Here is a 72,089-nt window from a genome sequence, read left to right as displayed (position 1 = left end):
CACATTATTTTTTTGGAAAGTGCAATAATCTTCCACTAGGTAAGAATTTAAAGGTACACCCTTTGTGCTGTTTTTATAGGGGGGTGGGGGAGGGGTAAAAAGAACATGATTTAAGAAAATATAAAGAATATAGTAGCATGCTATAGATATACAGAGATTACGTATGGCTGCTTATACCTCAGTCTGTGTACATGAAAGCTGAGGAACACGACGAGCAATATCGCACAGCTGGAACTGAAGAGAATCCCTACGGCTCCTCAGCTGGCTCCTAGGACTTGACATTGGGACGTCTCTCTTGTGAATGTCGAGTCTCCCAGCATGACAGTTATTGATTGAAAGTTTGTATTAACCTCATATTTCTACACGACTCGGAGGAATGTTTCATCGCTGTGTTCTTCCTCGTTATTTCGTCGGCTGAATGCCTGTTTCATCTTAATTATCGGGGGAGGGGGTAAGGGAGGGACTAGAAGAAAAAAAAAAATCGCACTGATTGAAAATTTGAAGTCAACCTCACTTATTAACGCATGAGCTGTGTATATAGAGAACACCCACTGTACTCAGACGTGTCTGGTTTGTTAGCCTATAATAGCTGCTTTGCAATTCAGAAATGTATATTTTGTACAAAAATAAAAATAAAAATCAAGACTGCTATGCACAGGACGCGCGCCCACCGCTGTCTTATTTGGAAGAGAATGTCCTTCCTGCTCTTTGGTTGGAATCTTCTGAGTGGTAGAAAAAAAGTAGTAAACTCTCACAGCCAATGCCAGGAAGCTGCTGCAAAGCCAAAAAAAAAAAATGCATCAAAGGGAATGCGTCATCAGAAAAGGACCTCTAGTATGAAACACGGTCTTATCTTAGACATTTGCTTTAAAGAATTTTTGATGTCATGATCTATATTTTAAAGGGAATCTGTCATCGCTTCAGCGTACACACGCTCATGTGAATGAGCCATTTTATATATATATTTTATATATATATATATATATATATACATATATATATATATATATATATATATATGAAGATCGTAAATATTCTGTGTAAAACCGCATGCGCTTACATATAAATGGTATGTTTTTATTAGAGATGAGCGAGTATACTCGCTAAGGCACATTACTTGAGCGAGTAGTGCCTTAGCCGAGTATCTCCGGGGGCCGGCGGGGAGAGCCGGGGAGGAATGGAGGGGAGATCTTTCTCTCCCTCTCTCCCCCCTGCAACTCACCTGTCACCCGCGCCGGCCCCGAATCTTTAGAGACGAGCGGGGAGATACTCAGCTAAGGCACTACTCGGTCGAGTAATGTGCCTTACCGAGTATACTCGCTCATCTCTAGTTTTTATGCAACGCATTTACACGACCAAAACCTGCACACACTCCTGTAACTGTCTGACACTTCCTGATTTGTAGAGAAAACGTTTCAGCAGTCATTACCACCCCAGGAAAGATTACACTGAAAGGTAACACCTATATATAGATAACACAGGATTCACTATTCACAAAGTGTGATTGTCACAGCACACCTCCTCCCCCCTGCACAGGTCACACAGCAAGCCCATACCTATGTATTGATAGAGAGTATGGAGGAGGATCCACATTCACTGCATGTTTTTTTAACTTGCGCACCTAATTTTCTGTAAGTTGTAACAAAACTGACATCACTTGGGCCACCTTATTTTTTGTGTGCGTGAAAAATCGATGACATGTGAATGCAACATGGAAAAAAACCAACATACATATCAATAACACCTGCACATACATATGCAATGAAAACAGTGGACCAAAATGACATCCGCCCGTGTGAATGAGTCTGGAGGTAAAGCTCAGTCCCCTCAGATCTAGGCAGACACTGAACATCTACTGCAGCAGGTCAGATTGGATGGTGGAGATTAAACTCCATGGAACCTCTAAAAACCCCAAGTGAATCCGGCATCCCCGTGGAACGCACCACTATTGTCGGTGACATCAGCATCTGGTTGGGGCAACTTACAGTTTTTTAGAAGCGCCATGGTTGGAGGCCGGCCACACCAGTCATGGGGAAAACTTTCAACTTTTATAAATACAAGTTCTGTGTATGCCGCTCCTGAGGAAGGAAACCTGGTAACACTACCGAAACGCGTTGAGATGTTCTTGTTCGCATAATTTACTTCTCTGGATGCACTTAGTTTTGGGGAGGATCCCTGGATAATAAGCAGCTCCATCTGTTCTAGGCCACATTTCACTTTGTTTCCTCTATTTGGCTCCTCGCTCCTGTTTGGGCTGACGTCTAAACAGGCAGCTCAACGTTCGTGGTCTACGGATGGGGATACCCTTGGATCAGCTCATTTCCTGATTATTAAGAAGGGATATATAAGGCTGGGCTGCATACATATCTCACGTGTGCAACCAACCAACCAACGTGTGCCGCCCATCCCCGTACCCTAACTTGGATTGGATGCACACTAATATAGAAAATGACGCCATTTTTTTGGCATGCGTATTTCAAGCAGTACAACGAAAATGTATGGGAGATTTCTACTGCGCATTACTCGCGCAAAAACTGCGCAGGTAATATGCAACAAGTATATGATCATGTGAGGATTTTCTCCAATCAGGCATGGCACCCCCAGAAGGTCTTATCCTGAAATTCTGTTGCCTTCTTTTGTCTAAGTTGTTGGCACCAGTGAGTCTTTAGTCCTGTTGGGTTTACCTATGTATAGCTAACACAGAATCTACCATAAGTGATGTCACAACTCACCTCCTTCCCCTCCCTGCACAGGTCAAAGAGAATGCACACGACACACTCCCATAGAAGTCAATGTGTCAGCTCTTGTCCATTGGTCTAGAGCTGCCATGCATTTCTTCCTATTAAGTCCTGCCTGTGCCATGCCTTAATGCCTGCAGAAATGCAATATGCTGCAATACTGAAGTATTGCAGTATATGGTATAAGTGATTAAAGGATTGCAAAAAAGAGAGAAGGTAAAAATAAGTGAAATAAAATAGTTTTTTTGAACTATCCATAAAAGTCTGATCTATTACAATAATCCATTATTATTTTACACCCCGTCTCCAAAACAAATGTAATAAAAAGTGATCAAAATATGCCAAAATGACACCAACAGAAACCACAGGCTATCATGCAAACAAATAAAAAACAAACAAAAAAAAATCCTTACTCCGCTGCATCAATTTAAAAATAAAAATTACGGTGGTCAGAACGAGGTGACAGAAGGTCATCTTTTTCCTTTAACCCCTTCCCGCTCCAGGACGTACATTTACGTCCTGGAGTGGGAAGGGGTGTGTATGCATACAGCGCGGGCGTCAGCTGTTTAGTACGGCTGACACCCACGGGCAATAGCCGAGAGCGGCCGTTCAGGGCTATTAACCCTTTAAATGCCGCTGTCAATCCTGACAGCAGCATTTAAATCTCAGAACAATGTTCGGAGGTCCCGCACGCCCCCCCCCCCCCTTCCCCGTGGTGAGATTGGGAGAGCCGTGCAGGTACCATAGCAGCCAGGGGCCTTTTAAAAATGGCCCCAGGGCTGCCTTAGCAGACTGCCTATCAAGCCATCCCTGTGGGGTGGCTTGATAGACTGCCTGTCAAATGGCAGTATGACGTAATGCTATAGCATTACGTCATACTGCAGGAGTGATCAAAGCATCGCTGGTTGTAGTCCCCCAGGGGGACTTTAACGTCAAGTAAAAAAAAATTATTCAATAAAGTTTTATTAATTGTAAAAAAAAAAAAAAAGTTATAAAAGTTTAAATCACCCCCCTTTTGCCATATCTATTATTAAACAATCTAAATCATAAAATAAAAATACATATTTGGTAGCGCCGGGTCCGTAAAAGTCCGATCTATCAAAGTAGCGCAATATTTTTCTCGCATAGTGAATGTCGTCTGAAAAAAAAAATAAAGAACGCCAGAAATGCACTTTTTCAGTTACCCTGTCCCCCAGAAAAAACGCAATACAAAGCTATCAAAACGTCGTATGTATTCTGAATTGGTACTATCGGAAACTACAGGACATTCCGCAAAAAATGAGCCCTCGCTCAACCACGTCAACTGAAAAATAAAAAAGTTATTGCGCGCAGAAGATGACTGCAGAAAATAATTGAAAAAAATTAATTTTTTGAAAAAAAAAAAAAAAGAGTAGTATAGTAAAAAAAAAATATGGTAGTAATCATACTGACCCATAGAATAAAGTTATCATGTCGTTTTTGTTGCAGTTTGTGCGCCGTAGAAACAAGACGCACTGAAAGATGGCGGAATGTGTTTTTTTTTTTCATTTTACACGACTTATAATTTTTAAAAAGTTTTTCAGTATATTATACGGTACTTTAAACAGCGCCATTAAAAACTACAACTCGTCCCGCAAAAAACAAGCCTTCATACAGCGACGTCGATGGATAAAGGAGTTATTTTTTTAAAGGGGGAAGGAAAAAAAGAAAATGAGAAAAAAAAAAAAAAAGGCCGCGTCATGAAGGGGTTAAAGATATTTTATTTTTTAAAAGTAGTACAACATAAAAAAATTATATGAATTTGGCACCACCGTAAATCATGCCGACACGTTGAATAAAGTTATGGTTTCTTTTTTGCTGCACTCTGTACACTGTAAAAACAAGACCCACAAAATGGTGCTGTTAGCGCAAATATTCGCTAGGTTGTATGTGTTCTGGTGGCCAAATTAAGAATTAATGCTCGAGCAAGCTTACAAATCACACCACATTGAATGTGATAGGAAGTCATCTCATTTATACACTTCTGAATATGCCTAATTTATTATAATTCATTTATTATCATTGGATATTAAAAACTCAACAAGTCCAGTGATGTCTCTCTAAAGGCAGGACTTCTCTCAGGTGGATTGAAGCTGCTTCTCATGAGACCTCATTAAACGGCCTTGCATTCCTGTGATAAAAACAATCATAATATCTAAGTATGTGCTAAGGAAAGACGGAGGCAAGTGAAGAAAAACAGGTTACAAGACAAGATAGGACATGTTAGAGCTTCTCTTACAAATCCCTCCTTTTGTAACTGTCTCCTCTTATTACATAGCCCCCACATTTAGCATAATTTCCAATCTCATCCCAGAAACTTGAGCTAACCACTAAGGAATGTGTTGCCTTATCTAACTTCTGGGAAGATGGACGTTCCTAAGAATTATCCATAATCCACCTGGTCACAACTAACGTAGGCTGGTCCCAGCCCTAAGGGCTGTATTCCAACCGTGGGTCTGAAGGTAGGAGACTCATGCATTCGGTGTACTAGGACAGATACAGCATGAGGAAACATGATGCAACCATTTATGTCCGGTTTGGATTTCCCTTAATAACATGAGTTGTGAATCTGTGTATTTGTGGACCTGTGAACCAATTATTATATAAATGCCACTAGATTTGGTATGCACTGAATGCAACAGCAAAGGAGTATACAACTTACCACTACACCACAAAGTATGCCGAAAAGTAGGCAGAGCTAAGAGGCACTGAACCAGGTATTGGAAAGCCAATCAAAGCATCCCTGGTCCTTATTATGCCTGAGTGTCTCTACTAACTTTTTGATATCTTGAATATTTTTATGAATAGATTCTGAATTATCTGTTAGGTTCAAACAGCACATACCTTCAAATTTGTCACATCCAGGATTGAATCCCATCACTTGTAGGTCTGTTTTGTAGAGCAACTTTTTGAATACCTTGTACATTCAATAGTAATGTCAAGCGCCAGTGAGGTAGTATTAAGGGCTCATGTCTTATCACATGCTATACCAATTACTACCCTACCATTAGTTTTTGCTAGTCCTCAGACCCCCACTATTGATCCTCCCAGAGCTGTTCAGTACTACTCAGCAGTGTGGTAGGTCCCTCACAGGTTTCATCTAGCTGACAGGATTCCCTTTTTGCCCCGAGTCGTAGTCAGGTGTTCAATGTATGAGAATACCTAGGGCTGCATTCATACGAACGTATATTGGCTCGGTTTTCACGCCGAGCCGATATACGTCGTCCTCATGTGCAGGGGGGAGGCGGGGAGGATGGAAGAGCCAGGAGCAGGAACTGAGCTCCCGCCCCCTCTGCACTATTTGCAATGGGGAGAGGCGGGATGGGGGCGGGGCTAATTCTCGTAACTTAGCCGTGCCCCCTTTCATTGTAAATAGTGCAGAGGGGCGGAGAGGAGGCAGAGAGGGGGCGGGAGTTCAGTTCCTGCTCCTGGCTCTTCCCACCCCCTCCCCCTGCAGATGAGGACACCGTATATCGGCTTGGCGTGAAAACCGAGCCGATATACGTTCATGTGAATGCACCCTAAGTGTGATAAAGTACAAAACATACTGGCACATGCCAGTCTTGGGCAGCTGTAAGGTAATCTAGCACTATTGTGTGTTGGTTAGTAACAACAAGCAAATAAACTTGAATTATATTAGTTTGATTAACGAGCTCCAATACTGTGAAAATTATAACATCTAGACAGTCTGTAGTTTTCACTAACTAATCTCTCATTCATAGTATGAATGGGCAAATAAACCACTCTGTTAGCCATGTCCATAGCCACTACTTGAGGCTTACTAATTGGCCTTGGCCAATTATCCACGGCTTACCATTTAACAGACCATCATGCAGTAACACAAAAGTGGCATGGCTACTACCGTGTGATCTAGGACTCTAACTTGTCATCCAAAGAGCAGGACATTCTATACTCTAGCCCGATGTCCCACACATTGTACACATTAGGTAGCCCATTGCAATCCTGATAGGGGGTATGTTTCGGAAACAGAATTGTCCCATACTTTGTAACCTCCACATGCGCACACTTTGTCTAGTGGCATTTTCCTGGGCAAATGAGATGATGAGCATGATGATTCCCAGTGCATGAGCAATTCCGAATCAACCAGGGGTCAGTGACCCATGCTCCAACCATTATGGGGTCAGTTGTGCTCTCGAGTTTTTGAGACAACACAGGGGTACCAAGAATTTTATTAAACCATGACCTGATCTCTACTATAGTGAGGGGTATAGCCACAAAGGGTGTAGAGGAGGACGCTGTAGGGGCATGAGTACACATTCAACAATTATTCAGTCTTCTGCATCATCCAAGTATTGCATGATTTTTTTAACAAACATTGCCCAATCATCTTTCAACACATTATTGAGTCTGTGTGTGTGGACGGCGGCATATAACAGTGACAAGTCATTTTCTGGTTCGGGATCGAGGACGCTCTTGCAGCAGCTAGCAATTTCCCAGTTGTCTTTTCCTTCCAATTTGACTGAAGTGGCAATCGTCAACTGGACATGGTCCATCAAATCTCGGTTCCAAACTTTATTCTGCTGTGTCTTTTTGAGGACAACCTGAGGCACCTGAAAGCAAAACTATGAAACTCCTCTTTTGAGTCCAGATGTGGAATTGAAAAAAATACACATTGATGAGTGATTGTGAACTCCTGCTATAGAGCACTCACATAGGAAGTGAGATCCTCATGCTTGGTCTAGAGAAAGTATAGGCCTGCTACAGGGGTTCTACCAACCAAAACCTCATAAAGGCTGAACTCAGTCTTACCCTTAGGCACAGGTCTGACGAGAGGGCTAATAAAATATGTACCTCTGTTATTTTCTATGACTTCCGATACACAATATATACAAATTCAACAATTTCTTAGCCGTAGTTTTAGCATTGACATTTTTATTTATTTTATAAGCCACGCCTCTAGCAGAGAAGAGGTCTATGCAAACCAACATAAACTCCAAAACGCCTACTTTCGGTAGCTGTATGCAGTCAATCTGCAGTCGCTGAAACAGATAGTCTGGCCTTGAAGTAACAGCGAAGAGGTACCTTGACCAATTGGCCTGAGTTGTGACAGGCACATACCATGCGGCCCTGTACAAACTGGGTCGCAGCAGTGTTGTATCCTGGGAAAAGCCAAGCAGAAACACTATACCACATATTACCTCCTTCGATTGATGGGTTAGCTCATGGCTCAGGTGTGACATCATTGAGTAGAGCGTGCGGGGAAAACACAGGAGATGATTTTTTTCTTCTGACCCAGTCAGAGTTCTATTTACTCTTCTCATTTGGCATTCCTCCTTGTCTCCCATTGAGGCCTGTTCCTGCGATTTAAGCAAAGGAGAGATATCTACAACTACCCCTACCTCCCCCCTTTTCAAATTCAGCTGATGGAATTAAGCTGTATTTAGAACTATTTTGATTGTGATGTGAGGGTGCTAGCAGGGCGGTCTCATACTTAATGAATCCGATAGCTGAAGGAATTTTAATTTTGCTCAACACAGTATTTCCATGGAGGGACCATGACAGGTCCACAACACCTCCGGTACCTGCGCAAAAACTTGTTTCAAATAAGAGAAAGAATTTACAATCTGTAACAATACTGCACGAAGGTTGGTTAACTGCTGGTTCATTAAGGGCCTAATACCCCAAATACTGTTTGGGGTATATGCAATATCTGCTTGTATCACTGTAAGTATGTCTGCCTGTAACAAGTTGACTGGGCAAGTCTCTAACACCATAAATTACCCACATTGGAAATGTGATACCCTTTAAGTTAAAGCATATCTTTCACACTTCAGATCAAGCACTCCAATAGTACACATCTCCACATATATAACACAATGTAACTTATACATGGGCCCTTCAGAAACACATACACAAAAATTCACAAATTCCTCTTGTCTCAGTCGTTTAAATTACTGTACATAAACATCATTTCAATTCAACTCCTTGTAACCTTCTGCACACATTTGCTGAGACATTTTAATTCTCTTCATTTTTTTTTCTCCATCATGATCTGCCATGTTTCACTTCTTCAAACCACACATACAACATGCTTATTTCTCCGTCTGATTCATTATGCATAACTCTATGCAGCAGTAACATGTTCTCTACAGTTCTCTAAAGCTGACAGCCCCTCCCTTCAGTATTCCTCATCTCTGAGAAGCAGGGAACCTATAAACTCTGTCTAATCAAGACTCTATATAAGTAGGCTCCCAACCACCCCACCGTTACAAACTGCAAATCCGCACTACACAAACAGGAAAAACATGTATTCATTAATATTCAGAAACTAGAATCTACAAACTGCAGATAGTGAACAAAGCGCAGGTAAGAAAGGTCTCACCGCGATTTGATGAGTTTGTCCACTCTTGGTCATCTGGTGCTGGCGACAACACAACACATGCCAGATTCCCACTTACACCCCTGTCCAAGCATCCTTCTGGATTCATAACAAGTCTTTTAAAATTGCTTTACATCCTTGCACTACATCTTTACTTTTTTCCCTCAACCAGCTGCTCAGCAGTCTTCCTGGCACCGCTCTTACGGCCACCTGCACACGGGCGGAAATCCCGCGGTGGTTTTTCCCGCGGGATTTCCGCCACTGAAAGTTTGCATAGGAGTGCATTACAATACGCACTCCTATGCAGACGGCCGCGGTTTGGCCGCGCGAAATCTCGCGCGGCAAACAAACCGCGGCATGTCCTATTTTTGTGCGGGGCTCGCACTCACCCGGCCGCCGGCTCCGGTCTGCGCATGCGCAGGCTGCCGGCACATGAGAACCGGGGCCGCCAGGCGCGGGCGAGTACGCGCTCGTCCCTGCAGGCTCTCGGGTCGGGTCCCGCGGCGAGAATTCTCGCTGCCGGATCCGACCCGCTCGTCTGCAGGCGGCCTACCTTGTGAGTTCACCATTGTAACTCAACTTAGGCTTATCTCACAATAATAATAATAATAATCTTTATTTATATAGCGCCAACATATTCCGCAGTGCTTACAATACAGGGGAAATAACACAAGACCACGGTTACAATCAATTGATGGAATAAGTAGGGGTGCGGGTCCTGCTCCAACGAGCTTACATACTACAAATAGTGGGATGATAGAGAAGGTAAAGGGGCTGGAGATGTGCACGGTATGGCGGGGTGGAAAGTGAGGGATGCTATACACACAGACAATGGTCAGGCTGTATAGTGGGGAATCAGTATGACTGCAAGTGGCGGTTGATTACAGCTAGCAGAACTGCAGTCGGTAGGACAGGGAGCATGTTATCAGGCAGAGTACAGAGGGGTTTGGTTTAGGGGATATGGTATGCTCCCTGAAGAAGCGCGTTTTTAGAGCACGCCTGAAGTTTAGTGTGTCAGTGATTGCCCGGATATTTTTTGGGTAGCGCATTCCAGAGGACCGGTGCTGCTCTGGAGAAGTCTCAGAGGCGGGAATGAGAGGTTTGAATTAACGGGGCTCTCAGTCTGATTTCGTTAGCAGAGCAGAAGGCGCTGGCTGGGTAGTGAATTGAGATGAGGGAGGCAATGTATGGCGGTGCGATGCTGTGGAGAGCTTTATGGATGAGGGTAGTGAGTTTAAATTGAATTCTGTATTTGATGGGCAGCCAGTGCAGTGACCGGCACAGGGCAGAGGCGTCCGAGTAGGGGCTGGACAGGAAGAAGCCTGACTGCAGCATTCAGGATGGATTGGAGAGGGTAGAGTCTGGAGCAGGGGAGGCCTGTTAGCAGAGAGTTGCAATAATGGAGCAGAGAATGGACGAGGGCCACAGTGTTTCATAATCTTTGACACAGGTTCAAAGTACTGTCTGGTCACTATTGAAAAAGCCTGCATTGTTCCGGCACACTTAACATTACACCCTTGGTAGTTTTAAACACTGTTACCTTAACAGTGTACCTATTCCAGGAATCCAGTGGTTGGGTAAAGTTTTCTCAAACTGGCAATAACTTTCCAAGTTACCGAGATAAAAAAAAACCCCACAAACAGCAACGCTTTAGTTATCAGAAGTGCGATCTTCAGCTCTAATCTCATTCCTCAACAGTCAGAACGATATCCGTCATCTATGGGGGTTACTATTGGTCTAGTTATCTTTCGGGCATTCCCATTTCCCATAACTCACCATCATTGGGTGTACCTGCCATTTTGGTTCTCAACGATATTTGTCTCTTTAGCAGTGCGTTTGGCCTACAGTAAGCGGGTGAACCGCTCTTAAAGGGGTTGTCCCGCAAAAGCAAGTGGGGTTCAGCACTTCTGTATGGCCATATTAATGCACTTTGTAATGTACATCGTGCATTAATTATGAGCCATACAGAAGTTATTCACTTACCTGCTCCGTTGCTAGCGTCCCCGTCGCCATGGTGCCGTCTAATTTCAGCGTCTAATCGCCCGATTAGACGCGCTTGTGCAGTCCGGTCTTCTCCCTGATGAATAGGGCTGCTCGTGCCGGAGAGCTGGTCCTCGTAGCTCCGCCCCGTCACGTGTGCCGATTCCAGCCAATCAGGAGGCTGGAATCGGCAATGGACCGCACAGAGCCCACGGTGCACCATGGGAGAAGACCCGCGGTGCATCGTGGGTGAAGATCCCGGCGGCCATCTTGCTAAGGTAAGGAAGAAGTCGCCGCAGCGCGGGGATTCGGGTAAGTACTAAACGGTTTTTTTCTTAACACATCCCTTGGGGTTGTCCTGCGCCGAACGGGGGGCCTATTGAAAAAAAAAAAAAAAAACCTGTTTCGGCGCGGGACAACCCCTTTAAGCCGGCGCTCGACCTCCACGAATGTGTTTGCATCTTTTACGTGGACACCAAATAAAGATACCTGTATAGTCCCCCAGCGATCACCACGCTACACACACACACACACACACACACACACACACACACACACACACACGAGTTGCATAACGTTCCATGCAAACAAGTTAGTAGTACTACAACTCTTATCTGGCAACTCTCACCACGGACACATCCATTCCCGACGTAACTACTGCAACTCGCTGCCCATCGGCCTTCCTCACACCAGAGTCTCCCCTCTACAATCCAAATGAAATGCGGCTGCTAGGCTCCACTTCCTATCCACGCTTTTCAAGACACCTCTGCACTGTGCCAGTCGCTGCCCATGCACTACAGATCTCAATTCAAACTCATCACCCTCACCCACAAAGCTCTACATTGCACCGCGCCACCGTACATCGCTTCCCTCCTGTCCATACATCACCCATCCCGCGCGCTCCGCTCTGCTAACACATTCAGACTAAACACCCTTCTAATACAAACCTCAAAGACTTACATTCCAGGACCTCTCTAGAGCTGCATCAATCCTCTGGAACGCGCTACCCCAAAACATCCAGACAATTCCCGACGCGCAGACCTTCAGACGCACCCTAAAGACGCACCTCTTCAAAAAAGCATGTCAAATCTCCTGATCAAAATCCCCCCTCATCATGCCCCTCCTCCCACTAAACGCCTGGGCTATTGTCTACCTACGGCACCCCACATTCTCCACTTGGCCTACCGTGTACATCTCCTTCCCCCCGTAGCTTCTGCATCACCTCCTCCTTGGTGCCGGCCTCCTACCCCTATGGTTTATTACTAATTGAATGCTACAAGTAACTGTTGTATCATCAATGTTACCTTTTGTTTTAAAGGAGCTGCGGAATAAGTTGGCGCTATACAAAAAAAAGATTATTATTATTACACCTCGGACAATGAGCAGAACTCATTGGCCCCCGCCTCAGAAATGTCGAAAGGGGGTGAATCAAAAGGATATCAGCATCTCTCTGGCTGAAGAAAGAACTCCCCACGCCACCCCAGAAGTGATTCTTCCACCAGGAAACCAAAAAAAACTAACTTTTTAACGATTTGTAAACCAACATATCACATAGATTTAGTGCTCATTAAACCGTGATGGACAGCATTGGTCACACAGCAAACTTCACTGTCCTTAAACAGCAATATACACAATTATTTACCAAGCACCTCCAGCTCTCTGATTCGTTGAATGGCTACTGTAGACTTTCTGCCACAAGTGCCGTCGATTCAGCTGGTATTAGAGAGTACCTGCCCGCTCGAGATGAAACGTTCGGGTGCCGGCGGCGGGCAGGGAGCTGCGGGGCAGACCGGAACGGAGGGGAGATCTCTCTCTCCCTCTCTCCCCCCCGCTCCCTCCTGCTGACAGCCGCTACTCACCGCTCCCCCGCGCCGGAAGGTAATCGGTAAAGGCACTGCTCGCTCGAGCAATTGCCTTTACCGAGTATACTCGCTCATCTCTAGCTGGTATCCTTCGTGGGAGACTGAAGATCAGGCACATTTACAGGGACAAAAACGCTCAAACATTTCCCTTTGTGTGTGGTGTGAACCGGTCACAGTCTGGACACCAGTTCACCATTTACATACAGATCTCTTACCCAAAAACATACCGTCTGTCGGATTCTTTGACACGGATCTGAAAGCGCGACAGGAGTGCCCTCATTGGCCAGTGAAGAGGAACAATCACAACCTCAGGGAAGGACAGAGGCAGGGCTTCTCTCGGGCCAATGGGAGACGATTCTCATGAGACCTCAGTAAACGGCCTCGCATTCCTGGGATAGAAACAATCAGAATATCTGGACCTGTGCTTAGGAAAGACAGAGAAGAGCGGTTATAAGACGAGACGGAGGGTAGAAAGGATTATAGTAGCATAGTTTGTAAGGCCGAATGAAGACATTGTCCATCTAGTCCAGCCTGTCTATCCTCCTGTGTTGATCCAGAGGAAGGCAAAAACCCCAAGAGCAGAAGCCAATTAGCCCTTTTGGGGGGAAACATTCCTTCCCGACTCCCTAATGGCAATCAGACTGTTCCCTGGATCAACCCCTAATAGTTCCTACCTGCCTGTATACCCGGATTAACAATTACCTAAGATTTATATCCTGTAATATCCTTCCTCTCCAGAAAGACATCAAGTCCCCTTTTAAACTCTTCTATGGATTTTGCCATCACCACTTCCTCAGGCAGAGAGTTCCACAGTCTCACTGCTCTTACAGTAAAGAACCCTTTTCTATGTTGGTGATGAAACCTGCTTTCTTCTAGACGCAGCGGATGACCTCTTGTTACCGACGCAGTCCTGGGTATAGCTTTTCTCACAGTGCAATTCCATTTGTTTTGCCGTTGCTCCCCTTAGGCTGGTTTCACATGGGCGTATTTGTGCGCGCAAAATCTGTGCACGCAACCCGCAGTGACTAGAAGCCATTGAATTCAGTGCTTTAAATCACATTTCCGTATTTTGTGAGCGCAATTTGATTGTGCAAAAAAAAAAAGTATCTTTCTGCGTATTTGCGCACCAAAGATCCCAATAGATGGTAACGGGGTGCAGAAAGCCAATGGAGAAAGGAACACGTAATTAGCCATTTCAATCAGTGCATTTGTTCGCCGCCCGCCTCTTGAACAGAAAAGGTACAGTGGAGTACGCCGAAACAGCATTCTTCATAGCGCAAAAAAAGTTGTGCCGATGCGCGCTTTTACGTTTTTCAGTACATTATATGGTACCGTAATTGAAAAATTTTACTTGTGCCCCAAAAAGTGACGATAGGACTGAAAAAAATAGAAAAAAAAGTTTTTTGTTTTTTTTTACGTGGGGAGGAGAAAACAAAAAAAAAATCCAGAATGTTCTCAAGGGGTTAAAGGAATCGTTCATCGCCATATGTCACCCCTCATTTATGGTACAAACTTCAGTCCTTTCTCCTCCATCATCTCGTAGCCCCGGATGGTCACAGCTCCTCCTTTAGGGTTTTACTCTCAATTGCACTTTTGTGCTCAGAGCTCAAGTATTGAATAAGAAAGCCACGCCTACTTTAACTATTTCCCAGCCGGAATCCTCCGGCCCTAAAAGACCCGTCTCCTACTGAGTTACAAACTCTTCCAGCACGGATACAGTTAACCGTCACCGCCCTTTGACGTCAGAGGTCCGCGACTGGCTGGCACTGGTCACGTGGGAGGGCAGACCTGACGGAGTTTCCCGCCTCCTGACGTCACGCCGCAGTGCCTGGCGCAGTCCTGTCAGTCGCCTGGGCGCGGCTCCGCCCTCTGACATTACGCCGCAGGTTCGGGCGCATGCGCAGCGTGAAGTAAACAGACTCTGGGGGTGAAGACGGTCGGCGGCTCGCTCTATCCGTTGTCGGTTTCTGTCAGCGAAGTAAACCAGGGTGCGCGGAGCGGGAAGAGGGCCGGCGGAGCAGCGGTAGCGGCGGGTGTCCTCCTGAGCGCTCAGCCCCGCGGGGTGGGTTTTGTTGTTTTCCCGTCTCTGAGGCGACTGGTTCCATCCGGTTCCTGCGCCTGCGCACTGAGTCCCAGGCAGGAAGCTGACAGGATGGTGCAGAAGGACGGACAGGCGGCGGCGGCCGTTATCTCCGAGCCGGACAAGGAGCCGAACCCCAACCCCCTGGTGCCGGAGCTAGCGCCCCCTGTGGCTGCAGGAGAGGACACCGACACGGAGACCGAGACGTCGCCGAGCAGGAGGTTCCTGTGCGGAGTGGTGGAGGGTAGGTGCCCCCAGCGGGCTGTGCGGGAGCCCCCGTAGGAGGGAGAGGTGCATGCTGGGAAGTGGACTCACAGTGCTGCTGCGGGAGCTACAAGTCCCAGCATGCCTCAGGACTGTTAGACTGGTCCATTCTGGAGGGGGAGGCGGCAGCTGCAGGGCCTTCTGGGGGAGGGGTAGTGACGAGCGTCACATGACCACCGTTCTGGAATGTTCTGGCTGCCTGGAAGGATCCGACATGACGGAAATGGTTAACCCCTTATATGAAGTTCCCCCGCAGGCGCTGCCCGCCGTTGTGTTCTCAGCGCTTTCACAGGTTGCAGTTTTACCCCAAACTCTTTGGGAACAATGAGATGTGACCGCGGGGCGACCGGCCGCTCTATGTGCCGGCGGATGGGGGACTACAAGGCCCAGGAGAGCTCGTTCACACCGCAGATTTATGGTCCGTGAATACACAAGAGCGCTGATTTCTTGCGGATTTTAACCTATCGGCGTTGGGAAAGCAATCCCCCGAGTACGCAGCCCTCCTGCTTATTCATGCGAGCCTGGTGATTTCAGTCTGTAAGCCCAACAATAAGACGCGCTGCGGGGTTTTCCGGTTGCGCTGATTGCCTTTGCCCTGCGCACACTCGCTTATATTCATTGCGTGTAAGCAGTAACGCGGCGGGTGCGGTTTTATTGCGTGTGATAGAGCCCTGTTGTTCTCTATGGGGGCATTCAGAGCTGAACGGACGGCATTACGTGTGCGGCGGTTTTGCGCTACATAGATGATAGTTAAGAGAGGCAGCCGGTGCGGGGCGGCGTGCCTGAGGTACGCGGTGATGCGCAACTCCACAGGTCGGTAAACAGCGGCACTTTTTACGTAGCGTTTTACCTTCTGGTCCTGTGAGGCCGGCCTGGGGCTCGGTTTCATCATAGGGGGCGCACACGCTGAACCTCTTCGCTCTGATGTCTAGAGCCAGATTGTGGCCCCCGTACGTCTTCAGCCACCGCCGGATGAACGGTTATTTGGCCGATGGCGGTTTCCACCAGCAGCCCTGTACACGCGAATGCTTAGCTCATCCGAACGCTCCTGTGCTTAGGGAGGTAAGCCCCGGTGAGACTGTTCTGGTGGCCGCTTATACATCAGGGAGTAAAACGATCGGGGGTCGACACTCGCCCTCCTCCGTCCCTGTGCCCTGATTTCATCCATCATGGGGAAGGTAGAGCCGCTCCCCCCCCAACACACTAGAGATCCCCCCCCCCAACACACTAGAGATCCCCCCCCCCAACACACTAGAGATCCCCCCCCCCCCAACACACTAGAGATCCCCCCCCCAACACACTAGAGATCCCCCCCCCAACACACTAGAGATCCCCCCCCCAACACACTAGAGATCCCCCCCCCCCAACACACTAGAGATCCCCCCCCCCAACACACTAGAGATCCCCCCCCCAACACACTAGAGATCCCCCCCCAACACACTAGAGATCCCCCCCCCCAACACACTAGAGATCCCCCCCCCCAACACACTAGAGATCCCCCCCCCAACACACTAGAGATCCCCCCCCCCCCCAACACACTAGAGATCCCCCCCCCAACACACTAGAGATCCCCCCCCCAACACACTAGAGATCCCCCCCCCAACACACTAGAGATCCCCCCCCCAACACACTAGAGATCCCCCCCCCAACACACTAGAGATCCCCCCCCCCAACACACTAGAGATCCCCCCCCCAACACACTAGAGATCCCCCCCCCAACACACTAGAGATCCCCCCCCAACACACTAGAGATCCCCCCCCCAACACACTAGAGATCCCCCCCCCCAACACACTAGAGATCCCCCCCCCCAACACACTAGAGATCCCCCCCCCCAACACACTAGAGATCCCCCCCCCAACACACTAGAGATCCCCCCCCCCCAACACACTAGAGATCCCCCCCCCAACACACTAGAGATCCCCCCCCCCAACACACTAGAGATCCCCCCCCCCAACACACTAGAGATCCCCCCCCCAACACACTAGAGATCCCCCCCCCCAACACACTAGAGATCCCCCCCCCAACACACTAGAGATCCCCCCCCCCAACACACTAGAGATCCCCCCCCCCAACACACTAGAGATCCCCCCCCCAACACACTAGAGATCCCCCCCCAACACACTAGAGATCCCCCCCCCCAACACACTAGAGATCCCCCCCCCCAACACACTAGAGATCCCCCCCCCCAACACACTAGAGATCCCCCCCCCAACACACTAGAGATCCCCCCCCCCCCCAACACACTAGAGATCCCCCCCCCAACACACTAGAGATCCCCCCCCCCAACACACTAGAGATCCCCCCCCCAACACACTAGAGATCCCCCCCCCAACACACTAGAGATCCCCCCCCCCAACACACTAGAGATCCCCCCCCCCAACACACTAGAGATCCCCCCCCCAACACACTAGAGATCCCCCCCCAACACACTAGAGATCCCCCCCCCAACACACTAGAGATCCCCCCCCCAACACACTAGAGATCCCCCCCCCCAACACACTAGAGATCCCCCCCCCAACACACTAGAGATCCCCCCCCCAACACACTAGAGATCCCCCCCCCAACACACTAGAGATCCCCCCCCCAACACACTAGAGATCCCCCCCCCAACACACTAGAGATCCCCCCCCCAACACACTAGAGATCCCCCCCCCAACACACTAGAGATCCCCCCCCCAACACACTAGAGATCCCCCCCCCAACACACTAGAGATCCCCCCCCCAACACACTAGAGATCCCCCCCCCCAACACACTAGAGATCCCCCCCCCAACACACTAGAGATCCCCCCCCCAACACACTAGAGATCCCCCCCCCAACACACTAGAGATCCCCCCCCCAACACACTAGAGATCCCCCCCCCAACACACTAGAGATCCCCCCCCCAACACACTAGAGATCCCCCCCCCAACACACTAGAGATCCCCCCCCCAACACACTAGAGATCCCCCCCCCAACACACTAGAGATCCCCCCCCCAACACACTAGAGATCCCCCCCCCAACACACTAGAGATCCCCCCCCCAACACACTAGAGATCCCCCCCCCAACACACTAGAGATCCCCCCCCCAACACACTAGAGATCCCCCCCCCAACACACTAGAGATCCCCCCCCCAACACACTAGAGATCCCCCCCCCAACACACTAGAGATCCCCCCCCCAACACACTAGAGATCCCCCCCCCAACACACTAGAGATCCCCCCCCCAACACACTAGAGATCCCCCCCCCAACACACTAGAGATCCCCCCCCCAACACACTAGAGATCCCCCCCCCAACACACTAGAGATCCCCCCCCCAACACACTAGAGATCCCCCCCCCAACACACTAGAGATCCCCCCCCCAACACACTAGAGATCCCCCCCCCAACACACTAGAGATCCCCCCCCCAACACACTAGAGATCCCCCCCCCAACACACTAGAGATCCCCCCCCCAACACACTAGAGATCCCCCCCCCAACACACTAGAGATCCCCCCCCAACACACTAGAGATCCCCCCCCAACACACTAGAGATCCCCCCCCAACACACTAGAGATCCCCCCCCAACACACTAGAGATCCCCCCCCAACACACTAGAGATCCCCCCCCCAACACACTAGAGATCCCCCCCCCAACACACTAGAGATCCCCCCCCCAACACACTAGAGATCCCCCCCCCAACACACTAGAGATCCCCCCCCCAACACACTAGAGATCCCCCCCCCAACACACTAGAGATCCCCCCCCCAACACACTAGAGATCCCCCCCCCAACACACTAGAGATCCCCCCCCAACACACTAGAGATCCCCCCCCAACACACTAGAGATCCCCCCCCAACACACTAGAGATCCCCCCCCAACACACTAGAGATCCCCCCCCAACACACTAGAGATCCCCCCCCAACACACTAGAGATCCCCCCCCCAACACACTAGAGATCCCCCCCCCAACACACTAGAGATCCCCCCCCCCAACACACTAGAGATCCCCCCCCCAACACACTAGAGATCCCCCCCCAACACACTAGAGATCCCCCCCCAACACACTAGAGATCCCCCCCCAACACACTAGAGATCCCCCCCCCAACACACTAGAGATCCCCCCCCCAACACACTAGAGATCCCCCCCCCAACACACTAGAGATCCCCCCCCCAACACACTAGAGATCCCCCCCCCAACACACTAGAGATCCCCCCCCCAACACACTAGAGATCCCCCCCCCAACACACTAGAGATCCCCCCCCAACACACTAGAGATCCCCCCCCCAACACACTAGAGATCCCCCCCCCAACACACTAGAGATCCCCCCCCCAACACACTAGAGATCCCCCCCCCCAACACACTAGAGATCCCCCCCCCAACACACTAGAGATCCCCCCCCCCAACACACTAGAGATCCCCCCCCCAACACACTAGAGATCCCCCCCCAACACACTAGAGATCCCCCCCCAACACACTAGAGATCCCCCCCCAACACACTAGAGATCCCCCCCCAACACACTAGAGATCCCCCCCCAACACACTAGAGATCCCCCCCCAACACACTAGAGATCCCCCCCCAACACACTAGAGATCCCCCCCCAACACACTAGAGATCCCCCCCCAACACACTAGAGATCCCCCCCCAACACACTAGAGATCCCCCCCCAACACACTAGAGATCCCCCCCCAACACACTAGAGATCCCCCCCCAACACACTAGAGATCCCCCCCCAACACACTAGAGATCCCCCCCCAACACACTAGAGATCCCCCCCCAACACACTAGAGATCCCCCCCCAACACACTAGAGATCCCCCCCCCAACACACTAGAGATCCCCCCCCAACACACTAGAGATCCCCCCCCAACACACTAGAGATCCCCCCCCCAACACACTAGAGATCCCCCCCCAACACACTAGAGATCCCCCCCCAACACACTAGAGATCCCCCCCCAACACACTAGAGATCCCCCCCCAACACACTAGAGATCCCCCCCCAACACACTAGAGATCCCCCCCCAACACACTAGAGATCCCCCCCCAACACACTAGAGATCCCCCCCCCAACACACTAGAGATCCCCCCCCCAACACACTAGAGATCCCCCCCCCAACACACTAGAGATCCCCCCCCAACACACTAGAGATCCCCCCCCAACACACTAGAGATCCCCCCCCAACACACTAGAGATCCCCCCCCCAACACACTAGAGATCCCCCCCCCAACACACTAGAGATCCCCCCCCCAACACACTAGAGATCCCCCCCCCAACACACTAGAGATCCCCCCCCAACACACTAGAGATCCCCCCCCAACACACTAGAGATCCCCCCCCAACACACTAGAGATCCCCCCCCAACACACTAGAGATCCCCCCCCAACACACTAGAGATCCCCCCCCAACACACTAGAGATCCCCCCCCAACACACTAGAGATCCCCCCCCCAACACACTAGAGATCCCCCCCCCAACACACTAGAGATCCCCCCCCCAACACACTAGAGATCCCCCCCCCAACACACTAGAGATCCCCCCCCCAACACACTAGAGATCCCCCCCCCAACACACTAGAGATCCCCCCCCCAACACACTAGAGATCCCCCCCCCAACACACTAGAGATCCCCCCCCAACACACTAGAGATCCCCCCCCCAACACACTAGAGATCCCCCCCCCAACACACTAGAGATCCCCCCCCCAACACACTAGAGATCCCCCCCCAACACACTAGAGATCCCCCCCCCAACACACTAGAGATCCCCCCCCCAACACACTAGAGATCCCCCCCCCAACACACTAGAGATCCCCCCCCCAACACACTAGAGATCCCCCCCCCAACACACTAGAGATCCCCCCCCCAACACACTAGAGATCCCCCCCCCAACACACTAGAGATCCCCCCCCCAACACACTAGAGATCCCCCCCCCAACACACTAGAGATCCCCCCCCAACACACTAGAGATCCCCCCCCAACACACTAGAGATCCCCCCCCAACACACTAGAGATCCCCCCCCAACACACTAGAGATCCCCCCCCCAACACACTAGAGATCCCCCCCCCAACACACTAGAGATCCCCCCCCCAACACACTAGAGATCCCCCCCCCAACACACTAGAGATCCCCCCCCCAACACACTAGAGATCCCCCCCCCAACACACTAGAGATCCCCCCCCCAACACACTAGAGATCCCCCCCCAACACACTAGAGATCCCCCCCCCAACACACTAGAGATCCCCCCCCCAACACACTAGAGATCCCCCCCCCAACACACTAGAGATCCCCCCCCCAACACACTAGAGATCCCCCCCCCAACACACTAGAGATCCCCCCCCCAACACACTAGAGATCCCCCCCCCAACACACTAGAGATCCCCCCCCCAACACACTAGAGATCCCCCCCCCAACACACTAGAGATCCCCCCCCAACACACTAGAGATCCCCCCCCAACACACTAGAGATCCCCCCCCCAACACACTAGAGATCCCCCCCCCAACACACTAGAGATCCCCCCCCCAACACACTAGAGATCCCCCCCCCAACACACTAGAGATCCCCCCCCCAACACACTAGAGATCCCCCCCCAACACACTAGAGATCCCCCCCCAACACACTAGAGATCCCCCCCCAACACACTAGAGATCCCCCCCCAACACACTAGAGATCCCCCCCCCAACACACTAGAGATCCCCCCCCCAACACACTAGAGATCCCCCCCCCAACACACTAGAGATCCCCCCCCCAACACACTAGAGATCCCCCCCCCAACACACTAGAGATCCCCCCCCCAACACACTAGAGATCCCCCCCCCAACACACTAGAGATCCCCCCCCAACACACTAGAGATCCCCCCCCCAACACACTAGAGATCCCCCCCCCAACACACTAGAGATCCCCCCCCAACACACTAGAGATCCCCCCCCAACACACTAGAGATCCCCCCCCAACACACTAGAGATCCCCCCCCAACACACTAGAGATCCCCCCCCCAACACACTAGAGATCCCCCCCCAACACACTAGAGATCCCCCCCCCAACACACTAGAGATCCCCCCCCCAACACACTAGAGATCCCCCCCCCAACACACTAGAGATCCCCCCCCCAACACACTAGAGATCCCCCCCCCAACACACTAGAGATCCCCCCCCCAACACACTAGAGATCCCCCCCCCAACACACTAGAGATCCCCCCCCCAACACACTAGAGATCCCCCCCCCAACACACTAGAGATCCCCCCCCCAACACACTAGAGATCCCCCCCCCAACACACTAGAGATCCCCCCCCCAACACACTAGAGATCCCCCCCCCAACACACTAGAGATCCCCCCCCCAACACACTAGAGATCCCCCCCCCAACACACTAGAGATCCCCCCCCCAACACACTAGAGATCCCCCCCCCAACACACTAGAGATCCCCCCCCCAACACACTAGAGATCCCCCCCCCAACACACTAGAGATCCCCCCCCCAACACACTAGAGATCCCCCCCCCAACACACTAGAGATCCCCCCCCCAACACACTAGAGATCCCCCCCCAACACACTAGAGATCCCCCCCCAACACACTAGAGATCCCCCCCCCAACACACTAGAGATCCCCCCCCCAACACACTAGAGATCCCCCCCCCAACACACTAGAGATCCCCCCCCCAACACACTAGAGATCCCCCCCCCAACACACTAGAGATCCCCCCCCCAACACACTAGAGATCCCCCCCCCAACACACTAGAGATCCCCCCCCCAACACACTAGAGATCCCCCCCCCAACACACTAGAGATCCCCCCCCCAACACACTAGAGATCCCCCCCCCAACACACTAGAGATCCCCCCCCCAACACACTAGAGATCCCCCCCCCAACACACTAGAGATCCCCCCCCCAACACACTAGAGATCCCCCCCCCAACACACTAGAGATCCCCCCCCCAACACACTAGAGATCCCCCCCCCAACACACTAGAGATCCCCCCCCCAACACACTAGAGATCCCCCCCCAACACACTAGAGATCCCCCCCCCAACACACTAGAGATCCCCCCCCCAACACACTAGAGATCCCCCCCCCAACACACTAGAGATCCCCCCCCCAACACACTAGAGATCCCCCCCCCAACACACTAGAGATCCCCCCCCCAACACACTAGAGATCCCCCCCCCAACACACTAGAGATCCCCCCCCCAACACACTAGAGATCCCCCCCCAACACACTAGAGATCCCCCCCCAACACACTAGAGATCCCCCCCCAACACACTAGAGATCCCCCCCCAACACACTAGAGATCCCCCCCCAACACACTAGAGATCCCCCCCCAACACACTAGAGATCCCCCCCCAACACACTAGAGATCCCCCCCCAACACACTAGAGATCCCCCCCCAACACACTAGAGATCCCCCCCCCAACACACTAGAGATCCCCCCCCAACACACTAGAGATCCCCCCCCAACACACTAGAGATCCCCCCCCAACACACTAGAGATCCCCCCCCCAACACACTAGAGATCCCCCCCCAACACACTAGAGATCCCCCCCCCAACACACTAGAGATCCCCCCCCAACACACTAGAGATCCCCCCCCAACACACTAGAGATCCCCCCCCAACACACTAGAGATCCCCCCCCCAACACACTAGAGATCCCCCCCCAACACACTAGAGATCCCCCCCCCAACACACTAGAGATCCCCCCCCAACACACTAGAGATCCCCCCCCAACACACTAGAGATCCCCCCCCAACACACTAGAGATCCCCCCCCAACACACTAGAGATCCCCCCCCAACACACTAGAGATCCCCCCCCCAACACACTAGAGATCCCCCCCCAACACACTAGAGATCCCCCCCCAACACACTAGAGATCCCCCCCCAACACACTAGAGATCCCCCCCCCAACACACTAGAGATCCCCCCCCAACACACTAGAGATCCCCCCCCAACACACTAGAGATCCCCCCCCCAACACACTAGAGATCCCCCCCCAACACACTAGAGATCCCCCCCCAACACACTAGAGATCCCCCCCCCAACACACTAGAGATCCCCCCCCAACACACTAGAGATCCCCCCCCAACACACTAGAGATCCCCCCCAACACACTAGAGATCCCCCCCCCAACACACTAGAGATCCCCCCCCCAACACACTAGAGATCCCCCCCCAACACACTAGAGATCCCCCCCCCAACACACTAGAGATCCCCCCCCAACACACTAGAGATCCCCCCCCAACACACTAGAGATCCCCCCCCCAACACACTAGAGATCCCCCCCCCAACACACTAGAGATCCCCCCCCCAACACACTAGAGATCCCCCCCCCAACACACTAGAGATCCCCCCCCCAACACACTAGAGATCCCCCCCCAACACACTAGAGATCCCCCCCCAACACACTAGAGATCCCCCCCCCAACACACTAGAGATCCCCCCCCCAACACACTAGAGATCCCCCCCCCAACACACTAGAGATCCCCCCCCCAACACACTAGAGATCCCCCCCCAACACACTAGAGATCCCCCCCCCCCAACACACTAGAGATCCCCCCCCAACACACTAGAGATCCCCCCCCCAACACACTAGAGATCCCCCCCCCAACACACTAGAGATCCCCCCCCCAACACACTAGAGATCCCCCCCCCAACACACTAGAGATCCCCCCCCAACACACTAGAGATCCCCCCCCAACACACTAGAGATCCCCCCCCCAACACACTAGAGATCCCCCCCCCAACACACTAGAGATCCCCCCCCCAACACACTAGAGATCCCCCCCCCAACACACTAGAGATCCCCCCCCCAACACACTAGAGATCCCCCCCCCCAACACACTAGAGATCCCCCCCCCAACACACTAGAGATCCCCCCCCCAACACACTAGAGATCCCCCCCCCAACACACTAGAGATCCCCCCCCCAACACACTAGAGATCCCCCCCCAACACACTAGAGATCCCCCCCCCAACACACTAGAGATCCCCCCCCCCAACACACTAGAGATCCCCCCCCCAACACACTAGAGATCCCCCCCCAACACACTAGAGATCCCCCCCCAACACACTAGAGATCCCCCCCCCCAACACACTAGAGATCCCCCCCCCAACACACTAGAGATCCCCCCCCCAACACACTAGAGATCCCCCCCCCAACACACTAGAGATCCCCCCCCCAACACACTAGAGATCCCCCCCCAACACACTAGAGATCCCCCCCCAACACACTAGAGATCCCCCCCCCAACACACTAGAGATCCCCCCCCCAACACACTAGAGATCCCCCCCCAACACACTAGAGATCCCCCCCCCAACACACTAGAGATCCCCCCCCCAACACACTAGAGATCCCCCCCCAACACACTAGAGATCCCCCCCCCAACACACTAGAGATCCCCCCCCCAACACACTAGAGATCCCCCCCCCAACACACTAGAGATCCCCCCCCCAACACACTAGAGATCCCCCCCCCAACACACTAGAGATCCCCCCCCCAACACACTAGAGATCCCCCCCCCAACACACTAGAGATCCCCCCCCCAACACACTAGAGATCCCCCCCCAACACACTAGAGATCCCCCCCCCAACACACTAGAGATCCCCCCCCCAACACACTAGAGATCCCCCCCCCAACACACTAGAGATCCCCCCCCCAACACACTAGAGATCCCCCCCCAACACACTAGAGATCCCCCCCCCAACACACTAGAGATCCCCCCCCCCAACACACTAGAGATCCCCCCCCCAACACACTAGAGATCCCCCCCCAACACACTAGAGATCCCCCCCCCAACACACTAGAGATCCCCCCCCCAACACACTAGAGATCCCCCCCCCAACACACTAGAGATCCCCCCCCCAACACACTAGAGATCCCCCCCCCAACACACTAGAGATCCCCCCCCCAACACACTAGAGATCCCCCCCCCAACACACTAGAGATCCCCCCCCCAACACACTAGAGATCCCCCCCCCCAACACACTAGAGATCCCCCCCCCAACACACTAGAGATCCCCCCCCCCAACACACTAGAGATCCCCCCCCCAACACACTAGAGATCCCCCCCCCAACACACTAGAGATCCCCCCCCCAACACACTAGAGATCCCCCCCCCAACACACTAGAGATCCCCCCCCCAACACACTAGAGATCCCCCCCCCCAACACACTAGAGATCCCCCCCCCCAACACACTAGAGATCCCCCCCCCAACACACTAGAGATCCCCCCCCCAACACACTAGAGATCCCCCCCCAACACACTAGAGATCCCCCCCCCAACACACTAGAGATCCCCCCCCCAACACACTAGAGATCCCCCCCCCAACACACTAGAGATCCCCCCCCCAACACACTAGAGATCCCCCCCCCAACACACTAGAGATCCCCCCCCCAACACACTAGAGATCCCCCCCCCAACACACTAGAGATCCCCCCCCCAACACACTAGAGATCCCCCCCCCAACACACTAGAGATCCCCCCCCCCAACACACTAGAGATCCCCCCCCCAACACACTAGAGATCCCCCCCCAACACACTAGAGATCCCCCCCCCAACACACTAGAGATCCCCCCCCCAACACACTAGAGATCCCCCCCCCAACACACTAGAGATCCCCCCCCCAACACACTAGAGATCCCCCCCCCAACACACTAGAGATCCCCCCCCAACACACTAGAGATCCCCCCCCAACACACTAGAGATCCCCCCCCAACACACTAGAGATCCCCCCCCAACACACTAGAGATCCCCCCCCAACACACTAGAGATCCCCCCCAACACACTAGAGATCCCCCCCAACACACTAGAGATCCCCCCCCCAACACACTAGAGATCCCCCCCCAACACACTAGAGATCCCCCCCCCAACACACTAGAGATCCCCCCCCAACACACTAGAGATCCCCCCCCAACACACTAGAGATCCCCCCCCAACACACTAGAGATCCCCCCCCAACACACTAGAGATCCCCCCCCAACACACTAGAGATCCCCCCCCAACACACTAGAGATCCCCCCCCCAACACACTAGAGATCCCCCCCCAACACACTAGAGATCCCCCCCCAACACACTAGAGATCCCCCCCCAACACACTAGAGATCCCCCCCCAACACACTAGAGATCCCCCCCCAACACACTAGAGATCCCCCCCCAACACACTAGAGATCCCCCCCAACACACTAGAGATCCCCCCCCAACACACTAGAGATCCCCCCCAACACACTAGAGATCCCCCCCAACACACTAGAGATCCCCCCCCAACACACTAGAGATCCCCCCCCAACACACTAGAGATCCCCCCCCAACACACTAGAGATCCCCCCCAACACACTAGAGATCCCCCCCCAACACACTAGAGATCCCCCCCCAACACACTAGAGATCCCCCCCAACACACTAGAGATCCCCCCCCAACACACTAGAGATCCCCCCCCAACACACTAGAGATCCCCCCCCAACACACTAGAGATCCCCCCCAACACACTAGAGATCCCCCCCCAACACACTAGAGATCCCCCCCAACACACTAGAGATCCCCCCCAACACACTAGAGATCCCCCCCCAACACACTAGAGATCCCCCCCAACACACTAGAGATCCCCCCCAACACACTAGAGATCCCCCCCCAACACACTAGAGATCCCCCCCAACACACTAGAGATCCCCCCCCAACACACTAGAGATCCCCCCCAACACACTAGAGATCCCCCCCCAACACACTAGAGATCCCCCCCAACACACTAGAGATCCCCCCCCAACACACTAGAGATCCCCCCCCAACACACTAGAGATCCCCCCCCAACACACTAGAGATCCCCCCCCAACACACTAGAGATCCCCCCCCAACACACTAGAGATCCCCCCCCAACACACTAGAGATCCCCCCCCAACACACTAGAGATCCCCCCCCAACACACTAGAGATCCCCCCCAACACACTAGAGATCCCCCCCCAACACACTAGAGATCCCCCCCAACACACTAGAGATCCCCCCCCAACACACTAGAGATCCCCCCCCAACACACTAGAGATCCCCCCCCAACACACTAGAGATCCCCCCCCAACACACTAGAGATCCCCCCCAACACACTAGAGATCCCCCCCCAACACACTAGAGATCCCCCCCCAACACACTAGAGATCCCCCCCCAACACACTAGAGATCCCCCCCAACACACTAGAGATCCCCCCCAACACACTAGAGATCCCCCCCAACACACTAGAGATCCCCCCCAACACACTAGAGATCCCCCCCAACACACTAGAGATCCCCCCAACACACTAGAGATCCCCCCCAACACACTAGAGATCCCCCCCAACACACTAGAGATCCCCCCCAACACACTAGAGATCCCCCCCAACACACTAGAGATCCCCCCCAACACACTAGAGATCCCCCCCAACACACTAGAGATCCCCCCCAACACACTAGAGATCCCCCCCAACACACTAGAGATCCCCCCCAACACACTAGAGATCCCCCCCAACACACTAGAGATCCCCCCCAACACACTAGAGATCCCCCCCAACACACTAGAGATCCCCCCCAACACACTAGAGATCCCCCCCAACACACTAGAGATCCCCCCCAACACACTAGAGATCCCCCCCAACACACTAGAGATCCCCCCCAACACACTAGAGATCCCCCCAACACACTAGAGATCCCCCCCAACACACTAGAGATCCCCCCCAACACACTAGAGATCCCCCCCAACACACTAGAGATCCCCCCCAACACACTAGAGATCCCCCCCAACACACTAGAGATCCCCCCCAACACACTAGAGATCCCCCCCAACACACTAGAGATCCCCCCCAACACACTAGAGATCCCCCCAACACACTAGAGATCCCCCCAACACACTAGAGATCCCCCCCAACACACTAGAGATCCCCCCCAACACACTAGAGATCCCCCCAACACACTAGAGATCCCCCCCAACACACTAGAGATCCCCCCAACACACTAGAGATCCCCCCCAACACACTAGAGATCCCCCCCAACACACTAGAGATCCCCCCCAACACACTAGAGATCCCCCCCAACACACTAGAGATCCCCCCCAACACACTAGAGATCCCCCCCAACACACTAGAGATCCCCCCCAACACACTAGAGATCCCCCCCAACACACTAGAGTAGATCCCCCCCCCCCAACACACTAGAGATCCCCCCCAACACACTAGAGATCCCCCCCAACACACTAGAGATCCCCCCCCAACACACTAGAGATCCCCCCCAACACACTAGAGATCCCCCCCAACACACTAGAGATCCCCCCCAACACACTAGAGATCCCCCCCAACACACTAGAGATCCCCCCAACACACTAGAGATCCCCCCCAACACACTAGAGATCCCCCCAACACACTAGAGATCCCCCCCAACACACTAGAGATCCCCCCCAACACACTAGAGATCCCCCCCAACACACTAGAGATCCCCCCCAACACACTAGAGATCCCCCCCAACACACTAGAGATCCCCCCCAACACACTAGAGATCCCCCCCAACACACTAGAGATCCCCCCCAACACACTAGAGATCCCCCCCAACACACTAGAGATCCCCCCAACACACTAGAGATCCCCCCCAACACACTAGAGATCCCCCCCAACACACTAGAGATCCCCCCCAACACACTAGAGATCCCCCCCAACACACTAGAGATCCCCCCAACACACTAGAGATCCCCCCCAACACACTAGAGATCCCCCCCAACACACTAGAGATCCCCCCCAACACACTAGAGATCCCCCCCAACACACTAGAGATCCCCCCCAACACACTAGAGATCCCCCCCAACACACTAGAGATCCCCCCCAACACACTAGAGATCCCCCCCAACACACTAGAGATCCCCCCCAACACACTAGAGATCCCCCCCAACACACTAGAGATCCCCCCCCAACACACTAGAGATCCCCCCCAACACACTAGAGATCCCCCCCAACACACTAGAGATCCCCCCCAACACACTAGAGATCCCCCCCAACACACTAGAGATCCCCCCCCAACACACTAGAGATCCCCCCCCAACACACTAGAGATCCCCCCCCAACACACTAGAGATCCCCCCCAACACACTAGAGATCCCCCCCAACACACTAGAGATCCCCCCCAACACACTAGAGATCCCCCCCAACACACTAGAGATCCCCCCCCAACACACTAGAGATCCCCCCCAACACACTAGAGATTCCCCCCAACACACTAGAGATCCCCCCCAACACACTAGAGATCCCCCCCAACACACTAGAGATCCCCCCCAACACACTAGAGATCCCCCCAACACACTAGAGATCCCCCCCAACACACTAGAGATCCCCCCCAACACACTAGAGATCCCCCCCAACACACTAGAGATCCCCCCCAACACACTAGAGATCCCCCCCAACACACTAGAGATCCCCCCCAACACACTAGAGATCCCCCCCAACACACTAGAGATCCCCCCCAACACACTAGAGATCCCCCCCAACACACTAGAGATCCCCCCCAACACACTAGAGATCCCCCCCAACACACTAGAGATCCCCCCCAACACACTAGAGATCCCCCCCAACACACTAGAGATCCCCCCCAACACACTAGAGATCCCCCCCAACACACTAGAGATCCCCCCCAACACACTAGAGATCCCCCCCAACACACTAGAGATCCCCCCCAACACACTAGAGATCCCCCCCAACACACTAGAGATCCCCCCCAACACACTAGAGATCCCCCCCAACACACTAGAGATCCCCCCCAACACACTAGAGATCCCCCCCAACACACTAGAGATCCCCCCCAACACACTAGAGATCCCCCCCAACACACTAGAGATCCCCCCCAACACACTAGAGATCCCCCCCAACACACTAGAGATCCCCCCCAACACACTAGAGATCCCCCCCAACACACTAGAGATCCCCCCCAACACACTAGAGATCCCCCCCAACACACTAGAGATCCCCCCCAACACACTAGAGATCCCCCCCAACACACTAGAGATCCCCCCCAACACACTAGAGATCCCCCCCAACACACTAGAGATCCCCCCCCAACACACTAGAGATCCCCCCCCCCAACACACTAGAGATCCCCCCCCCAACACACTAGAGATCCCCCCCCCCAACACACTAGAGATCCCCCCCCAACACACTAGAGATCCCCCCCCAACACACTAGAGATCCCCCCCCAACACACTAGAGATCCCCCCCCCAACACACTAGAGATCCCCCCCCCAACACACTAGAGATCCCCCCCCCAACACACTAGAGATCCCCCCCCCAACACACTAGAGATCCCCCCCCCCCAACACACTAGAGATCCCCCCCCCCAACACACTAGAGATCCCCCCCCCCAACACACTAGAGATCCCCCCCCCCAACACACTAGAGATCCCCCCCCCCCAACACACTAGAGATCCCCCCCCCAACACACTAGAGATCCCCCCCCCAACACACTAGAGATCCCCCCCCCCAACACACTAGAGATCCCCCCCCCCAACACACTAGAGATCCCCCCCCCCAACACACTAGAGATCCCCCCCCCCAACACACTAGAACCTCTTCGCTCTGATGTCTAGAGCCAGATTGTGGCCCCCGTACGTCTTCAGCCACCGCCGGATGAACGGTTATTTGGCCGATGGCGGTTTCCACCAGCAGCCCTGTACACGCGAATGCTTAGCTCATCCGAACGCTCCTGTGCTTAGGGAGGTAAGCCCCGGTGAGACTGTTCTGGTGGCCGCTTATACATCAGGGAGTAAAACGATCGGGGGTCGACACTCGCCCTCCTCCGTCCCTGTGCCCTGATTTCATCCATCATGGGGAAGGTAGAGCCGCTCCCCCCCAACACACTAGAGATCCCCCCCCCCAACACACTAGAGATCCCCCCCCAACACACTAGAGATCCCCCCCCCCCCAACACACTAGAGATCCCCCCCCAACACACTAGAGATCCCCCCCCCAACACACTAGAGATCCCCCCCCCCAACACACTAGAGATCCCCCCCCAACACACTAGAGATCCCCCCCAACACACTAGAGCTCCCCCCCCAACACACTAGAGATCCCCCCCCAACACACTAGAGATCCCCCCCCAACGCACTGGAGTCCCCCCCCCCCCAACGCACTGGAGTCCCCCCCCCCCAACGCACTGGAGTCCCCCCCCCCCCCCAACGCACTGGAGTCCCCCCCCCCCAACGCACTGGAGTCCCCCCCCCCCCAACGCACTGGAGTCCCCCCCCCCCAACGCACTGGAGTCCCCCCCCCCCAACGCACTGGAGTCCCCCCCCCCAACGCACTGGAGTCCCCCCCCCCCCCCCAACGCACTGGAGTCCCCCCCCCCAACGCACTGGAGTCCCCCCCCCAACGCACTGGAGTCCCCCCCCCCCCAACGCACTGGAGTCCCCCCCCCCCCAACGCACTGGAGTCCCCCCCCCCCCAACGCACTGGAGTCCCCCCCCCCCAACGCACTGGAGTCCCCCCCCCCCCAACGCACTGGAGTCCCCCCCCCCCCAACGCACTGGAGTCCCCCCCCCCCCAACGCACTGGAGTCCCCCCCCCCCCAACGCACTGGAGTCCCCCCCCCCAACGCACTGGAGTCCCCCCCCCCCCAACGCACTGGAGTCCCCCCCCCCCCCAACGCACTGGAGTCCCCCCCCCCCCCAACGCACTGGAGTCCCCCCCCCCCCAACGCACTGGAGTCCCCCCCCCCCCCAACGCACTGGAGTCCCCCCCCCCCCCCAACGCACTGGAGTCCCCCCCCCCCCCCCAACGCACTGGAGTCCCCCCCCCCCAACGCACTGGAGTCCCCCCCCCCCAACGCACTGGAGTCCCCCCCCCCCCAACGCACTGGAGTCCCCCCCCCCCCCCAACGCACTGGAGTCCCCCCCCCCCCCCAACGCACTGGAGTCCCCCCCCCCCCCCAACGCACTGGAGTCCCCCCCCCCCCCCAACGCACTGGAGTCCCCCCCCCCCCCAACGCACTGGAGTCCCCCCCCCCCCCCCCCAACGCACTGGAGTCCCCCCCCCCCCCCAACGCACTGGAGTCCCCCCCCCCCAACGCACTGGAGTCCCCCCCCCCCCAACGCACTGGAGTCCCCCCCCCCCAACGCACTGGAGTCCCCCCCCCCCAACGCACTGGAGTCCCCCCCCCCCCCCAACGCACTGGAGTCCCCCCCCCCCCCCAACGCACTGGAGTCCCCCCCCCCAACGCACTGGAGTGTCCCCCCCCCCCCAACGCACTGGAGTGTCCCCCCCCCCCAACGCACTGGAGTGTCCCCCCCCCCCAACGCACTGGAGTGTGTCCCCCCCCCCAACGCACTGGAGTGTCCCCCCCCCCCCCAACGCACTGGAGTGTCCCCCCCCCCCCAACGCACTGGAGTGTCCCCCCCCCCCCCAACGCACTGGAGTCCCCCCCCCCCCCAACGCACTGGAGTCCCCCCCCCCCAACGCACTGGAGTCCCCCCCCCCCCCCCAACGCACTGGAGTCCCCCCCCCCCCCCAACGCACTGGAGTCCCCCCCCCCCCCCCAACGCACTGGAGTCCCCCCCCCCCCCCCCCAACGCACTGGAGTCCCCCCCCCCCAACGCACTGGATCCCCCCCCCCCCCCCAACGCACTGGAGATCCCCCCCCCCTTCCCCAACGCACTGGAGATCCCCCCCCCCCCCAACTCTATGCGTATTGGAGCCTTTACTTCCTTGCTTATTGCCACAACGCAAGGGGTCGGACCACCGGCACCCCCAGAGATGGCCTTATGTCTACGGTCCCGCTATACTTCTCTATGACTCCAAAGTCGTACACAGATGTCATATGAAGAAATCGTGGCAATGGGCGCTATATTAGGCTTTGGACTACGTCAGGACTTGGCTTCTGCACACGCTGCAAGGCCAACAGTCGGAATCAAACTACTGACGACAACCTGCCCTTGAGTGAGTGGGTTTGTGAGTGACTAACATGCTCCATCCCCGATCACATGACGGTGACGTCATCAAAAGTCCTTCATCCCAGTAAAGGAGTTACATGCTCTGCCCCTGATCACATGACGGTAACATCATCAAAGGTCCTTCATCCCCAGTGAGTGACTTACATGCTCCACCCCTGATCACATGATGGTGACGTCATCAATGATCCTTCATCCCCAGTGAGGGAGTTGCATGCTTCGCCCCTGATCACATGACGGTAACATCATCAAAGGTCCTTCATCCCCAGTGAGGGAGTTGCATACTCCGCCCCCGATCATATGACAGTGAAATCATCAAAGGTCCTTCATCCCAGTGAGGGAGTTACATGCTCCACCCCTGATTACATGATGGTGACGTCATCAAAGGTCCTTCATCCCCAGTGAGTGACTTACATTCTCCACACCCGATCACATGACGATGACGTCATTGAAGGTCCTTCATCCCCAGTGAGTGACTTACATGCTCCACCCCTGATCACATGACGATGACGTCATCAAAGGTCCTTCATCCCCAGTGAGTGACTTACATGCTCCACCCCTGATCACATGATGGTTACACAAAATACGCAGTAAAAACACAGACGGTGGTGTGAGAGGGTCCTAAGTGTGCGATACTGATTGAGTTCCTTAGACCAATATCAAACTCGCCCGTGTAAATACGTCCTAAATGCTCCCTAGTGGTGATGGGACTGTATTGCGCACACAGAGCTCGGCGGCCCCTTTTCGCTACCGATCTGTGTGCGTTCAGTGTTTACGGACCCCACCGATGCCATCTCCAACACCTATATAGTCAGCTGCTGCCGAGGACTGCTACATTTGCCCCCCGGTACGCCTTCCATAACCGTCGTGGTACAGTCGTCCGCCAGCTGATTACACGGCTCCCGTACAAACATTCGCCTCAGCTTTGGCGGAAATGCGGCAGATTATCCAGCCGCTGCACCGCCTCCCCTCTTGTGTACGGCTGCCATATTTCTTCGTGACTTCTGTGTGCCAGTCGAGTCATGATTGCCTTGTTTCCGTGCCCCATTAACCCATTAATCACTTGGGCACATCCGCTTCACCCTCCTGTGATTGCTCTATCCTCTGAGCGGAGGGGTTGCTGTCAGAGTGATTTATGGCTGCGGATGAGTCACGCTGCACTCAGTCTTCAGACTGCCAATCTGCCAGGCATGCCCAAAGCTGGCATCTAAGCGGCACTTCTGTACCAGGGACTAGGAAAGACATTTAGGTAGTATATACGGGCGCAGCCAGGACTACATACACGGCGGCAGAATAAACGTTGCACTGGATTTGGTCGCTTTAAGATGTGCGCATCTGTGTTCTCTTACGCTTTTTTTTTTTTCTTTAAATCACACGATTTTGGTGCATTTTTATTAACACAAAAGTCAATCGGACGTTCTAATCTTAAAAATGCATTGATAATCGCCGCGGGTTTTTTAACATTGACTTTATCATTAAAAAATGCAACAAAATTGCGTGAAAAACGCCAGTGTGAAGGCACCCTTAGTCATGGAGACGGAAAACGGAAACCATGCAAAAATTGGATCCGTCCCGTGACTGTACCACGTGGCGCTGGATGGATACTGATGACTGTAATGGGAACCGTCCGCCTTCCATTATGCTGTCCGGTGGTGTAGCGTGCCGCGCTATTCTGTCCGGTGCTTTTGGACGGATCTGCGCTGAAGGCGTGTCTGACGCAGATGTGCGCGGAGCCTCTTAGTCATTGATTGGCTGTGGGTTTTGGTCCAGATCTGCAGCACATCTCACCTTTTTCAGTTTAATTCAAATTGAAGTGTGCCATCTGCTGCAGATCGGTTACCTGTGAACGCACCCATGTACTTCTTGCCACCCGGGGGCAGTAGTAGTCGTGTCAGGAGCCTCTAAACATGGTGGATAAGACAGGGCTGGCAGGAAATTCCAAACCAATTAGCACAGCAAGTCGGATGAGGACCCGACTATAGTCATTGGGGGCGAGTGGCGCGGTTTCCGTCATCGCATGAATCCGGCATTCGCTTCTCTTATTTCTACAGGAAAGCTAAATACCGATCGCTGCTGTGAACTCGGTTGGGGGGGCCGTCACGCTTATTACTGCCACATCTGTTTCCAGACCCCCAAAAATGACTTGGAGATGACTCGACACTGTCCTCTCGCCCGCTGATGTCCTCTGACATGATGGTCGTTGTGCCGCTGCTGGGACTAGTTATTGACCGCTGGGTCAGTTGGCAGCGATGGAGAGAAGCGGTGGGGGCGGACTCGGTGATGCAGGAGCACTTCTGTATTTTAATTGCAAATTTCAGGAATTTTTAAAGGTTTGCTACCATGAAATCATGATGTGTATAAACGTGGAGCAAGCAGCTTTTGCCAATATCTGTGTATGATGCTTCCCATACCATCTATATGGCCGCGTTCACATGGGACCGATTTTTCAAACCCTCTGCATAGAAAATCCACGGCAGTCGCCGCAGCAGCACAGTAGGTGAGATTTTAACCCCTTCCCGCCCCAGGACGTACCGGTACGTCCTGGGGATAGCGCGAGATCACATATGATCCCGCAGCGGGAGCCGGCTGTCAGTCACAGCCGGCGTCCCGCTGCAACAGAGGGGGGGCATCGGAGATGCGCCCCCCGCTGTTAACCTCTTCCCTGCCGTGATCTAAGTAGATCGCGGCAGGGAAAGAGTTCACAGAGGGACCGCACTCCCTCTGTGTCTCCGGCCGGCACTCACGATGTCATCGCGAGAGCCCGTCCTGTCACCATGGCAACAGGACGCCAGACACTGGCGTCCTGTATTGCCTATGCCTATGACCGCTGTATAAGCGATAAGGCATGGGAGAGCAGTAGCTCTGCCATGCCTTATGACAGCGATCATAGGAACAGTGCTGCAAGTCCCTCAGAGGGACTCAAATAGTGTAAAAAAAAAAAGACAATAAAAACGTAAAAAAAAGAAAAATGTAAAAGAAAAAACCTTTTTTTTTTATGCTTTTTCTAATATTGGCTTAAAAAAAGGTAAAAAAAAAAGTAAAACCCCACATATTGGGTATTGACGCGTCCATAACGACGTGTACAAAAAGTTAAACACGCTTTTTATTTTGTACGGCAAAAAGCGTAAAAAAAACGCTAAAAACAGAGGCAAAATGCTAATTTTTAGCATTTTGCCTCCCAAAAAATGCAATAAAAGTGATCAAAAAAGCCGTACATTCCCCAAAATGTACCAACAAAAACTACTGCTCGTCTCGCAAAAAATAAGCCCTCACAGAGCTCTATACATAGAAAAATAAAAAAGTTACAGGACTTTGAATGCAGCGATTTAGAAAAAAAAAGATTTCCAAAAAAAAGGGTTTTTATTGCAAAAAAGTGTAAAAAACTTTAAAAAAAATATAACAATTTTGGTATCGTTGTTACCGTACCGACCCGCAGAAAAAATGTAGTGTGTCATTTATGCTGCATGATTAAAAAAAAAAAATCTATGGCAGAATTGATGCGTTTTCTCTCACTGCTATCATAAAAAAAATAATAAAGGTTTTACGATATAGTCTATGTACCCACAAGGGGCACCGATAAAAACTACAGCTCGCCCCGCAAAAAACAAGCCCTTATACGGCCGCGTCCACGGAAAAATAAAAAAGTTATGGCTTTTGAAAAATGGAGATGGAAAAATACCAAAAATCGCTGGGTCCTCAATGCCAAAATAGGCCATGTCCTTAAGGGGTTAAAAACGTAATCCAAATGCTGCGGAAAAAAATCCTGCTGCAGAAATTGGCCTGCGGAGACGGTTTTGAATCCGCAAAATATGTAGATTATAGCACCAAGTTTTAGGCGCTTTTTACTGCCATTAGTGTGGCGCTTTCAGCACTGCGCTAATCGCAGTACAGCGTCCCATTGTTTTCCGTGGGACCGCTCGAACGCAGCAATTTTGAGCGGTGCATGCTCTATTTTGGGTGATTAATGCTTCTCATCAATGAGACGCTGCAGCCGAAAACCAGCGTTTTACTGCGTTTATAAAGCAGTGAGTGTGAGGGAGGCCTCTGTGCGGAATTTACCTCTTCAGCTAGATCCCTGCACCAAGTGCTTTAGTTTTTGATGCAGGTTTTCCGCTGCTTGGCCCAGCGGTGTACTGAGAGGGTCAGCCGGCTTCTCCGATGTGTCTGCTGATGATTGTGATGGTGACCTATCCGGCCGTGTGCCGGCATCTGTTGGGTTGGGTCCTTTTAGACGAGCCGATCCTCGCTTGAATGAATGGGCGAGTGACGTTCCCGTCCGCTCTCCTGCAGCCAGATCATTGTTGGCGCCCTCAAAAGCGAATCGTTCAGTCTTGCACATTCGCCGTATAAGTGAATGAGCGGGAGCGAACGAGCCCTGTTGAAACCGAACGGTAAACGAAAGAGTTTTTACGCAAAAAGTGAATGTTGGCTCGTATATAGACCCGACTTTTGCGCGTTCAAACGATTTTCTTTGAATGATCGCTCCATCTGAGAGCACATGGGCACACTGATCGGGGGCGAAGCATTCCCCTCCTGTATGCCCTCGCTCTGGGTAATGGTCCTCCAGTAGGGTATATTGGTATATAGTTAACTTCTCCTGCAGAGCATTTCTGTCAGGTGTGACAATCTGCAATCCCCCAGGAATGATGAACGCGGCAGGTGATCGTGTGACGACTTATCTAGTGTGTCCAATGCACATAATTGGCCTGCCCGCCGGGGCTTTGGCAGCGCTCCACGGTCGTGTCAGTTCTTCTCTGGCACGGATTGACACTAATAGATTTTCAGGGACACCTTACCGGAGGAGAGGATGTCACCGCGCAGCGCTGGCACCGACGGGGTACAGAAGCTTTCACGTGCTGGTTATATAGTGTCTGTTTACGTAGCTGTACGGCTCGGTCACATGGGCGTGTTTACGCTCCGTATTAAGTCTTTTTTTTTTTACGTGCTCGATATGGACAGAATAGACCGCATTGATTTACATGGGAGGATTCAGTTGAGCCGTTTTCTCATGCGACTTTTGGTTGCGTGAAAAAAATTACAGAGTGTTCTATTTTTGTGTATTTTCACAGACTGAAAGTATCTATTATTGGGGTATTCCAGGCTTTTTCCACTGATGACCTATCCCTATCCCGCTGTCAGTTTCTCATGAGTGGTCAGAGGAAGCCAGGGTAGCTCTGGCTGCATTCATATAGCAATCAATGGGAGCGCCGCGCTGCCCCAATACTTAAGGGTCATGGCCGTCATGAGCAGGGAATATGTGGGCTGCGCTCCCATTGGTGTCAGGAGTTAAAGGGGTTGTCTCGCGGCAGCAAGTGGGGTTATACACTTCTGTATGGCCATGTTAATGCACTTTGTAATATACATCGTGCATTAAATATGAGCCATACAGAAGTTATTCACTTACCTGCTCCGTTGCTAGCGTCCCCGTTGCCATGGTTCCGTCTAACTTCGGTGTCTTCTTGCTTTTTTAGACGCGCTTGCGCAGATGCATCTTCTCCCTTCGGCTGGTCTTGGAAGCATCGGCGTTTTGGCTCCGCCCCCTTGTACGCATCATCGCGTAGCTCCGCCCCATGACGTGTGCCGGTTCCAGCCTCCCGATTGGCTGGAATCGGCACGTGATGGGGCGGAGCTACGCGATGATGCATACAAGGGGGCGGAGCGGAGTGAAGAAAGCTCGGAATACCCCTTTAAATATGCCGTTGCATGCATATTCCCTCTGTGCTAACAGGCAGGAAATCTTGTTTGAAGAAATGGTGTAATTCATTGGGAATTCTTCATGTTTTTTTTTTGTGGGGGGGGCGCTATCTATCAGGACCCTCAACGATAAGTTTTTTCCCACTCCGGTGCACTGAGCTGATTCAGGAGGAAGCAGACAACTTGTTCCCTCCTCTGTGGCCTGACTAAATCTTAGTGGAAGCTTTGCCGGTAATACCAAGCCTGGCCACTGCAGTGGGGACAGAGCTGTCTGCTTCCTTCAGAAACCAGCTCTGGGCGCGCTTCGTGGTCCCAGGCATTGCACCCCTGCCCTGGATGTAACTGGATAACCCCTTTAACTCCCTCCTGATCTCTAATTCTTGTCTAGAAGTCGACATTGTGTCTTGAGTAGTGAGGAGGCGAGGCTTGGTATATCTGGTCTCCTAATGCAGACACTGGTGGGGGCTCCTGCTGGACACAGCCCCTCCCAGGTTTATATGACGGTGTAGGGGATTGGCTGATCTGGGACATATAGATGACCACTACGGACAAGAAGCTTGCAGCCATGTTTTTGCCAGCACAGCTCATCTGCAGCATATGTCAGGAGACAGACCGCTCTGTGCCGAAGACGTGTTCAGTGACCTTTGGATATTTATACCTGCAATCATTCATTTTTCTTGAAGGCTTTCGGTAAAGGTTGCCAAAAAGTGATTGGATGCGCCCTGGCCGGCCGCCATGTGAGGACGTTCCTCTCCTGTTGCCTTATTTTGTTTCTTCCTCTCCCCTTTCAAAAATGAGAGGTGTTTTACCATGTGGTATGCAGATAACCCCAACTGAACCCAATCGGATGCAGCTGGCGGGAGGGGTCGCGTCACGGTAACTTGCATAAGCCCAAATGAATCCATACTGGTGCCGGGTCTATGGCTCGTTCAAGCAGCGTGTTACATATTCGGTCTATGAAATACTCGATGTCCCTGCTTGTTGCCAATTGAAGAGGTGAAATCTGCATCTGAGCGTATCGTGCTGATAAAACCGTGCGGACGTCCTTCTTCCCGGTCACATGTCAGGACATGATGCCTCAGATACCCGTACTGCTGCATAGTCATTACTGCGCTGATCAGAGGAGGAGTCCATTCACTGATTGGCTGCAGAGTTATAGAGCTCCCCCAACTTTCACTAAAGACCCTTCCACTTTAGCCGATCGTGCGAGCAAAGATCCCTACAAACACGGTAGAGACTACAAAGACTCCTCTGTTGCATCCGCAAGAACGGATTGTTTTCATCTTGGTCCCGTAGTCCATTTAGTCCGTCTGTTTTTGTTTTTTTTTTTCCTTTTTCAGTCTGTCCTCCTTTTTTCGTGACTGCAAAAAAACTGAAACTTTCCCAGTTCTTTTTCTCCTTTTTTACTTCTGTATTTCTTTGCAATGGATTCATGAGTTGTTTTTTTTTTGTTTTTTTTTACCCCGTTGTCTTGGTAACTCGTCTGGGTATTTTATCAGAATCGTGCACGGCAAATTATTATTTTTTCCACGCAATTCGTGTGGCCATGTAAAAAAAACAACAAAAAAAACCTGAGGTGGCAGTTGGCACATTGACTGCTATGGGTTTGTGTCCATTGTATACATTCACACGGACTAAAGACCCACTCGTGGCTTTGGCCTGGTGGAGCTTCACACCGCTCTTCAGAGTGCCGGCCGTCGCTCGTAGGACTTCCTTGGCGAGTTGGGGAACAGTTCGATGCCTCTGTATTACTTGCTGTCATCGGCAGGTTCTGTGCGCTAAGACCCCACGTCTCTGCAACGCCAAGAGGCAGCATGGGAAATTAGATTGCGTTAGAGGAAAAGGGCGCCAAGATGTCACATGACCCATATATTGCTCAATGAAAACAGGAATACACCGCAATCTGTTCTTTCATGCTGGCTAGAAGTAAATGTGTCGGCGTGCTTCGTCGGCTGAGGCTCTCGGGAAACTTTTTTTGTTTTGTGGCTTATGGGAGATAATTGAGTTGGTGGCTCTGTCTGCCGCTGCGAAGCTGCATTGTGAGCGGCGCTCAGCTGCCTGCAGGGCTTTCCTGCTGCGGATTATCGTTTCTGCAGTTGACAGTTTTTCAGTTTAAAAAAAAAAAAAATGGGTGGTTTGTCTTTATTGGGTGCGTAATAAGTGCAGAAAACTCCCTTCACTGCTCAGCCATACTCAAGGATCACTTCGAGCTTCACCTACTTGCAGCCCTATAAGCTAAGTTTATGGGTTAGAAGAAGGTGATCCGCTGAGTCCGGGGTGTAAGTGTTCTGCTTGCCTCCCCCTTCATTGCCCCGCTGTGGGCGCTGAAAGCTGCTTCTCAATGCATTCAAGCACCGAGTCTTCCAGCACTGAAACCGGAAGGGTGGTAAAAAAAAATGTACATCCTCGGACTTAGCGGGTCACCTGTTATACACCCATTAGCTTAGTTTATAGGGTTATAGGCAGGTGACCGATTGTCTTCAAATCGCGCATCACATCTCAGTGATCTCCAGACTCGTCACTTCTGTCACGTGTGCTTAGTGTGGTTTGTATTGCCTGCGCTTATCTTATCGGGTATGGAGTTGTGTTTGCAGGTCAGAGACCGTTCCATGCACATGGGCGATTCGGATCCTGCATGCGTGAGCCTGCAGTGGAATCCCACTATGCGCCCAGCTGGCATCCGCGCGTACTTGTATGTTTTTTTACTTTTCTCTATACTGCGGGTGGTCCGAAAGGCTCGCCGTCAAACATGCGCAGTACCGGATTTTTTTTTTTCTTTATACTCCTGCTTTTCCCGCGGCATCTGCAGCCCGCCTGCAATGTCAATTGGGATGAGCCGTGGGTCAGACTGCTTCCATTGACTTCAACAGAAGCTGTCTGTGGGAATCACAGTAAAATGGAGCATGCTGCAGTTTTTAAATTATTTTTATTTTTTTCATCCGCGAGCGGACATCGCAGTTTGTTTCCACTCGTGTGCATGAAGAATCACTTTACCGTAGCATGCTATGGAGGATTATTGCTGCGGAATCCAGAGGCGGACGGCCACACCGGATTCTGAAGCAATAATCTGCCCGTGTGCATGAGGCCTTAATGCCTGAAGACAGCCGTAGGTCTAAATGGAGACGTAGAGAACGCACCGCTAAGGTTGACGCAAAAAAAATCCATCCGTTTTTTAATTTTACTTCTCTTGGGTTTCAAACTCCTAATAGCCGTAGCGCTTGCCGTGACATTTTGGGCGCAGTGTTCTTCCTCCGGCTAGAAGTATGACAGCACAGTCTCCTGTCCCTGTAGAGAATTTGTGAACGTGAAAGTCCCAACCAACACAAACCCAACCTCCACAGCGCCACCCGTTGGAATAGTAGCTTCCTTATAATTCAGTAACAGGCTTTGCAACATTGACTAAAAACATAAGCCAAACCAGAGTATCCATGTACACACATACAGCTGTTTTGGGTCTCTTCCCCCTCATCGGTGCATAGTACGGTTATGGTTGGCTAAGTGAGAGGCCATTAATGTTGGGGAGGCCCGGGGGGTGTTGATGGCCTCTGCATGGTCAAAACTGACTTAGCAGATTGCCAGGTTACTAAATGAAGTAACACCTAGTATTTGAGCTTCATAGTCCATCCTGTGATACATAGTCCTGCCAAGTTCTCCTAATCCCCTCTCTCCTTATGTGGCCCCTGTGCGGACAACCCATTTGGTCAATAAATCCTTGCATATAACAGGCTTTATACTCAGTTTTTTGTTTTTTTTTCCATGCAGGTTTCTATGGCCGACCATGGACTATGGAACAGAGAAAGGAACTATTCAGACGGTGAGTAGCTTTATGTCTAGGTTTTCAGTTTTTCAGAGATTTTTCTTCATTTGCTTCTTGCAAAGGGAAAATATACGAGGCCCCGGCCATGTTATCTGCCACGAAAAAAAGCTTTCTACTACTTCCAATAAAATGCTTATGCTTGGGTAGACACTAAAGTATAGCAGTTGCACAATACTTTAAAGGGGTTACTAGTTTTACACTCATTCCCTGTCTATAAGATGGGGGGATATGTGTATGATTTGTTAGGTCTGACGGCTTGGACCCTCCACCAGTCTCAAGTAATGGGGTTATGTTTTCCCCCTTGTATGAATTGAACAATGGTTGAACATGTATGCTGCCATTCCATTTGTCTCTATGGGAATATTAGAGAAAGTCAAATGCCGTGGATAGGGGTCAAGTTTTACACTTCTCACGACTTATTTGAAGGGGTTTTCTGAGACTCTTAGGCCGGCTGTCCACAGGCGATGCGAAGATCTCCGCCGCGGGAGCAGGAGCCACCGCCGAATCTCCGCCGGTCAGCCCTATCTGATAGGCTGGCTGCGGAGAATCGTGGCAATTCACAGCATGCTGCGAATTGCCCGCCACGAGCGGAGAATTGCAATGATTCTCCGCTCATGGACAGGGGCCGGCGCTTTCCATAGCAATGCTATGGAAAGCGTCAGCCGGCATGATTCGCTGGTGGTTTACCGCCGGCGAATACACTGCCGTGAACAGGGGGGGGCCTTACTATGGATGCTGCCCTCAGGATGAGTCATCAGTAGATGAACGGGGGTCCACTGCTCGGCATCCGTGCCAATTGGCTAATTGCCAGGCCCGGTGGCACTGCAGGACAGCCTTGGAAGCAGATAGCAACATCCATATTGCAGTGGCCCATCTGGTACTATAGGCAGAACTCCCATTAAATTCTGTGGGAGCTGTGCCTGTGCTATCAATCCGGGCTGCTGCCATGTTAACAGCACGCTTTCTGCTTCTAGCGCTGTCCTTGCTGGTAGTGGGCCTGGTAATCAGCGGGATCCCGAGAGTAGACACTCGGCAATCCACTATCGATAACTAAATCTGAGGACAGCGTCAAAAGTAAGGGTCACGGAGGACCTTTTAAAAGGGTTTTCCGAGATCTATAATCTACACGAAATTCAGCTCCCCTGCCATAAAAAGTAGGCTTATACTCTCCTCTCCCCGCTTCGTCCCATGCCATCGCTCCCTTCTAACGACGCATTTACCAGCTTCCCCAGCTTGTATCTGTCTGGCGCTGCAGCCAATAACAGAGCTGAGTGATCAATCGCTGAGCTCTTATTGGCTGCAACGTCCTGTAAACTGTGCAGCCTGTACACAGACGCAGAGGGCCGGTGCGGGAGAGGAGAGTATAAGCCTCTTTGCTGTTTTATGGCAGGGGCGTGGGATTTCATGTAGATTATGCATCTTAGAAAACCCCTTTAAGCCTCCACGGCAGCTGAGAGGACCAGACTGGAGGATGGCTGACTGTACTTGGCGGCTCTGATTTAGGCCGTTAGTCATTTGTACTGACGGCTGAGTTCTTTCTGTATTGTCAGACAAGTATTCTGCTTACTGTGGTTGCAATCAATGTTCTTGCTTTCTACCACAGACTTCAGAAGTGGAGCCTCAACACGTACCTGTATGCTCCAAAGGACGATTACAAGCACCGGATGTTCTGGAGAGAGATGTACTCGGTGGAAGAAGCCGGTAATCGCCCACATTTTACTTCTGTTGATTTGCTCAGTGATTCCTGCAGACTGTGTAATATTTCCCACAACCGAGAAGTCATCACATTATGTTGGAGGCCGTATTCTACTGATAATGTTAAACTGCTGTTCTACAAGCAGCATCTCCCACCTTCAGACCGCTGATCCCCATTCCATAGCTTGTGCTTGCCTTACAGTGACAAGTCCTATCGCCGCTGGGGGCCCGGCTAAATGGAGGAAAACGGGGGGTTGTTTTTCAGTAGTTATGGTGGCTTTGCAAAATCACTGACCATTGCACATCTGAGTTCTGAGTATAATGAGCTATTGTACTGACTACTCTGTAACAGACATGGAAGAGGACTTGGGGATTTTAGTTAACTGTAAGCTTAAATAGAGCAACCAGTGTCAGGCAGCTGCTGCCAAGGCAAATAGGATCATGGGGTGCATCAGAAGAGGTCTAGGGGCACATGATGAGAACATTGTTCTTCCTCTTTACAAGTCAGACCACACATGGAATATTGTGGACAGTTTTGGGCACTGGTGCTCAAGGACCTATCAGAGCCTGAGCGGGTACAAAAGGGACAACTAAAGTAATAAACGGAATGGGCGGACTACAATACCCAGAGAGGTTATCAAAATTGGGGTTATTTAGTTTAGAAGAAAGGCGTCTAAGGGGCGACCTAATAACTATGTGTAAATATATCAAGGGACAATACAGAGATCTCTCCATGATCTATTTATACCCAGGAGGGGGCGCCCTCTGTCTAGAGCAGCGGTCCCCAACTCCAGTCCTCAGGGACCACCAACAGGTCATGTTTTCAGGATATCCTATGGCAAGAACAGCTGTGGCAATGTCTGAGGCTCCGGCAATAATTACATCACCTGTGCAACACTGAGGAAATCCTGAAAACATGACCTGTTGGCGGTCCCTGAGGACTGGAGTTGGGGAACACTGGTCTAGAGGAAAGAAGGTTTCTACACCGACATAGAAGGGGGTTCTTTACTGCAAGAGCAGGGAGACTGTGGAACTGTCTGCCTGAGGACGTGGTGATGGTGAACTTGATGAGCACACAAGAGAAGCACGGATGCCTTTCTTGAGCGATACAATATTACATATTATTGAAGGGTCGGTGGTCCAGGGATTATTCTGATTGCCACATTGGAGTCGGGAAGGAATTTTTTGCCTTTAAAATAAGGAAAATTGGTTTCTACATGATTTGGGGGTGGGTTTTGGCTTCCTCTGGATCAACATTTGGGGGTAATGGGTAACTGGTGGACAGTTTGTCTTTTTTCAGCCTTGCACGTTATATTACTTTGTTACTATGACCTGCAGTACACCGTATCAATAAATACTGCACCTGGGTGCAGCAGAGTCAAATGTGATGATGATGGTTATCCATTTAGTCGCAACTGACCTTCGATCACTTTATGGATCAATGTTCTCCATGCACTTCTGTCTTCCACTGCTTCTTTCAGTTCTGAGATTGACCTGTTGGTGGTGGCCTTGCTTGTATCTAGCCGTCTTGTTCTTTGTCATCCTGATCTCTTTCCACTGACTTTGCCGAGCATCTGTACTGTTTCCAGTGAGTTAGCGCGCATCACGTGTCGTGAGTTGAGTGCAATTCCCTGCATCTATAAGACTGTCTGTCTGTTGCATGCTCTCTCGTAAGTAAGGCACAGCCGGGCACCGCTGCTTGTTTCTTGCATTGTGAATATACATTGCTCATAAGAATATCGGAAGCCCTTTTAAATAACCCTCCGGGTCTGGACATGCGGGTGGCTTCCCCACTTCTCTGTTTACATGATACACACTGTACATAGCATACATTGGTAGTCTAAGACACTACATGCTGATCTAACTGGCCAGTACTGCTCAGGTGGGCATCAGCGGTTAATCAAAGTGGGTGTAGTGTTAGACTAATGATGTATACTAATACGCAGGGTGCTTCAGGTAGTCAGAGAAACGGTGCAGCCATCTTTGTTTCTCCAGGACCGGAGAGTAACTATAAGCCTCCCAGTATAACTGCAAGTCACTTGGCTTCCATCGATACAATCTGTGCAGTCAGGAAGCAGAAGCGATTGTGAATCCGTTTCACCTGCTTTGGTGCAAATGAAAGTGACAACAGGAGTACCGGTGGGGTACAGCAAGACGCCCAAAAAGGGACTGGAGGCAATCCTTGTCTCCTTCCTGACTGATTTTTCTCTAGTTCTACACTTGCTGATGTCCTTGTCACTACCGGTACATGAGGTGCTGCCTGCAGCCCAATCAGGTTGTACATGTAGTCCTGCTCCTCCAGGATGGCACATACATGCCGGAGCAAGAAGGTTTGCTGTGTCTCCAAGCACAGTCTACAGAACATGGAGCAGATACCAGGACACGGCCGTTACATGAGGAGAGTGGGACAAGCCGTAGAAGGCATCGGGACCAGAGGAACAGGAGGAGAACTGCCAGAGCCCTACAACATGCCCTCCAGCGGCTACTGACCAAACTGTCATACAGACTCCATGAGAGCCTGACGACCACTAGTGGGACTTGAGCTCACAGCCATTTGCCACAGAACACCAGAATTGGCAGGTCCGCCATCGGTGCCCGCTCTTTTCACTGATAAGAGCAGGTTCACACTGAGCACATGTCACAGACAGACAGTTTGGAGACGATGGAGCTCATCGAAATCTGATGTGTGACTTTAAGTGTTCCCTTGACTTTTTTTGATCAGTGTACATAAGACTTGTTAGTGTACATTGTAGTCATCCACTATATGGTTGTAAACTGTATAATGTAACATTGTAAGACATAGGACTGAAAAGGCAGAAAGTGACCGCGATGCAGCTCTTTGCATCCGGATCCTTTTGTCTTGTTCCTGTTCTTGTCTGTCTAGTCTGCTCAAAACAAAAAATTGTGCCTGCGGTGTAAACACGGTGAAACCTGTTAGTCAGCTTGACATAATGCAATTAAACCAGAAGGTCACATTTTCAATACTATTTACAGCTTACATATAAACTGTGTTGATGGAGTTTTCCACTTCTACACTATTGATGATCTAAAGACTCATTTACACACACAGATAATTTTTCAAAGGATTGAAAGATTGACAGTTTCAGCGTTCATTTTGCATAAAGTGCTAAAATGCACGAATGCCCATTAGTACTTTATTAGCTTCATTTGCATGTAAATTAGCCTCCTGCAGCTTCTTGCAGAACACAGCAGGTGGTTTGAGCTCTCCAATCAGCTCCCTTGTTCTCTCATGGGGCTGTCAGTTGAATTACACTGTAATCAGCGCTCCCGTGCAGAACACAGTGTGCGGTCTGGGTCTGTTATCTCTATTCCAGCTAAATAATGGATTTTAAGCTCACCTAAAAATCATCGTTCAGCCGAAGAGTGAAAGATGGAAGCATTTACACACAACGATTATCGCTCAGAAGTAGAGATGAGCGAGCGTACTCGGTAACGACAGATACTCGAGCTAGTATTGTCCGTACCGAGTACCTGCCTGCTCGCCCGCAAAGATTCGAGTGCTGGCGGGGGTGAGAGAGAGAGAGAGATTTCCCCCCCACTGGCACCCGACTCTTTGCAGACGAGCAGGCAGGTACTCGAAAAGGACGATACTCGATCGAGTATCTGTCCTTACCGAGTACGCTCGCTCATCTCTACTCAAAAGCCATCGCTTGAACGAATTTTGAGCGATAATTGTTGCGTTTAAATGGGGCTTAACCTCAGGATAGGTCTTTAGTAGTTGATTAGTGGGGGTCTGCCAATCAGCTGTTTTCCCAGCGGCTGTCAGCTTGTCTACAGAGCCATCTACCTCCTGCTTTGTACACCCTGACAGCCGCCAGAAGAACAGCCCGAGTGCCAGACTCCAGCCGATCAATTATTGACGACCCATCCTGAGGATAACTCGTGGACAACCCCTTGGAAGACGTTGCATTATGGCCACAAATAATCTGTTCTATTCCATAGCGACACTCACAATTCTTATGTGTTTTCTTCAGATCAGCTCATGACCTTGATCTCTGCTGCCCAGGAATTTGGAATTGAGTTTATCTACGCCATCTCTCCTGGACTAGATATCACTTTTTCCAACCAAAAGGAAGTATCCACACTGAAGCGCAAGTTAGACCAGGTTGGTAAAAGAGAAACCTACAGTTTCCAGTTTTTTTTCCCTTTGTAGGACTTGCAGTCAACTGAAACAATGTTGGGCCTCATTCACAAGGGCGTATATGTGCTTTGTATTACGTGTGTAATACAGAGAGCTTTATACATTATTGATTTGCATTGAGGTATTCAGACATGCGTTTTTTGTAGCATGTCCTATTTGTGGTCTGTAGTGCGGATCGAAATTGCCCATTAAAGTCACTGCGTATCTATGTCTGAAGGCAGGAGAAATCAGTGGGACTTTCTTGTGCTTCCTTTTTTTTTTCTCTTTTGCGCAAGTGACAAATGCAATTAATACGCATGTAAAAGCAAAAGGCTGTAAGGCTGAAATACGTAGGGAATGCGCACCATTTTAGTCCACAAAAGCACTACATATTTCACAGACCAAAATGCATACGCCCCTGTGAATGGGCCCTCATGCCTTGTGCAGCGACTCCAGGGGCGCAGTTTGGCAGAGGGATGCTTTGTGTCAAGCTCCGCCCTTTCAGATCCTGTGTCCGTTTTGTTTGGCGAGTTCTTCTGAAGTTGGCTACCTTCATCACCTGAACTTGCCTGCTGGTTATGGCTGACTGTACACTATTGAACGGTCTGCTGTGCTCCCTTAGTAGGATTGAACACAAAAAGGGTATATCTTAAAGTATGTGTTTTTTTTTCCCCCTGTAATTCCTAATTGGTGCTCTCCACTTCTTTAATTTCCAGGTCACTCAGTTTGGGTGCAAGTCGTTTGCCCTTCTGTTTGATGACATTGATCACAATATGTGCCCAGCTGATAAGGAGGTGTTCAGCTCTTTTGCCCACGCACAAGTATCCATAACAAATGAGATTTTTCAGTATTTAGGTGAACCAGAAACCTTTTTATTTTGTCCTACAGGTAAGTAACATTTTGCATTGTTTCGTAAAGTTGACAACTTGTGTGAATAGAAATCTTGATTCACAATTGAAAATCGTTGTTACAGAATATTGTGGAACGTTCTGCTATCCAAATGTGGCTCAGTCTCCATATTTGAGGACCGTGGGTGAAAAACTGCTCCCTGGCATAGAAGTTCTCTGGACAGGTAATTTTTTCTTTTGTCTGCCTTGGAGTTGTGATGGCCAGTGGTGTGACTGGCACCTTCATGCACTCTAACATAATGCTACACAGGGGGTTTCACGGAGTTGAGGCACCTTGATGTACTACTATGTCAAGGTGTTTACACTACCACCAGTATGAGGGCGGCTGTAACTCATAGCCACGCTCCATTCACCTTGTCACAGTCGAGCATGATTGCAGCGATAGACTTGGGTGGTAACCCTCTTGTGGCCTGTGATCTCCAGCCCAAGCAGCCTGATCTCTGGGACTGGAGTCACTGGAGAGACTGCCTAGGATCCTTTAAAGATCGCTAGTGATATCTCTTGTTAAAACCTGTTGGGGAATGTCATTTCTATTGTGTAGAGAAGGCTCTCAGTGTTGCCGTGGCTGATTGCCTATCAAGCCATGCTTGTGGCGTGCCCTGATGGAATGTCAGATCACGGTTTAATGTAATGCTATATACAAATGTAATACTGCATGAGTGATCAAATGATAAAACAATGCATAATGCCAGAATTGGTCACCCCATCCCTAAGAATAAATTGAATAAAAAGCAATGAAAAAGTCACATTCTGCAAAATTGTACCAATAGAATCTACAGGACGTCCCACAAAAAAAACAAGCCCTCAGACCTCTACCTCCATGAATAAATAAGTTATGATTTTTTTGAAAGTAGGGAGGAATAATGGAAATAAAGGCGCCGTCCTTAAGGGGTTAAGTGTTGGTGTAATCTTTTTGTGCAGTGTAGTATGAACCGCACCCCAATAGCCTGCAGTATGTCTATAGGCAGCATTACCACTGGGCACAAATGGCCCTTAGCTTTGAATGACTTCTGTATGTAATCAGTACATATCATACAAGTCTCCCTCTTTGCTTGTCGTTGTCTCTGTTCCTACTCGGTCTTAATCGCTTTGATTCTTTCAGGCCCGAAGGTTGTTTCTAAAGACATTCCTGTGGAATCCATTGAAGAGGTTTCCAAAATTCTCAAGAGGTCTCCTGTGATCTGGGACAACATCCATGCAAATGATTACGATCAGAAAAGACTATTCCTAGGGCCCTACAAGGGCCGATCTACCGAACTTATTCCACGACTCCAAGGAGTATTAACCAATCCAAACTGTGAATTTGAATCAAATTATATTGCTATCCACACTTTGGCAACCTGGTATAAATCCAACATGAATGGCGTAAGGAAAGACGTCGTAATGAGTAAGTATACGGCTTTAGAAGGATAAATGTGCCAGTCTGGTGCTGATGTCTCGACATTTGGGCGAAAAATGATTAGAATTTAACAGTTTTAACGGGAGGGGAACCACTTAGTGACATCCAATGTACATGTGGAATGGGCTTTGGAGCCAAGCGTGCTTTGTAAGCAGAGGGTGCCGGCTGTGTTTGACAGCTGACACTGGCCGCAATCTAACTGTGATTGCGACCATTAACCATTTAAATGCTGCTGTCATTTCTCGTAGCAGCATTTAAATGTCCCAAAGGGCTACAGTGAATGTTTGCATGACTATGCATGTCAAAACTCGATATACTACAGTACGGTCATCCGCAATACAGAGAAGACCAGGTACGTGGGTTCGCCGGCCGGGGAAAGAGCCGGATTCCGCTGCGGGCTCCCACATGCAGAATCTGACCAGTTCGTTTGTGGGCAGCCAGCCCGAGTCATAATTTTTGCAGATAAGGAGAAAAAAACAAAAATGATAAAAAAAAACATGCCTGTGTCCTAAAGGGGTAAAACCTCATGATTTCCCTTTTTTTTTTTTTGTTTGCAGCTGACAGTGAAGATAGCACCGTATCCATACAGATAAAATTAGAGAATGAAGGCAGTGACGAAGACTTGGAAACCGATGTACTGTACAGTCCCCAAATGGCTCTTAAATTGTCGCTGACGGATTGGTTGCAGGAGTTCGGCGTACCTCATCAGTACAGCAGTAAGTTTGATTGCCCTAGTGTACGGGTTGTGAACAATACACTGCATTTGTATTTGTCTTATATTCAAGGTCTCTTGGGCTTGTATTTCAATTCTTTCCTTTCCTATTCTCTAGCACTTATAGGGGCTATCCCCCCCAAAAATGTTTACACACACAAAAGGGGATAAATGTTTGATTTCTCGATAAGCAATCTGATAATATATAAATTGTTTTTCTCATTTTCTTCCCGTTTCTATCAGACCGTCAAGTAGCCCACAGTGGAGCTAAAACCACTGTTGGAATGGCGCCATTAATCTCCACCCCATCCCTCAACGCCGCAACAACCGTCACAACAGTTTACCAGCAGCCTATCATGAGCCAAGGGAATGCACTAAGCGCCGACCCACCGATGTTGCCAAAAGAGGAGGCAAAAAAGCAACCTGATGAGGAACCCATGGAGATGGTTGTGGAAAAGGTAGAAGATGTAAATAAGAACGTTAGCCAAATCTTAACGGACATTGTCGAAGCTAAAATGTCAGAGGAGCTGAAGCCGATGGACACTGATAAAGAGTGTGTCGGTGAAGGAAAGTCCTCGGAGTCCTTCATGCAGGAGGACGTATGTAATGACATCGCCCCAATGCAAACAGATGAGCAGGTCAACAAGGAGCAATTTGTCCCTGGTCCTAATGAGAAGCCCCTCTACGCCGCGGAAACCGTCACCATTGATGACTTACAATTACTTGCCGACTTATTTTACTTGCCTTATGAGCACGGACCAAAAGGTGCGCAGATGTTAAAGGAATTTCAGTGGTTGCGTGCAAACAGCAGCGTGGTCAGCGTGAACTGTGTTGGAAAAGACACAGATAAGGTGAGTAAAATTGGAATGACTAGTGATTTATTATTTTTTTTTTAATATAGCAGCCATCTCCGGTCCCGGGTCAGAATGTTGTGCCAGTACTGGAGGGATACTTTAACCCTTTTCAATCCAATTTCCCTGACGCCCGCACACTCCACCGCTTATTTATTTTGGACAGGAAAGCGCGTTGTGGATTCCTTGGCATTACTCAAAAGAAACGCATAAAAATGACCCGTCATGATGATTTTATTTGGAGTTTTTTTTTTTTAAATTAAATGTGAGTTAATGTGTATATTACATAGGTATGTATATTATATATTACACGTGTATTTATTATATATGTGACACTATGCAGGAGAGAGGTCTGACATCGGAGTTCTCTCTTGCATACTGTAATATACCTATGCAGAAGAGAACATGGTGCTAAAAACGTGTCGGACCTCGTCCGACATTGGAGCCATGCAGGGAAATCTCAATGTTGGAGGAGGTCCAACGCTGGATTGGAAAGGGTTAATACAGAAGAGTGTCTCCCCCCTTTCTCATGTGATTTTGTGTTTTATAATTGATATACTTTTGTCATCTCTGCATTGCAGATAGGTGAATGGAGAGCCAGAGCAGCAACGTTCGAAGAGATGTGCAGCGTCCTAATGACCATGTTCACCCGGCTTTCCAACTCTCCGAACAGGACCATCCTCTACGACTTGTACCCCTACGTCTGGGATATTAAGAGTATAATTTCTATGGTGAAGTCCTTTGTTCAGTGGCTAGGTACGTGCTGAAAGAATTCTTTTACCTCTCGTCTCTCTCGAAAACCCTCACTCGCTCGCTCCGGGGTGAACAAAACTTGGACCATTGCTAATGAGTAAAGATAACGCCGAGTGAAACTTTTTTTCTTTTTCCTCCAATCCGATTTGTACGGAACGTTTTGTTCCCCTGTGAGCTCATGCAGTCATGAAATGTGAAAACTTTGATCTGTGTTACTGTGGACCGGTCTGAAAACAATTGGGCTCTGTTACACATAGCAGTGATCCGCCAGTAACCTTGTCTCATCATACCACGGGCCCCAGTATCCCGCTGCTTGCTGTGTGGCGATAACGTCATTGCTGTTTTTAACAGAAGTATTCAAGAGCTACAATTGACACCCTGGAAAAGAAAAAGGTGACCTCCCCCATCCCTTTCAGCGCACGCGAGCTTTGCGCAAGGCTATTCTGGTGCTGAAGAGCATTTATTCAATTAAATGGGGTGGGCTTGAACTTGCATCAAATTTGCGCAAACCCAATGTTGTGCATCTATGCAGATAGGTGCACTGATTTGTGTTTGCAGGTAAATTTTCCCTTCTGCTAGGTTCTGTGAACTCTTTGCGTGCACCAGCATGGCCTAGACTACTTGCGTAGCCTCATTTTGTTTTCAGGTTTCAAAGTCGTTTAAAGGAGCAGTGTGGAAATTTTGCTTTTCTTATGACACAGCAGGCAGCGATGCTGGGGTACCCCGAGGGGCACCCTGAAAATGGGCAAACACCAATGTGACTCTAAATTGTTAGGAACCTAAAGGATTCAGACCAAAATGGTTTTAGATGTGACATTTTTTTGCTCTGAAGGAGCTTTTGCTTCCTTGTATAATATCCATGAATACAAATGGAGAGCGAGGGTCTTCACCAGACCTGCAGTGGACCGCAGTAAAATGTACACGATTGGCAAGAAATCCCGTGCCTAAATGGCATCTTGGAGCCGCAGTTGCTTTCAGGCCTCAAGCAGATGGTGTGTGTCCTATTCTCTCACTTACTAACTATTGTATTGTGTCTTCCTCATTGTGCACAGATGGGAGAGACCTGAGCACAAGTGGATGGAGAAAGAAAGATGCATACCGCGCTCTGCAGCCATGTTATCTCTGTAGACAGGCAGCGTAGGGAATGATGGGCCTTATGGATAAACTAAAGTCGCATTTGTTCAGCCATTTTCGCTGCTTTGCAGCTGGAATCGCACGTGCAGTTTTTTTTTTTTGGTCTTTTTTTAAGACCAAAGCCGAGTGGATTTAAAAGGAATTGGGAAATATCAAGGAAGGACTTCTCCTTCCTGCTAGATACACTTCCGGCTTTGGCACAAAAACTGCACGCGTGTTTCTAGCTCTACAGTTTCCACCTATAACATTCAAGTAAAGCACCAACCAGTCCGGAACCACTTAAAAAAAAAATCTGTCTTTATTTCCATCCAATTCTTATTCTTTTAACCCCTGCCCCCCTCTCCCCATCCCCTTTAATCTCCTCTTTTCTCATGATCCTTGTTTGTCTTATTTTCCAATTCAACCTGAGAAATCTATGCAGAGATCTTCTGTATACGGTGTGTGTCCCTGCTTATTGTTCCGCCACTGGTTGAAGGACCTGGGAATAAGTTGGCGCTATACAAATAAAGGTGATTATTATTGCATCAGGAGCCCCTCCCCTCCCACCCCCTTCCTCCTCCTTGTTTGTGGAAGGAGACTGTTAAGCCCCGCCCTTTGGCTAAACCCCACCCCTGTGATGGAAATAAAAGATATTAGAAATAAAGGAAGGATATATAAAAACTTCCTCCCATGGCCAGTCCCTACTAATGGTTACCAATCCAGGTGACCCGCGCCTCATGAGGAAAGGGGGGAAACTTATCATTGGGAAGTGGTTAATTTCCATCTTGGAACTGAACTTCTTTTGTCTTGGATTACAATTAAACCCAGAAATCGTAAAAGAATTCAGCCATGTGCTCCCTCACTATCGGGTTTGTGGATGTAAGACAGCTAGCTGTCTATAGTAGGACACAAGGTTGATTAAGCCACACCCCCTTGGCTAAGTCCTGACCTCTCAGACAAATATGAAATGATGCTGTATGAAGAGTAACCCATGTTGTGTAAGATACCACAGACTGACAAACATTCGGGCAAGAACATCTCTTGCATACATTTCCAGACTTGGTGTCCCTTTCATCATCCTGTTCTATTTTACTGCATATTACTATAGAAACGGTGAAAAATATAAGCAAAATGTGTGTCCCAGGAGGTAACCGGCCGTGACAGGAGACCCCCGGCCTTCAGTAAGACAGAGACCCTTGTTCAGTCATCTACCGGATGGAAATACATTAAGGGAACGATTAACAATAGAAAATGGACATAAACACTTAGAAATATCTCCTCACCTTCTCTCTTAATCTTCTCTTCTTCCCTTTTACCCTTTTTTGTCTTTTATTACATTTAAAACACATAAAAACCTTCAGTGTCCCAGGAGATGATCCATACAACACCCTCTCCTCCTCCTCCTCACTAGTACTACTAGCTGCAGCAGGAGCCTCCCCCCACGTCTGGTATACAGAATGCTAAGCCCCACCCCTTGTCCGTAGCCAATTGGAGATATGTCATCGGGAAGATATTAAATGTATTTTCCCCCATACTGTATCTTCCAGGAACAGGCAGTAAATTCTGCCGGCTGACAAATGCTACGAACCAGTTTTATCTACTGTTTATTTCTAGGTTTACCGTTCTGGAGCAAACATTGCAGCAGAAACAGAGCATCCCTTATGGCGGAGTGTATCCCGCCAGCGCTTGCTTCAGCTTGTATCTCGTCGTATACTTGTGGGTGCCACGTACCGACAGGGTGTTGTATAGTTAATCCTTTCCCACTGATTACATGGTGCTCCCATCTGTAAAGCGATGGCTTGGTGGAAGTCCAATGTCTGGGACCACCAGAAGAACGGGGAGACAGCGGTGCCGGTTTAGTTTTCCCTTTACACCTGCGCCCGGCTGTCCATTAGGGAGCTGATAGACCCTTTTTTCTGATTGTTCAGGTTGGGTCAGATGGAAGTCTGCTTGACTTTAGTATTACTTTACTGCCCGGTTTACATATGATAATCTCCATGTGGCGTTCCCCGGCCCTACTTGATTAGGTCACTCTCTTGTGTAGGCCTATATAAGGACATATAGCTTTAATAATACTCGTCGGCCTGTGCCTTGCAGCATCTTATACCATAGTGCCCCCTAGTGCAGTCAATAAGAGCAGTCAGCCACACTGTATAAATATAGAAGGCGAGTCGGGTGTTGGCACTGCCCATATATAATCGGGGGTACTACCTAATGTCTACTACCACACTTGTCATCGATGTGTGGATTAGCAGCTAGGACTCTGACAATGCAAACCTTGAGCGCTGTTACAGTCTAGTCCACTACATCTTATTGCTCCGTGTTGCCAGGCTGGGGAGAGGCAGCTCAGGGTTCCCTCTTCTATCTTGAGGCCCTTATTAAAGTATTGTCTCTTCCTTAAGGTGGCCGCAGAATAAATGGCTGATAAATGTGACTTCTTCAGAACCCAACATTTAGGGCTGTAATAATGCTGACTCGTACCAGTTGCGGGCGCGCCGGGGCTTATTTTTTTATACAATGTGAATGGTTTCCAATCTGATTTTGCAAGGAGGAGGGGAGGGGACGCTGCGCAGACTTATTACAGCCTTGAAGATTAGCGAAGTTTAGAGAGCCTTTTCCACGTCTTAAGTCTTTTTGCTGGAAATGTAGACTCTCAAAAATACACCAAAACCTAAAAACCCCTTCATGTAACGTTCTCCGCTTGGATCTGATTTCAACAGGGTGTCGTAGTCAATCTTCAGCACAGTTCTTAAGTGGAGACCAAGAGCCCTGGGCCTTTAGAGGAGGTCTAGCAGGAGAGTTCCAGGTATCAATCTGACTTCCAAACTGAATGACTTTATTTTTTTTTGTTCACACGTTATTTTTCGACACACCGTTTCTGTGCCTCTGAGGGGATGAAAGGCTTGGTCTGCTGAAGGCTTAGACTGTAGCAACCTAATTCTTAATCTTTTTTTGTGTTTTTTAACTTTTTTAACCCATCCTGTTTTTCAGGCGGAGGAGACGTTGCTGTCCCAAGCGCTGGCAGCGACTAGCGCGGCGCGTTGCATCTCACACTGTTCCTTTGCAGGTTGCGTTGCGCTCGCCCCTTTGCGCGCTGCAAGCGCAGGCTTGGCTCTGCTGAACTGAAACTCCATGAACAAAGGTGAAGCGTTATTAAGACTTGTCCATATCAGACTTGAGATAAGTTTAGCTGGGGTTGACGAGAAACAAAACTTGCTCATGGACTTTCACGCGCCGCTGATCTTTTTTCCCCCCTCACAGGTGTCGTGGCGCGCGCTGCATGTGGTGGTTATAGTACTGTGCAGGATGGCACGCCTCCTCTGGTCAGTCAACCCTCTTCAGACCAATCCTCGCGCCATTCGCAGTACTGGCGCTTTTCTTGACTGTTAAAGGTTGAACAGGCAACCAAAATGTTACCCTTCGGGGTGCAATTATGTGAATTTGACCTCAGTGTGCATTCTTTTTAATTTTGCTGAGAAATTCCTGCAGTGGCATGTTAAAAATTTTAACAGTGCCCGTCAGCTTACATTTTTTTCTTTTTTTGTTTCTAGTTTTTGTTTTGCTTGTTTTTTTTTAAATTTCATTGTTTTATTTCCTTTTTTTGCTTTAGTTAATTATTTCCAGGTCTGATTTGCCTTTTGTCTGTCTTGTTTTTCACAGCGTTTGCTTCCAATTGAGGCAGCAAATGACCTCTTTTTTCAGCCTCCTCCCTTGACGCCAACTTCTAAAGTCTACACTATAAGGCCTTATTACCCAAAGGATGAGGTGAGTCTCTAAACGAATGTCCCTGGTATGTTAGTGAGTAGATATGTGTTTCCTCTAATCCTTTCCAGCTGCAGAGCCAAGCATTTCGGTAGATGAGCAATGTTCTGCAAAGGTAGGAGATCTGTTAAGGGTTTATTAAGGCAGCAAGGGTAAGATCACTATATGGCTGCTGAACACAACTAAGCTAACTGCATAGCTAGGATAGCAGAGCTAAGCTTACTATATAGTTGCGGTAATGAGCACGTTTACCACATAGATACAGTGCCAGAACCAAACTTATAGTATAGATATTGTACCAGAAACAAGATACGGTAACAAGACCAATTTACTGCATAGCTGCGGTACCAGAACCAAGATTGCTACATAGATATGAGAATTGAACTAAGCTCACTATGGTAACAGAATACAGCTTGTATTACAGAAACTACAACCAAAGCAACTATTGTTTACATACAACCCCAATTCCAAAAAATAGTTGGGATGCTGTGTAAAATGTAAAAGGAACGCAATGACTTTGAAATCTCATAACTGTATTTTCTTCACAGTAGCAGATGGAACATGTCAGAAGGGAAAGGAGACCTTTTTCCATTTCATTTAAGATGAACTCTTTTAGAAATTGATGGCAGCAACACATCTCACAAAAGTTGTGCCAGGGCCGTGTCTACCATTGTGTAGCATCTGCTCTTAAGAGTCTGTAAATGTCTGGGAAGTGAGGAGACAAATTGCTACTGTTGGTGGTTTATCATTGTCTGAAATATACAAGGCCTTCCCTGATAGAGACATTGTCTGGATGGGAATATGTTCTAAAACCCTGATATCCTGCTCAGCATTGATAGTGCCTTTCAGGATGTGTCAGCTGCCCATGCCATGGGTACTAATACAACCCCATACCATCCGTGATGCAGGCTTTTATACTGTGTGCTGCTAACAAGCTGGATGGTCTTTCTCCTCTTGAGTCCGCAGGACACGGTGTCTGTGGTTACCAAAAATAATTTTTAATTTTGATTCATCTAACCCCAAACAATTTTCCATTTTGCCTCAGTCTATTTTAAATTAGCTTTGGCCCAGAGCAGACGCCGGTGTTACTGAAATTGTATTTATATACGGTTTATTCTTTGCAATCTACATATGCAAATTAAAGCTGTATTATGCACAGCAAACTGTGTGCACAGGCCATGATTTCTGGAAGTATTTCTGAGCCCGTGCAGTGATTTGCATTACAGAATCATGCCTGTATTTAATGCAGTGACGCCTGAGGGCCCGTAGATCTCGAGCATCCAATGCTGTCTGCCTTGTCCCTTGTGCACATGAATTTCTCCAGATTCTCTGAATATCCCATCATCTACAGCACAAAAACATCAAAGGATTCGAAGTCTTCACAACTTGATGTTGAGTAACAATTAGTTGACAATCACTTGAGCCGCTTTTTGTGGTGTAGATTAAACGCAAAGACAAAAACTACACAAGAGCTGCTGACATAGAACTAAACAGAAATTCCGCTCCGTGTGAACCCAGCCTTAAGAAAGTGCTGTTCTGATGGGAAGACCTTGTTTTTTAAAGGCCTTCTTATACTTTTTGTAATATGAATCGACAAATATTTGAAAACTTCAGGCTCATCATATGTTCATCTACAATACAGAATATAGAAGATGAAGAAACACTTGGGCTCCAAGGTCTTAGAGATAAGAAAAAATGACGGTATCTTCAAAGGGCAATAAGAGGTCTTCACAGATGCACCACATTCTTACAGGACCGCCCTCGCATCCGACGGATGTCTCTAAAACTTCTAGTACCGGAGAGATACTATAATGAATCCTCAAGTGGAGGGGGTGTAATCCAACGCCACACACCAAGATCACATCCTATTGAGAGAGCATTTTATATAATGATACCTAATTATTAACCCCTGGAGGACACTTACCTCATTTTTTTTTTTTTTTCTTCCCCAATTTAAAAAAAAACAACAAATCATAACATTTAAGTATGGATGTAGCTGCCTGAGGGCTTGTTTTTTGCGGGTTCTCTATATATCTCTTTAGATCTATTCCATTTAAGCCTGAGGAAGAATCCTGAGTAGGTTGGAAAGTTCGCTATAACATCATGTGTTTTTGTTAGCCATTAGAAGGCATCATATCTACAAGATGACTTGGTTTCTCTTGCTGGGAACAATCGCACTTTGCTCTACTGGCTGATATAGTACCAAACTTTTTTCGTTTTACCGAATAGACCTACTTGAAGTTCAAATGTCAGGAAACCTAAAATTAGTGCTCATAAAAGCAAGGACTTCCCTCCAAAAGGGAGTCTGTTTTAGAACAGGACCGCATTGAATGGAAGAAGGTGCCCTCCTCACCTTGAGATAAGTTGCGGAGGCCCCCACTCGTTTACGCTTAGGAAGGCCTTGTTGATGGAGGAGTAGTCTGCCCTCCGCACCCTGCTGCTGTGATATGTAAAAGTAGTCTGTGCTTACTGTGTGCTGCTGCAGCAGAGCTGCGGAGGAATGTTCCTCTCACGTGGACCAGTCTGCAGCTGAGCGGACCGAGCCGTGAGGGTTCAGGATCTGTGCGGTCGCGCCGCTGCGCGGCTTAGTGGGAATACTGGTACATAAAGCAGTTATACGAACAGGACTTTTGGGTAAATCAAAGTATTGGGCTCTGTGATAAAAATCTGGGTCACCCAAAGGTTTCTGAAATTTTATTTTTTTAAGCTTTTAAAGGGGTTTTCTTGGGTTTCTGCAGTTTATGACTTTTCCTCAGGGTAAAGGCCCATTTACATGAAGCTATCGTTCGAGCGATAATCGCTGCGTCAACGCGTGGCCGTCGCGCACTTTTCGTGCACTGCTAGCTGATCGATAAATTCAGACCAACCTAAAAATCGTCGGGCTATTAACTGCATTCAACTAAGGCATCATTTGCACACCTAATTGCTCTTAGGTAGCTGAGTAGCTATTTAATAGTTTATGTTACTCAAACTGTCGTTAGAGCGATCTTCCAGCGATAATCGCTCCGTGTAAATGGGCCATCAGTAGTTTATTGACTTGGAATTACTGCTGATCAGCTGTTCCCGGGCCCCGCTGGCAGCAGATGGCACCACCCGTATTGCAGGCACAGCCATTTACAACTCAGCCAATCGCTGCTGGAACCCAGTGGGGACTGTTGGAAGAAGGAAGTCCAGGAAGAAGCCTCTTGATTTACCAACGAGGGAGCATTCACACAGCGTTTTTTTATTTTTAACACGCTGTGCGCTCGGGGTTGTCGCAGCTGCAGAAAACAGCGCTGTGATAGAACCGCGGACTGAACCACACAGCATGTTGTAAAAAAAAACAAAAACGTGTAAATGCTGCTTCGTTGATAGGAAACCGCAGATTAACGTGTAAGGCTCATACTAGCGGTTTAAATTTTTTGTCTGATGCAATTTTGTTAAAAACGGAAAACTGAAGTGAAAAGGGCATCTGTAAAGCTTTCTGCTTCTATCCGTTGTTCAGCAGTTACCGTGGAGGTGCCTCCTCAGTAAATATGGCTCAGTGGTTAGCACTGTCGCCTCGCACTGCTCTTCCTCATCATGTTGCATATTTAGGTAAACGGTCTGGGCTCATTTTAATTTGTGTATCTTGTTTTCTAGGCATCGGTTTATAAGATTTGCAGAGAAATGTACGATGATGAGATGGACGATCTGCCGTTCGAGAGTCAACCTGACTTGATAGGAGACAAGTGAGTGCATAGCCCCCACCCACCCCCTTACACTGAATGGCCATTTTATAAAGGTCCACATTGGCTCTTTCCTGTATGGTAAGTCTCCCCCGTGACCCCGGAGTGCAGCATAAAATCACTTATAAGTTTTCTGTGGATCAGTTTCAGTGTGAATCCAAATTAGATGGGGAAAATCCAGCGATCGGAGCGACTTCCAACAAGGCCGGGTCGTCGGTGCTAGACTAGCCGGGGCCGGGATGTCACTGCCAACAGTGTGGGGGCTTCTCATGCAGCCGTGGGGAGAGTATACGGAGAATGGTGTGATCAGGGAAAAAATGTGGATGGAAACAACTCCTCACCAGAAGGGGTCAGAGGAGGATGTCAGGAATCGTTCTGATGAACAGGAACTGCAGTGTCAAGAGCAGCTGAAGACAACACTGGTGCTCCAACTAACATGTCCAAAAGCACAACTCATTGTTCCTTAGCGCAGATGGGCTAGAACAGCAAAGCACCAGTTCCAGTAGCATTGCGCCTAACAGAAAGGCGAGACTCCGGGGGGCAAAATGGCGCAAAAATTGTATCACTGAAAAGCGGAAAAACATCTCCTGGTCTGAAGAATCCAGGTATCTGTTGTCCTGTGCCGATGGGAGGTCAGAATTTGGTGCAAGCAGCAAAAATAGATGAGCCTTTCCTGTCAGCTGGTCACAACATGTCAGCACCTCCATCTGCGGTTTCCTGTCCGCAGGGGCCAATATTCCTGCAGAACAATTTCATCACCTAGTGGAATCTACGCCATTGCTGAAGGCCAAAGAAGGGTTCAAGGCGCTACTAGATGAGGCCTCTAAAAAAAACCCAAAATGGTCATTTTTATTGTGTGATTGTAAGAAATCATTTGGAAGGTGTGAGCACTTTGTAACTTTCTGTCTTCTAGGCTTGTTGGAGGACTTCTCTCTCATAGCCTGGATTACTGCTTTGTATTGGAAGACGAGGATGGGATCTGCGGCTATGCTGTGGGCACAGTGGATGTGGCGCCTTATCTAACAAAATGCAAACATTCCTGGATACCTTTCATGCAGGAGAAATATACCAAACCGAAGGAGGACAAGGAGCTGTCTGCAGCAGAGGTACGTCTATCCTGCTGCTTACAACTGCCACCCCTTTAGGGCGCAGGAATAAATCCTTCACAGAGTAGAACTAAATATAAAAACTAACTTTTATTATGATAAATACTTAAAACCACACAGTCAGGGCATCGGTGGCACGTGGTAGGGGCACGGTCACAACTGGTGACCAGATACGCTGAAGACTGGACGTCAACGAACAATACAAACTAACATCAGAAGCAGTGGTGGTCTCTTACGTGGGTCTTAGATGATACGAACACAACTAGACCTTACAGGAGAGGAGAGAAACTAAACCTCTGTAGTGTCTTGGTTCTATGAGGGTGCAATAGTATGTCCAGGGCCACAGTGGCCCTACCGCGACCCTAATGGAAACACTGTGTCAGGTTAGCAACCAGGCGGTTTTCTTCTGTTCAAATCTTCATCTTACAGCAGAATTGAGGGTGAGCGGAGGGCAGAAGCTCATCAGGACTTAATATCGGCCTTTTCTGTGTTACCATAATCAGATTATGGTAGAGAACTTCTTAAAGCAAGTAAAGGGCTTCAGACTGACAGCCATGGAGCTATTTTATTTAGCGCTTCCTACATAGAATGTTAGTGCAGATGGTCACTTACCCAACGACCTCTTTGCCGGCTTATGGTTTAACAGGTGCCCGCTGGTGGCCTTTACTTCATCTGCCTCTTATTTTTCTTTACCCCACAGAAAATAATGCTCAGTTTTCATGAGGAACAAGAAATCTTACCCGATACATTCCTGGCTAACTTCCCTTCCTTAATAAAAGTGGATATTCATAAGAAAGTCACAGATCCGAGCGTGGCCAAAGGCATGATGGCGTGTCTCCTGTCTTCTCTTAAAGCCAATGGTAAGTCTTGGAAAGGGGACTGTACTGCGACACGACTCGCATAGTAGAAGCGGTAAGAACTGTTCCTGCGGGAGGATGATGGAAAAGAACGTTTCATCTTTTGATGACCCAGTATGTTATATATATCTAGATCACTGGAAACATACAGTTTTATGGAGAACCTGTCACCGGGTTCATGCTGGCCAAACTATGGGCTGCGAGTCAGTAGTTTGGGCAGCATGAACCTGGTGACAGGTTTCATTTAAAGGGGTTTTCCATAAAGTTGCGTGGTTTGGCATCTCAGTATAATTAAAGTGAATGGGAGCTGAGGGGCAATACCAGACACAACCCTGTGGACAAGGGAGGTCATGTATATCGCCTCCCTTGTCCACAGGGTTGTGTCTGGTATATATAATGTTTTTCTAATCCTTGACAATCCCTTTTAACTTGATTAGTGTTGGCATAATGCTCATGTTTCCGGTTATTGCTCTCACTTAGTTGTGACGCTCCCCTGCAGTCGTTCAATTCCCTCTCAGAACGTACATCTCATATGTCCAATGCTGGTGAGAAGAAGCCACTTCTAGTGCGCTAATTCTTTATCGGCTGACCCGTACGAGACCAGGAATCCCTCTGCCACCTGTATACGAGATGACGGGACTGTTCTACTAAATGTCTGATCTCCGGCACTGGAATCATTAAAGGGAATCAAAAGAACGGCTGACTGCGATGACCATCGAGTACCTCCTTTTACGGAGTGCCAAAAAGGACTGAAAGAGAGCGGTCGTTTCCATCCTAGCATAGGCGAACGTGGCTGGGTTATCTCCGTTACTCCCATGAGAGAATAGGAGTTCTATAACTGTTGTAGCTACACCGTTTCCATAACTCAGAAGCTGCAGAAAGTGTAGATGGCGGGGCTGTTTTTGTAATTATCCATTTCTATGGGACTTACAGAAACGGTGTAGCACAGCCACATTCGGCTGATTTTTCATAATTCCCAACCTCCCCACGGCTGTGACATACAGTGGCACCAGAATTCAAGAGGTGCAACCAGCACCAGCCAGACTTTCATACCATATCCTGTGTATATGCTGTAAAATTCCACATAGGAATACACCTTTAAGGGCTTAAGGCCCATTTACACGCAACGATTATTACTCAAAATTCGGTCAACCAAGCAAAAAATTAGTGATAATCATTACGTGTAAACACAGACATTGCACACGAATCGTTCAATTGTCGTTTATCGCTGAGGCTCAGCCTGCATAAAAATACTCGTTAGTTCGTTCGCTTGTCGTTTGGAAGACTGAACGAATGTCGTTTAAACCAAACGACTTGAGGGGGAGGGGGAGTGTTTGCCCGGCTAAACCCAACGACTCATGCAGCAGAAGACCATGGCTTTTTTTTTCACACTAATTAAAATCCTCCTGTCTAGAGGTTCTTCGCATAAACACGCACCCACCTGAGCAAACAACATTCACAGTGTTTACACAGCTAACGAGGGAAATGGCGAGGATTTCACGCGATTATCTTTGTGTAAAGGCTCAGCATTTGAAAGCAAAGAAGTCGTTCGTTGAAACGACAATCATTGCGTGTAAATGGGCCTTTATTCGGACAAGTGTCCAAATTAAATTTATTTTTTTTGGACTGTGAAAAATGGACTGAATTTATGCGCAGATCTTAAACGTAACACTATTTATTTCTATAGGCTCACGTGGCGCTTTCTGTGAGGTGAGACCCGACGACAAACGAATCCTGGATTTTTACAGCAAGCTTGGCTGCTTCGAAATTGCCAAAATGGAAGGTTTTCCTAAGGATATTGTTATTCTTGGAAGAAGCCTATGAAGACTGTTTTTTTTTCGTTGTTGTTTTATTTTTCCTCTGCAGAATAAGCTATGAAAACAGATGTATTGTGGGTAATCATGCAAGATGGCAGCAGGTTTACCCACGGGTTGTTCGGACTCTTCCTATGCATAATACAACTCCACAAGCGGACAAGTAGGGAAAACGAGAAGAAAAAAAAGTTTTACGGCAAATGTGTATAATCTTCTGTTGGTTGTTTGCATGGGCTCTCCCCCTCGGAGCGGCGCCGTCTCCTCTATGTCCTGATTTCAGTACCTGATATTTCATTGCCTTCTCCCGATTTCAGTATCGTTTCTCTCACGGACAAGGATTTCACAGGATTTCTATTTTATTTCCTCCCTCATTTGGGAAATCCACATTGCCAATTTTTTTGCTTGCTGTAAGCCAGAGAATAGGGGATGATACACGTAGCACTTGGTATAGGGGCCATTGATATGAGGCGGGACACAAGGGCCCAGCTTGGGGGTAGGATGTACCTCCTAAGTGTCAGGGGAGGGGTCCTGGGATGAGCTCTAGAGGCTTTCAGCACAACGAGGAGAAGTGAATGAAGCCTTTCTGTAAATGTTACTGTAGAGAACTGTATGTACAGTGTTTACCACGTTATGTTTTTGTACATTTATTCTTTCTTTTTACAAGTTTTGATCCGGCATGGTTGACGTAATACGATGGTTAAAAAATACTCATAAGTGCTTAAACTTCGCCTTCTTGTGTTTCTCGGTTTTTACACTGCTGGTCCAGGAGGTGACAGTCTAATTTTCAGGTTCCTAAACTGAACTATGAAGAGGTTGTGCCAAGACTGAAAGTTCTCCTGTGGGTAGGGAATAACTTTGGTGGTCTGACAGTTGGGACCCCCACCAACGGATTCCACATAAAAGGAAGGACAGTCGTGCATGTGTGCTGCCACTTCGCCAAGCACTTAACTCTGTCGGTCGGTGATGATCTTATTGAAATGAGGAGCAGCAGCATTCGCAGCCGCTGCTCCATTCATTTTCTGGATCGGTGGGGTGGAACACAAATCAGAAAGTTATCCCCCTGTCCTATGGGTAAGGAGTAAACTTGTAACTTTCCAGTTTAGCACAACCCCTTTAAGGCTAGGGGTTCCACGGAGACATGTAGGGGTAAAATGGCAGCATTAACGGGACTTGAGATGCTTGTAAGGATTCCAGATGTTGACAAGTGACTTTTCTCCGTATTGGAAAATATTGAGGTTCTAAATAAATCACGTTATTACAATCTTACCAAAATTTGTGGGAGACCCCATGTCAACATGGAGCTCTAGCCTTAAACCGACCCTCTGGTCCTGGACAAACAACGATGGCCACGCTGCTTCTCAGACCACCTATACATACTAGTGCACAAACACTACTTCCTGCTGTTCCTGGTCGGTGCTGCTCATATGGGCAGCACTGACCAATCAAAGCCGCATATAGACTCATACTAATGCACAATAAGTAAGCCAGAGTAGCTGTAAGGCCTTTTTTTGTTTGTCCAGGACCAGGGGGTTGTTTTTCAAGGGGTTTTCCAGGGCTGAACTATTGATGGACTTATCCTAAGAATGGCTCAAAAATACTTGATTGGTAGGTTAATGGGAGCATCGCTTACAATGCCAATGCTGGCAGCTGCAGGGTGTACAGAACTGCCCGCTTTCTGATTTCATACACCCTGATTAGTAGTTGGGTGAACAGCTGATTGCCAGATGTCCTGAGAGGTGAACCTTAGCTGATCAACTATTGATAACTTACTCTGAGGGATAGGTCATCAATAGTTCAGACCTGGACAAACCCTTTAAATTCTATGTCCACCTTCTCAGCTTTTTTTTTTTAATTTAACTTTATTGTCCCAATGCATCTGATATGAAAAATGAAGGAACTTCCTAAATTAAAGCCAAGTGCAATCTCCTATATATATTTTTATTTTTGTGTCTACAGCTCCTATGCTGACACATGTACATCCATGGTAACAGACGAGCCCTTTGCTCTTTTCGTGTCTCAGATGCGCGGAAAATGAACCCATTCGTTGAGTGGGTTCATTCACATGAGTGATTTCTTTTGGCTCGGACCAGTGGTCTGAGTTTGAAAAAGCACACATCCTACTTTCGCGCGAATCTCGCATGAGAATGGGATGTGTAATGTGCGGTGTCCTGCACATCATACGCATGGGATGTTTGTGTGTTGTGCCCGAGTATCTCTGCCACAACTCGCTCTTCGCCTTGTGCATATGGCCGAACATGCGTTTTGGTAGATTAGCAAAAAGTTAGGGGATGATGAATGCAAGAAAACAGGATCAGACTACAAAGTGTTGTCTGTTACCATGGAGACACATGGGTCTGCATAAGAGCTGCAGACACAAAACACTAAGACATTTTTAATCCAACTATTGCAGAGTTAGCTCACATCTGAAGACAGTTTGTGGACATCTCCTTTAAGAGGCTTGTCTGGGTGCGGGGTGACTATTATTTTTTTTTATTTCAAATATTTCTGCTAATGTGTTAAATAAAAAGCATCCGCACGCGCCCGTCCAGTTTGTTGTTAACAAAAGGCTACACCTTACCTCTACAGTCAATTAGAAGCTGCAGCTTTCACATGCCCTTTTCCTGGCATCATGATTCCTAGAATGTGAGTGGTGATGCTTGCAGACTACCACATGACCGCTACAGTCTTTCTGACTGGCTGCAGCGGTCAGGTGGTAGCCTTTTCATAAAGCAAGACTTCGAGGACCGCCAGAAGCTCAACGCGGAATGAGCGGCTGGGTATAGCTGCTTTTATTTTAACACACTTGCAGCGATATTTGAAACAATTGTCCCACACCTGGACAGCCCCTTTAAGAGCAAGCCCCCTCATAATAGATCTAAGTCCTGCACTCGACCTCCTGTATAAATGGTCCTAGTTATCTCTTTGGGGAAGCTGCGTGATAACTTACATGGCTGCCACTACAGTAGGGGTACATCTCTTGCCCCCACTTGGCTGGTCCAGGACCAGCACTCATACTGGTCAAGGTGTTAGCTATCATCCAGGTTTCCCAAGAGCAGATCCAACTTTAAAAGGGCTGAAAAAGGTCTTTTAAAGGGGTTGGCACTCAGTTTTTATTCCTGCTCCCCAAAGCCAAACCTAATAAAACACCCTATACCTGCCTCTCCCGCCGATCCAGCGCTGCCCCTCGGGTCTCCTCTTTGGTGCTGTATCTACAGGCTGCAGTTTGTACATGGGATGTCATCTGCTGCTGTAGCCAATGGGACCTTAGCATTCAAGTGCCGAGGTGAGTGATTGCTGCAGCCAGTCCGTCACCTCCTATACACAGACTGCCTCCTGTAAAGAGATCTGGTGCGGAGCTGGGAGAGGTGAGGATAGGTCTTTTTCTTATCTGTCTGCTTAAAATAACTTGGACAACCCCTTTAAGGGCTTCTAGTTACTATTGGTATTTTTTATTTGTGTTTTTTTTTTCTCAAAAGGAATACTCTTACTTCTTTGCTTCCTTCCTTTGCACTTGCCAAAACTTTTCTGAGGAGGTCGAAGTAGAAGGAAGTTACTCGGCAAACAATCCGTTCCTCTCTTAAATGGCTTATTTGGGATTGTCAGTGGTGGTCCAAGCCCAGGGCCTCTCAACAGTCGCTCCTACCAGATTGCTTCCCCACAGCTAGGGCCACCCACCTCAGCTTGGCAGCGCCTGGTCATGCTGCCTGTTTTAGTGAAGGATAATCCATCCTGTGGGAATCCTCCATCCCCCCATAATATGCACAGTGTACAGTAGAGGGATGAAGCCTTTGGTTTTCTAGGCACGGCACGTAATCTTTGACCAGTCCTTGCCATGTTTCTCTATGACCCATCACGATGGGGACAACTAGAGCACAAGTTTTTGCATAAAGGTAGGTGCTGAGTTTCGGCTCCATCTCCGCACTGTTTATACCGCTCATATTGCCTTTACCTTGGGTTGGTTGTTTTGGGTTTTTTGCATGCAGTTGGCTGGCAGAGCTCTTTGTACGTGGCCATCTGTGGACTCTGGGTATAAGGGCTATGACAACACTTGTGACGAGGCATGTACATCTTTACTAGGAATGCCATGTCTATACTATGAATCTTTACTATAAAAAGCAAATGGTTTCTCTTATGACTTCAGACCTGAGTCCTTGGAGTGGTCTTCATTTTTACCCAAACGGATCTAGTGCAGAATGTTCACTTGAGTAAGGAGTTGCAGAAACCAGAATGCCGCCATATTTTTTTGGGGGGTGGCGGGTCATTGTAGATCAAGTAACCCTACAGTTTTGGATCAAAATTCTGTCCTAGAACAAGAAGGGGTATATTACGCGCCGTTGTTCTTTGTCTCCCTTGGATTGGCCGGTTCCATGTTTCATTTTTGGCTGGCCTTGATGACCGGAGTAATTTCTAGTGCTTCATTGGGGGCACGAGACCATGGATATAGGCTGCTGCTATTAGATGTGTGCCACTAAGAAGAAAAGTCTCCTCCTCCTCCTCCTCCTCCTCCTCCTATGCAGGCTATACCCAGTCTACCTAAGGCACACTGCTCTCTGATTGGCCAGTGCTTATCTTGTGATCAGCACTAACTAATCAGAGCAGGCATAGTGCATGAATAGTCTAAAAGTCACTTTACGTGGGACGACTGTCGCTCCTATGCTTTTGAGCGATAGTCTGTCAAGCGAATGGAGGTAGAGCAGGCTGGGGCTCGTTCGTGTTGCTCCATTCACAGTAAACGGAGTTGCACAAGCATTCAGCGGTTCCTTCTTGCACGACCCTAAAAGTCGCTTGATTTTTTTATTTTTTTTTGCTCTGCTAAAAACAAAGCGACTCTGACGGGTGAGAGTTGTTGCTCGATCCCTTGTCAGCGGCCGCTTGTACACGGGGCAATTATTGCCCGACTTCACTGGTTTGCGCAAGAATTCAGATGATAATGGTCCCGTGTAAAGGGACTTAACACAACCGAAGTCTAGTGGGGATTAGGAAGTCTAAATAGTGTCGGTCATCATGAAGAGTTGTAAATGGGACCTGGAACCAGTGGATCTGAGAACTGCTGCAGCTACTACCGTAACTTACCTCCTTCCGGTCCTGGTAGAAAGTTTTGTCCTGACACTGGAGGGTCACTTTAGTACTCCTGAGTCTGATCTGATGTTCCCTGACGGAGGCTCCAGCCCTTCTGCATATATTGTTCAGTGTTTGCTTTTTATCGTTGTGTTGTTTTTTTTTACCGTGATTGTTAATAGGAGTTTCTAGTTAAAAATGCATCGCACATAAATGGCCGGTTTGTGCTTTGCGATTTTTGTGTGATGCGGTGTTAATGTTAGAAAGTCCTATTGACATTTGCGTAAAAAAAAAACACGCAGCGATATCGCGATTGCATGTGTGAAGGCCCCCTAACACAACCATAGCTTACTGTGTAGCGGGGTGTCCCACCTCCTCTGAGGGCAGGAGTGGGAGAAAGAAGGATTAGGCATGTTGGATTGACAGCATCCCTCATTCTTTGTTCTGGCAGGCACTAAGCCAACACCAACGTCTGGCAGCTTGTTCTTCCCCCTCTCCCAACTAAAACCATGTAAGTGTGCCCCTGC

The 72,089-nt window shown here is 49.6% G+C and overlaps 1 protein-coding gene across 1 annotated transcript; it reads left to right on the top strand.

Annotated features, from left to right (window-relative positions):
- Positions 1–14,819: 14,819 nt before the first annotated feature.
- On the top strand, positions 14,820–70,644 carry OGA (O-GlcNAcase). Its single transcript, XM_066601318.1, has 16 exons — positions 14,820–15,262; positions 43,632–43,683; positions 45,290–45,387; positions 49,377–49,507; positions 50,239–50,410; positions 50,496–50,594; positions 51,533–51,817; positions 52,387–52,545; positions 52,785–53,392; positions 53,974–54,148; positions 57,979–58,064; positions 58,919–59,023; positions 62,642–62,730; positions 63,641–63,833; positions 64,534–64,693; positions 66,378–70,644. The coding sequence occupies exons 1-16, from the start codon at positions 15,091–15,093 to the stop codon at positions 66,512–66,514; spliced, it is 2,721 nt and encodes a 906-aa protein (XP_066457415.1). The 5' UTR covers positions 14,820–15,090; the 3' UTR covers positions 66,515–70,644.
- The last annotated feature ends 1,445 nt before the right edge of the window (positions 70,645–72,089 follow it).

The sequence above is a fragment of the Eleutherodactylus coqui genome, chromosome 4, assembly GCF_035609145.1.
Source record: "Eleutherodactylus coqui strain aEleCoq1 chromosome 4, aEleCoq1.hap1, whole genome shotgun sequence".
Taxonomy (NCBI): Eukaryota; Metazoa; Chordata; class Amphibia; order Anura; family Eleutherodactylidae; genus Eleutherodactylus; species Eleutherodactylus coqui.
Note: the sequence above shows the minus strand (reverse complement) of the source record. Positions and strands in the feature narration are given on the sequence as shown.

Coding starts and splice junctions, on each gene's coding strand:
- OGA (XM_066601318.1), top strand. CDS start 15,091: ATGGTGCAGAAGGACGGACAGGCGGCGGCGGCCGTTATCTCCGAGCCG. Junction 58,065..58,918: donor GTCTAGCAGGAGAGTTCCAG/GTATCAATCTGA, acceptor TGTTTTTCACAG/CGTTTGCTTCCAATTGAGGC. Junction 63,834..64,533: donor AGGAGCTGTCTGCAGCAGAG/GTACGTCTATCC, acceptor TTTACCCCACAG/AAAATAATGCTCAGTTTTCA.